Below are 72089 nucleotides of genomic sequence, written 5' to 3' on the forward strand. Positions count from 1 at the left end.
AATAAAAAATAAGTGCCTTAAAGTGCATTATTAAAAATACCCCACGATTTGTAAGGCGCATTGCATATTGCTTTCCACCATTGTGTGCAAGTATCCATCCATCTAGTTCATGTCACTGAAGCCACCATTGATACACCTGTGGATTATTGACATGATAAAGAAACCAAACCAATATGATGAGTTTTCAGTAACATATGTGAAAATCACGTTGATCTAACCAAGGAGATCCTTCTTAGGAACCCTATCAGAAATATCTCTCCTCTATCTTCCAACACATTTCTTTCTCAGATCATGCGCAGTGGGCGTAATTTTTTCAAAATTTGCCCTCAATCACGCCCAAACACGCCCCCTCCCCACCCCCTGGGCATTATTGGGCGTTATTGATATAAAAATTCCCCCTAGGCGTTTTTTAAATAACACTATGTCCAAATTTGAAGGACCAATCACATTTAATCTTCCTTTTTCTTGGCCAATAGTTTTTTTTGTTGGGTTTTTTATTTTTATTTAATTCTCTACACCCTTTTAACATAATACCCACATCGACACTACACCCATTTTAGAAAAACGACCAATAATGTCCCTTGCTGACTGTACTGCCACATGGCGGAAAACGCCAAGGGTGGAGACATTATTCACCCTTACCACTACGCATTGTCTCATGTTGAAAAATATCCTTTCACATTGTCATATCATTACATCAAATACGGCAAGCTCTCAAGTTTAAACAAAACAATCAATAAACATAAATAAATAATCATCTAATAGCCTTCAACTCCATATCGAGTAACTTGCTATAAAGCATAAATGCACATGAATACTAAAACATTTGAAGAAAACGTATTAATTCAACTACACGTCAATCATGCGTGTTAATATCAGTCATATAGCCAGGAAATATTATACGGACACAAGACTACATCAAGACCTGCTATGACGTCACACTCACAGATTCCTATAATAATACTAGTTTAATACCCGTCCGTTGGACGGGTTACGCTAAGGTAACAAACAAAGATAATGTATATTGATGGTGTTTTGGTTTGCTTCTCCTTTTCCTCTTTTCCATCTCCTATTTGAAAAAATTACAACGATCTAACTTTTCTTTTTCTTCTTTTCAAACCACTGAAACGCATTCTCAAAACACATTATCCAAACACTACAAAAAATGACATATTAACTTTTAAGAAGTCAAAAACTTAAAAGCAACTCAAAATAAACAATCCCAAACACCCACTTTAGGTGAACACAAGTCTAAACAACATTATAAACAAAAGCACCATTTTTAATTTATAAAAGGAAAACCTACGTGAACAGTGTACAACCACAAACAGTATAAAATAAAACTGATAGAGAGATAAAACATGAAATACTGTCATTTTAATGCAAAAGTAAATGGTAGGCAGCACTGAGGGAAAGTGTTATAAACAATCAAACGTGGTTTATTGCCTCAATTTTTTCGGCTTTTGGATCGTCCTCTTCAACCTCAAAGATAGCCTCTTTTCGACTTGTTGAGTTGATGCATGGTGCCCATTTGTCAAATTTGGTGTATTTTTTACATCGTCTACGTCTACTGAGGCAACCTGATGGTTCACATCAACAACAATCTGAAAGTTAAGTATGAGAGTAAGGAATACAAAGTATAGATATAAAGTTTGTTTACATGTAAAAACAAATACAAATTCTTGCTGACTTGTTGGATTGTGGACATCTGATGAATTTAGTGTACATCTAGCATCATCTACCTGGTAACATTTAGAAATGTCAGCGTCGACCTCATGTTCCAAATTATCAACCACCTAAAGTTGTTACACAAATTTGAGTGGAAGGAATATAAAGTATATACACAAAGGTTGTTTAGATGTAAAAACAATTACCGATGACATATTTTCTTCTTGCTGAGTTGTCGTCTGGTCCGCATCTGACAAATTTGGTGTATCTTTGGGATCGTTTCTTAGGGGAGACTGAGAAATGTCATAATCCGATAGACGGGTATTTTAATGTATTAATGGCAAAATTATCTTTCTTTGGATTCTAAACCAAAATAGTTTATGTTTAAGATAAAAGCACAGCTCATTTAACTTGACCCTTTTCATATAACTTTTTAGTTTTATACCCGTCCGCTAGTCGGGAAGTTTAATTTCATAACCATCTTTATTTAAATATAAAAGAATAAAAACACAACGAAATTTTATACCCAACATTGAAACATTTAAATACAATCAAAGAATAGAAAAAACTATATACAAAAGAGGGATTAAGGGATTATTGTCGAAAAAAGATATTCAAGAAACTCTATATTAAACTCGATCCACATATTTGGCTATATAGTGATTGGCCTATCCATCACCCGTGTAACAATTTAACCCATGTACATGTTTAAATCTGAATTAAGATGAAATTGCGACTTCTGATTAAAAGGTGAAATGCATACGGAATCACTGCAGATTGATGCGGTTGTATAAATGTGTTCCAATTCGGCTGGTGGTACCTACATGCAATTTAATTAGTTTCGTAAAATCATTGATATATATTTCAGTAAGTAATCGTGTAAAATGAGAAGGTATGTTTTTATAGTATTATCCCATAATTTTATCTAACATTGGGATATTAGTGAGACAATATTTTGTGAACACATTGACACTTTTTTTTAGAAGATAAAAAAATTTTTGGCCAAAAAGGTGCCACGAGTCAACACAACGGGCCTGGCCCGTATGACCCGTTACCCAACTTACATGACCCGCCTGTGTATGCCACCTATTTTAGCTACAAATGTATGAATGCATAAAACATACCTAGTAACCTTTATACTTGATCAGCTCTTTCAACCGATCCATAACGAACAGGAATCCTTCATTGTCAAAGTAACAAAGATCACCGGTTCTTACTTCTTGGCCATCCATCTGAGTCAATCACTGTATCTAAAACTACTTTATAATCAGTGGCGGAGCTTGACCAACAGTTTCGGGGGGCAGAAAGTCATGGGACCCAATTTATATATTGTATAAATATTTAGACAATAATTGAGGGATCCTTTAAAATTTTCGACGAGAAATCAAAAATTTTGCACTTTCCATGAGTCAAGCCCATGACCTCCAGGTCTCATACTAATAACCTTACAGTTGCTCCAATGTTTGGCCCATTTAAAATTTTATATTAAAAATATCGTAAATAAGATAGAAGTAGATTCTTCTTATTTTTTATCCTCATGGCAGCAAAATCCAAAATAATGACATGCATATCATTTAATTAACTACAATTTGCCACATAGTTGTGATTATTTGTAATTGTGTCTAGTAAATATTAATATAATATATATGAAATAATCAAACATGACAAAAGAATACATATCTATTTCAGGACTGTGAGTTTTCTAAATGTAGCCATATAACCACTGGGTGTCAGCCCAGTAGCCAGCCTCACCCACACAAATCGTGGGGACCCGGGTTCTACTCCGGTCGATTACCAAAAAACCTATGGTCCACTCGATGGCTGGGGATTCACCGCCAGTTAGGTATGGGGCTATCGTGCTCGGGAGGGAGAACCCTCCCGCGATCGGGGGTACCGTTCAATTACCCTTTTTTTAAATGCATGCCCATTAGCTAAAATCTGCAACATATATGTAATCACGTACCTGAAATTTATTTAGAAACAGATAAAAACAATATAAACAAACAAATTGCACTATCAACATTAAGAATGAATCAAAAACAAAATTTTGGAAGCAAATACACACCCATGTTCCATCTTTGGTTGAGAATACTTTTGAGTGCAGAACCCTGTCAACGGCGATTCTGGACAAAAGGCATAAGATTATTTTTTATTGCAAGAGGATCTTCACCAACATATCCACTTAGATGTGCCCCCACTAGGTTGACATACAGTAACATTATATTTTTCCATCCAGAATCCAAAGGATATGTATATCACAAAAAATATCCTCAATCATGAGTTGGATGTATTATAATGATTAGTCTCATACTTAATACGAATATATAAGGGATTCTACAGAAACACTTAAATATGAAAACACTATTTATTGAAAATAAAAGGGGCCATAGATAATAATAAGTTTTGTTGCAACAGGTATGAAAATAATCATTCAAACACAGCTTTATGCATAGAAATGTTTTCAAATATCCCATTTTACATGGAATGGATCATTTCAAGAATATTAAAAGCAATACGAAATGTTTGATACCTTGGTTCGTCCACATGGGTTGGCTACAGACAAGGGGAATTCTTCTATGCACGGTACCTCCTTTGATGACCATAAAATCCCATCTTGAATTCAAGGGCTAGGTGATACTGTTGTAGATGTAACCTTAACTGTCAAACACATTTAAAAGCACTAATTTATGTGATTGCGATTAACATTAAAGAACAACAATCAGCTCACTACTCAAATCTCATAAAAAAAATAGCATAACAGAAAAAAAAAACATTTTCATGACAACATTTAGATCCAATGTGATCCCAAATTCTGCAATACAGAGCAACCCCCCCACCCCCCCCCCCCCCCCCCCCAAAAAAAAAAAAAAAACCTTGAAATCAATTGGAGTACCTTTGTTCGATCTCACAGTTGGGAGGCGGTGGTGTCCTTGAAAAGAAATTGGCAATGATTATCTGGTTATCTCATTTCTAAACATTCAGAATCACACATATGAAAAGAAAAATTCAACCTAATATGAATTCGAATATACATGATAAAAGCAGATCATTACATCTATAGAGGTGAGATGAGATGAAACTTCAACAATTAGATGTTCTCTCTGCAATTTCATCTTCCAACGCTGCAAACAAAACAAATAAAAATTGAAAATTAACAGTGTTAGGGTTTTAAACGAACGGTAACTGATGATCAGAGTGAAATAGCGATCATTACCGGCTTCATATGGAACTGCCCATGTTGGTTTATTTGTCGCTGGAGAGATGAAAGGAAGGGTTTGTTTGTTTGTTTGGTGATTTGTATTATAACGGAAACCAACCGGAGATTGAACGGAGAAGATGAGAAAATAGGTAAGGGTTTACCAATCGGTTGTTGGTACGGCTCCTCCAATGGATTGTTGATGAAATCGAACTACTCCACTGGCTCGTAAAGTTGGATGTATTTTGAATAGCGGGGAATAATTGAAGAATGTAAATCTGAGAATGGGAATGGAAGGTTTGGGGACGATCTATAAATAACCTACAGGAGGTGCGGTTGTAGTACCAATGATTTAGGAGGAGAAAAAGGATAGTGGGGTGAACCGACAGAAACAAACTGCCCACAACCCTAGGAACCATACGTGGGAACATGGGGATGAAAGCCAAAGAAACCGAGCGTAACTTTTGTGACAGCGGTTAAAGAAAGAGAGTTTAAACGGACAGGATTTCATTTCAGCAAGATCTAAGGGCTAAGAATGATTTGAGAAGTAACTCCCACTTAATGGGTTCCATATATATATATAACTAGCCATCAATCAATTACCATTAATCATCAAACATTCAACATTAAACTTTAACTAAAACGTCAATTGTATAACCGCAATTAAAATATGTAACAACTAATTAAAGAAGTCATATAATGTATAAGGTAATTAAAATACATAACAACTAATTAAAGAAGTCATATAATGGAACATGCATATCAACCCAAAATAGTGAAAATTGTAAACTTGGGCATCTAAACTGTTGGCAACATACAATTTAACCCTAAACGCTTAGACAAATGGTCAACGACTCATATAAATCGTGTCAGCATTTTGTTCCTACACCCAGCGAAATGTAGGACTTTTTGTTGGTGAATATGCCAACGAAATGTAACTTTTCATTCGGGCAACATATCAACTCCACAACATACATTTCACTATATTAATATTTTGCTGACCAGATATTTGGCTAACTAGTACATTTCATCAGGGATATACAACAGTGGCAAAAAGTACCTAAAAACCCTAGATTGCAACAATGGGGGATGTGATCAAATGGTGGTTGTGATGTAATGTCGCTCTGTTCGACATCAAGGTCCTAAATTTTTCGTTGGAAACGCATTAGAATCATTCCATGCATCGAACATAAAAATATGTAAACTTTAATGCGATTCTTACCTTTTTTTTGTTGTAAAAGCCTTACCAAAGGCTGCAAACCCTTCAAAACCAGTGAGAACTCACGAGAAACCAGGTAGCTTCAATCCTAAACGAACAAACCGACTTGATACCATCAATCCTCAAGGTAAAACACACAACCCGTGAGATCTAGAGTTCGTTTCATGGTTTCTCTCTCTACCTTCTCTCGCCTCATTTCCGCATTATGGTTTCCTCACTTTACCATTTGCCCTTCATGAGCTTGCTGTGTAATAAGCCCAAGTATTGGCTTTTTATTCATAACTCATTTAAGCGCATTCCATAACTTATTCTTTTTAAAAATTGGAGTGTTACATTTTACCTCATTGACCAAATAGAATCGAACACGAAGAAACCCTATAAAATCAAACCTTTGTTGAACCTCGTAACTAGTCTAAAAGAATGGATTCAGACAACACTTTGTTGATTAAAATCGATTTAGAATAGAAGGCATGGCAGGGCAATTCTTTGTTGATTCCATGAAATTGGATCATCACTTTTGTAATTGGAGGGGGCAATTGAACGAAGAGTTTTTTTATTTACTTACTAGGTTAAAATCACGTTTATTACACGGGTTGCATAAATATGATTTTATATAATAAATGATAAAACGATATATTTTTTAAAAAAATCGTATATTGCACATGTTGAATAAAATATAATGTCATATGTTAATACAAACAGTTATCAAGATTTATCTTTTAGAAATGAACATAGATATACTATTTACTTATTATAACATTTTACTTTTCTTTTATTTTCATAAATGTAATTTAATAAATAATAAATATATATATATATATATATATATATATATATATAAAACTCATATATTGCACGTATTTAATAACATATAATGTCATATGTTAATACATACCGTCATCAAGATTTATCTTTTAAAAATAAACTTTAATGTATTATTTACTTATTATAACATTTTACTTTGTTAAATATGTATTCTTCACTAATTTTTTGTTTAAAATTATTATTATTATTATTATTATTATTATTTAAGATGATCATAAAAAAATAAACGTTTATATTCTTATCTAAATTTTTGTTTAAAATTATTATTATTATTATTATTGTTATTATTATTATTATTATTATTATTATTATTATTATTTAATACGATTTTAATTAAAACAAATGTTTATCCTTATCTATATATTTATTCTTATCTAATATTTTTGTTTAAAATTATTATTATTATTATTATTATTATTATTATTTAATATGAGATAAATAGGAAAATAATGTGAGAAAACATCAGGAAGTGACACACACGTGTCCAAAAAAGATTTTCATTTATTAGTATAGAAAGATTTGTTTTAATCTATTTTGAATAGTTTTTTTTTTTTCTTTCCTAACTACACATTTTGATAAATAAGTTTTCCAACTACATTTTATAAAAAAACTCACTTGTTAGTGGTTTGAAAGTGTTTTCCATTCTTCACTTTTGTTATTGTTGTAGTTGATCACATTTATATATTTTTTCCTAGATTTTGTATCTTAAGGGCAAAGTGTAATGTGTTCTGTTTTTATATTTAACTAGTAACATGACCCGTGGGCAATGCGCCGCGGGCCAGTTGCAAACATCGTATGAATTAGTCCAAGCACTATGTAATGCGTTAACCATGTAAGAATGCGTGTTTCAACATATTCAATTTAACTCAATGTAATATATGAAAGCAATGCGGTTGGATCAAAGTTGCGGTGGGACCTTGTTTAGCGACGTGTTTGCGAACTTCGTTGTTGCGACAATGACATTAACGTCTTTAGGTACAGATAAGAAAACATATTAAAACCATATTATGCCTCATACATTACGGATTTATAAATTTAAAAAAAAATATTTTAAACGAAATACCCCAATTGGTAATTACCTCTAGTGCAACGCGCAAGGTCTTACAATGACATGAACATGTTAACAGGCACATTTGCAAACTTCAAACCAATGTTGCGAACCAAATTATGGTTGTGAAGTCCATCTGGCTAGGCAATTAAAGAGAAGCGTATGAAATTGAGTAGAAAACGTAGGATAAAAGAAGCGGAAGTCAAAAAAATTTTGAGTTGTAAAACGATTATCATAAAACACGAATTCAATTTTTTTACCTGCACGTGACCACCTAAGTATTTAATAAAGTAATTTAGACTAAAAAATATAAGAAAAAATAAAGGAAAAGAAGAAGAATAAAAAACGTGCACATGGATCGAATACCTAACTCAAGTAAAGGACCTAATCAATTCTTGTAGGCCTTGTTTTGTTGCACATAGATCGAATACCTAACTCAAGTAAAGGACCTAATCAATTCCTGTAGGCATTGTTTTGGTGCACAGGGATCAAATACCTAACTCAAGTAAAGGATCTAATCAATTCCTGTAGGCATTGTTTTGAGTGGCAGCCCGATCGGGTGGCAGCTCGGTCGGCTGACCACTCGATTCGAGGTGCACGGCGCAGCGAATTTTGCGGTTTCGATTCGCGTGTCGAGCGTTGCGATGTGATAGAGTTTTCCATTCAAATTACTTTTAATCCCAACTACTATATCTAACATATAATCATCCTAATTCACTTGCGTTTAGCGATTGCGATTCGATTGCGATTGCATTTCGATTACCCACCATAACATAACATAAATAAACATGCACAAGTAACACATAAAGGCACACACACACACACGTAAAACAATATCCAGAACACGTAATTCGAGTTGCGAGCGCGATAGCGATAAAGCGATAAAACATGCGACAAATATCGATAAACCTAGATTAGTAATATTTACTCCACATAATACAACTAACGTAAAAGCATAAAAAGACTATCTTCAAGTCAAAGAAGTCGAAACAGGAATTGAGCAAGGAGAGACAGATCGTAATTAGCAATCTTTTCTTCCTTTAACTTCAATCTTGACTTTGACTTTGACTTTCGAAACACGGGGTGTTACAGTAACCGTAACCAAAGTCACCGGCTAATCGGTTTGGTTTATTCGGTTAATTTGTCGGTTTTTGGTCTGGTTCGTTAATTTCGGTTGATAACCAAACCATACATTGGCTAAAACTTTTGTTTAGAATCACATGTAATGGGGGTATAAATACATGAATTGAATGTATAAATAAATAAATTGGAGGTATAAACACATGAAATGGAAGTATAAAACATGAAATGGATGTATAAAAGCTAGAAATATATGAAGATTTAAATGTTTCGGTTTAGTTAATTTTGGTTAACCAATGGTACAGAAAATATCCGTTAAATGTTTCGGTTAGTTGTTGTGTCTTGGCTTGTGTTCGTGGTTTCCTGAACGCCGGTAGCTCGACGAAGGGGAGAACATTGGGATAGCGGACGAGGTTACCTGACTGTCACTTCGGTTGGGGGTTATTCGTACCTTCTTCTCTATTCCGGTCGTTCGATACTTCCATTCGCTTTTCGGGTTCAGGTTCCGGCAGTCTTCGTTTTCATGGAGGTTGATGACGAGTCTTGGGAGGTGCAGAACAATAGTCGCTGTGGCAGAGGGAAGAATGCTGGCCACAAGTCGGATATTACCAAGTTCTTTGTCTCCAATATCCCTCAAGGATGCCGCCCTTGGGATTTGGCAAACTTTTTTAGAGAATACGGGGAGATTGCTGGAGCTTTTATTGCCAAAAAGAAAGATAAGGAGGGTAGGATATTCAGTTTCGTCAGTTTCCAAGGGGTTAGAGACGTGGAGGATCTTAAGCGTAGCCTGTCAAACGTGAAACTTGGTGGCAATAAGTTGATGATTAACGTGGCTCTGTTTGCTAGAGAAAACGGGGAGGCCAAATCTTCCAAAGTGCTTGGTGGAGGTGTCAAGTTGGCAATTGGTGGGCAGTACAAAGAACAGGTGGGGAAGCCTAGGGTTAACTGGTCTAATTCTGTGAAGAAGGGGGTCTCGTTTTTAGACATTTTAACTAACAAGTCTCATTCGGCATGTGATGAAGACGTGGTGGTTATCGACCCTTCCGCTTTCTCTCTATCTAACCTTACAGGAAGAGCAGCGGTTGGTAGAGCTCTTGGTTTCAACGAACTGAGAATTCTTAAATCATCTTTATCGGCAGCTGGATTTGAGGATGCTTCTCTCCAGTATCTCGGTGATCTATCGGTGCTTATTTCTTTCAAGGATGGGGATTCAGTCACAAATTTGATTGAAGACAAGGATGTCTGGAAAAGTTGGCTATCGTCTCTGAATCCGTGGATTGGCCAGCCCTTACCTTATGAACGTGTAGCATGGATTAGTATCCTCGGTGTTCCCCCGCATTTGGTTTCGAGAGGAGTGTTCGATGCTATTGGTAATAGATATGGAAAGGTGATTTAGCCATCACAGTTCCTTGATTCGGACGGAGATCTTACGTACGATAGGCTGGGGATTTTGGTTGACACCGGTAATAGAATTAATGGAGCCATCACTCTTAGCTGGCAGGACAAGAGGTACAAGGTTTGGGTGGTGGAAGACAACGATCAGTGGGTCCCGGAATTCCTAGAAGACGAGGAGGAATAGGTGGGGGTCTCGTCGGAACTGGGTAGTTTCAGGAGTGTTCCGGCTGATGGTACCCCGGTGATCATCGGTAGTGACGTCCTGGAAGTCGAAGAGCCCAGGCAGGGTTTCGATGTAGATCTTGATAGGAGAGAGGTAATAAAAACTCTTCTGGTCAGTTGAATGATTTCATGCAGAGAGAGAAGGATTGCGGCGTTTTAGGATCCAAAAGTGGCGCTGTCTTGCCACCTGGGAATGTGGGTCAGGTTTCTTCTTTTTTACCTCAGGTAGGTCCCAGCGCTGTTTTGGGTGGGGAAGTGGGCTCCGATAACGTGTTCAGTTTTAAAGTTGGCAAAGCAAATAAGTCAAGGCCCAATAAAATTAGGATGGTTTCTCCTAGTGGCAAGACAAAAGCCCATGTTGGGCCTGTCAAGGACAAAGATGATCTGAGGCCCAGGAAACGCTCAAGATCCGCCATGAACGAGAGTTGTACAGCTGGTGGGCAATTTAGAACTGACCTCAGTGTTGGTGACCGATCAGATAAGGGTTTTGAAGATTTTTTCTTTGATTTAAACAACCCGGTTTCTACTGGAGGCGATACTGCCAACACCGATTTCAATTCCCCGATGGTGGAGGGTCAATCAGCAGGGGAGGTGGTAGGAGGTGTCGGTCAGGAAGGAGAAGTTAGGGACGGTTCTTTGGAGGTTGAGAAGGAGATTGCAGAAACGGTTATTCTTGGCTCGAGGATTGGTGTCGACATTTCTAGCCACTCGATCTGATCAGGAACGAGATATTCAAAGGTATTAATGGGGTTACATCATGAATTTGCTGTCTCTTAACATCAGGGGAATCGGGGGTTCGAACAAAGCTAGATGGGTGAAAGGTATGATTTCTGAACATGGTATTTCTTTCGTGTCTCTCCAAGAATCTAAGGTTGCGAGCGTGTCTCGTCTGGAGTTTGCTAAATTTTGGGGTAATAACAATTTCGGATTGGACTTTGTTAAGGCGGTGGGGTTGTCTGGGGGATTAATTTGTGCCTGGGATGATAAAGTTTTCCGGCAGACAGGGGGCTCTAAGAATAGGCACTATTTGCATATTAAAGGGTCTTTTGTAGGTTGCGACTCTACTGTCAATATTTTGAATGTTTATGCCCCGCAAGGGGTGTCGGCTAAAAAATCTTTGTGGGAGGAGCTGAAATTGATCATCGAAGGTAGTGAAGGTTTTTGGGTGGTTGCGGGCGATTTTAATGCGGTTCGGTTTAGAGAGGAGAGGAGAAATTGCTCCTTCAAACAAACTTGCGCCAGCAATTTTAATGAATTTATTTTTGATACGGGTTTAATTGAGTATAGCATGAGAAGCCGGGTTTTTACGTTTTGTTCGGATAATGGCAATAAATTAAGCAAGCTAGACCGGTTCCTAGTTAATGTGAACTTCTTCATCTCTTGGCCGGTGGCGTGTTGTCGGGCTCTCCCAAGGCTTTGGTCGGATCATAATCCTATCATTTTGGAGTGTCATTCTAAGAATTTTGGGCCGCGTCCGTTTCGTGTCTTTAATTCCTGGTTTGGCAAACAAGGTTTCGATGAGGTGGTGACTAAGGCCGCGACTGAGTTTATCTCGATAAACAATTCTCCGGATGCTGCCTTTATTAAAAAACTGGGCCTTATTAGGGACCGATTGAGAGAATGGAAGGAGGAAATGGTTCGTAGAGAAGGAGAAGAGGTAGAAGCCGCGAAGGAAGAGAACGAGGCTTTAGAAGTTGCCTTAGAGTCTAGAGATTTATTGGAGGAAGAGGAGTGGATTTTCTCCGAGAACAAAAAGATTATTCGTGAGGCGGAAGAAGCCAAAGTTATGGATCTAAGGCAAAGATCTCGTGTCAAATGGGCAAAGGATGGAGATGAGAATTCAAAATTTTTTCATGCCATGATTAATAATAGGATTGCAAGCAACACTATTCATGGTCTTGAAGTTAATGGTCGGTGGGTTTCTAAACCTTCTCTTGTGAAAAAAGAGGTCTTTAGGTTTTTCAGAGAGAAGTTTGTGGAAGAGTGTAATTATCGGCCTCGGCTTGTTTGCTCTCGGTTAGATCAGATTTCTTCTTCAGCGGCTGCTAATCTTGAGGTTAGGTTTTCCAGAGAGGAGATTAAGGCGGCGGTGTTCGAATGCGGTAGAGACCGGGCCCCTGGACCTGACGGTTTCAATTTCAGATTGTTCACGCATTTTTGGGATCTTTTTAAGGATGATTTCTATAATATCATGGCGTCGTTTTTCGAGTTCGGTAATTTAAGCGCTGGGTGCGGATCGGCGTTTATTACTCTTATTACAAAGACTAGAGACCCGTTGGGATTAAAGGATGAGGTTATTTCTAATACCCAGTCCGCTTTTCTTAAAGGTAGATATATTCTTGATGGGCCTCTCGTCATCAACGAGTTAATGTCTTGGTCCAGAAAAAACAATAAGAAGGTTTTCTTTCTCAAAGTTGATTTCGAAAAGGCGTATGACAACGTTAATTGGGGCTTTGTTTTGGATATTTTTGAGCAAATGGGGTTTGGGTCGAAGTGGCGGGGTTGGATCCATGGAATTTTATCATCGGCTAGGGCGTCAGTTTTGGTCAACGGTTCACTTACATTCGAGTTTGGATGTAGTAAAGGTATGAGGCAAGGGGACCCCATATCTCCTTTCCTTTTTGTGGTGGTTATGGAGGCGCTCTCGTGTTTGTTCAATAGGGATCGTGAGGTCGGGGCTTTTCAGGGTATTAAGCTTTCTGATGAGGATATTAGTGTCTCGCACTTATTTTATGCTGACGACGCAGTGATTATGGGGGAGTGGAATAAAGATAATATGGTGAATGTTATTAGGATCCTGCGTGTGACACTCGAGGTTTTTCCGAACGATCACCTTGTAATATTTTGTGTGTATAAATATTATTAAATGAAAACGTGACCTTTGTGCATGATATGTGATGTATGTATGTATTATATATATATATATAAGAGCCGAAACCACGACCCGAGACCATGACTCGCAACCGGGCGGTTGCGAGTGGGCCACTCGGTCTCGAGTGGGCCGTTGAGCCGTAACCGGCTTGGGCCGAAACCCCAAGCCCAACCCGAAAACCACCCCTTGTATATATCCAACCTTTCCCTCATTCCTTTCATTTGGCACTACACACAAACACATACACTTCTTATTCTCTCTCAACTAAGAAAACCCTCAAACAACAAACCATTCTCACCTTCTCTTCTCGGTTCAAGCAAAGATCCCGGACAAGAAACTCGGTCAAGACTATCACTCGGACATACCATCTTCTCGGTTCTCTTTTCTTTGTTTTCGGCTCCTCCTTTCATAACCGGTTAGTACTACCTTTGTGTTATCTTTTGTGTACAAGATTTATGTGGGTTGAATGAACTAGAAATGCTTGATTAGTAGTATTTTGCATGATTTTTAGGAGGATTTGTGAAGTTTGGTCATATGTGAAAACCCTCATATAACATGTTTAAAGATGGCTAAAGTATAGTGATTTAGGAATGATTATGCCAACCAAAACTATGTTCAAGATCATAAAATGTATGTTTTCTTGTTGTGCATCATGATCTTGTTGTAAATATGTGATTTCGATTCATTAATGTGTGGTTATGTTGAACATGTAAACCCTAGAAATGTATGAAGATAGGATGAACTTGTTGAATGTGGGTTGAATATTTCAAAAATGGCAAAGTTTGATCTATATTTACCAATGGGCAGATTAGGAAAAGTGTTAGTGAAATATTATTGGTAGTTTCCTAATCTGGGTCTGATCTTATGTGTACAATTTGGACTGTCATATCTGCATCATCACGAGTACATGAAAGTGACAGATTACGACTCGCAACGACGGCATTACGACTCGCAACCACAGCATTCCGACTCGAAACCACACCGTTGCGACTCGCAACCAAAGCATGACAAGTCGAAACCACGTGATTGCGACTCGAGACTACGTCGGTTGCGACTCGCAACCACAGCATGATGACTCGAGACCACGGTTACGACTCGCAACCATAACGTGACAAGCCGCAACCACCCGGTTGCGACTCGAGACCAGCTGGTTGCGAGTGGGCTGTCCATTTTGGTTATTGGGCCATTTTGTGTTAACTTGGGCTATCTGTTATATAGACTATGTGTTGCTGTGTTCTGTTAGACCGTGTTAATTGTTTAGGCCGGCCCAATAACCCCATGACTGTTTACCTGTATGTATGTTACGTGCCCGTATGTGTTTTTACGTGAATGCTTGTATACCGAACCTGACCTATACCGGTAACCATGTTAGGACGTGGTGACCAACGTGATTGACAAGTAACCTAAACCTACCGAGCAACCCAAGGTGAGTTCACAACTTAAAAGCATGCGTCCCGGTGGTTTGGGACACGAGACTAACAACTCTATCCCCTGGTAAAAGGGGATACCATTTACATACCTTCCCTAGTTATTGGGAACAAAACTTACTTTTCCTTCCCGGGTATTGGGAAACCTTTTGGTTAATTACTGTTTATACGGATTGCAACTAACGGCACTAAACGAAACTCTATCACTCAAGTCCCTACTACAAATACCGATTAGTCGCCGGGTTAGGCGAGCGGGTTATTAGTTGATAGCGCTATTTAGGTGTTTACCAGCCTCACACCGTGCCCTGGTTTGGGACGGTCGTGAACTAATGTACTCAGAAATCCGTCAATGATGATAGAACATTGACATCGGGGCATCCTGCGGATACGCAACGGTTACCTAGTGTTCGGTATTGGAAAAACAGTTTAGTCGCTAACTTTTGGGGTAGCTCCCCAGGGCATGTATAAACGGATAAATTAACCGGTGAAACAAAGTTTTTGGTAATTAAAACTGGACAACTAGTGGACTCACTCAGCATTATTGTTGACCCCTTACTGCATGCTTTGCAGGTAACCAGTGACGAAGGAGCTTGCAGCTTGGGAACGTGTAGTGTCTGTTCACCCTTGTGTTGGGTGTTACCTTATTTTTGAATCATGAACTTTGTTTTAAACTACCTTACTTATGCTTCCGCTACTTATTACTGTTTTGAACTTAAAACTTTAAACCCTGAACTTAATATTTGCTAAGCTTATGAATAGTAAGTATTACTTTTGTTATCAACTTAATTTATTCAGTATGATTGGTGGCTGGATCCTGGTCAGTCACGCCCCCGAAGCGGGTGTTATCCGCAGGTGGATTTTGGGGGTGTGACAGATTGGTATCAGAGCCATTGGTTATAGTGAACTTGGTTTTAAAAAGGGGAAAAATCTTTTTGGAGAAAACCAGACTATAACCCGTGACTCGTAACGACACTACACTCCAAGTGCAAGGCTCGACACATTTGACCTCATAGCTCGGACCAGTGTTTACTTGTTTGCTTTATGTTCCTGTTATGATATACGTACTAGTGTGCCTAAACTAGATAGATACACCTCTCTCTTCTATCTCATTCTCGCTACACTACGACATCACACTCATATTGTGTTTTCTGGTTATGAAGACAATGAGTGGACGTGGAAGAGGAAACATTAACATGACGCAGGCTCAGTTCACTAACCTGCTCAACACAGTGGCTGCGGCTTTTGCAGCTCGCCCTATAGGTAAGCTCGTTGTTTTAGGATGTTTAGATCCTACCGCCACATCGACTTTTCGCCTCTAAACCTATACGCTTCGCTTCTCACGAACAGGTCAGCATGCACCTGCGCAACCACCCGTGTGTACTTTCAAAACTTTCATGGATTGCAAGCCTCTCCCTTTCAACGGCACTGAGGGTGCCATAGGTCTTCTGCATTGGATTGAGAAAATTGAAGCTGTTTTTGCTGTTTGCGAGTGTCCCCCTGCAAATTGGGTGAAATTTGCTACTGTTACGCTCGAAGGAAACGCGCTTTCTTGGTGGAAGGCGCAGATTCAGATGTTTGGATTGGAAACTGCAAATGCTACTGCATGGGAGGATTTCAAGGATATGATTAAGGATGAATACTGTCATCGGGATGACATCCACAAGCTTGAGAACGAGTACTATGAACTCAAGATGGTTGGGTCAGAGATTGAAACTTACACCAAGCTGTCCAACGACTATGCTGCTCTCTGCCCGAATATGTCACGACCAATGTACCGAAGGATCGAGCTGTATATCAAAGGGTTGGCTCCAGAGATTCGAAGCCATGTCACTTCAGCCAACCACACTACCATTCAGCCGATTGTTCGACTTGCTCACAAACTTACTGATCAGGCTGTAGAGGAGGGCAGGTTGCCCAAAAGGATCAGTGCTACTGTCGGAACTTCTAGTGACAGCAAGCGTAAGTGGGAAGGAAGTCAAAGCAAGGATGCTAACCCCACTCAGGCCCCAGCACAGCAAAGGAAAACTGAAAACAACAAGGGCGCTCAACAACAGGGTGGCTATCGTGGAAACCACCCCAAGTGCAACAAGTGCAATCGACATCACAGCGGGCAGTGTGTGAAGGGCCAGTGTCAGCGATGTAACAAAATGGGGCATGAGGCCAAGGATTGTAGAAGTCAGTTCCCAGCTAGACAGAACCAGCAGCAACCCCAACAGCAACAGCAGCAGGGAAACAACCGGGCATGTTTTAAGTGTGGAGCTGAGGGACACTTTAAGAAGGATTGCCCTGAACTGAATCAGAATCGCAACAACAATCAGGGAGCTGGGAACAACAATCAGAACAACAATGCTGGGAATGGTGCTAGAGGAAGAGCTTTTGTGATTGGAGCTGGAGAAGCAAGGAATGACCCCAATGTCGTGGCGGGTAAGTTCCTACTCGATGATCGTTATGTTTCTGTGTTATTTGATTCCGGTGCCGATGCTAGTTATGTATCCCTACGTATTAGTAAGAAGCTTAAGCGTCCGCTTTCGTTACTAAGTTCTCCTCATATCGTCGAGTTAGCTAATGGTAGAAACATCGAGGCCTCACATGTTGTCAAAGGCTGCAAACTAGAGTTGTCTGGTCAGACATTTAGTATCGACCTTTTCCCTGTTACTCTTGGAAGCTTCGACGTCGTTATTGGTATGGATTGGTTATCCAAGCATCGAGCAGAGATCCTCTGTCAAGAGAAAGCAGTTCGTATTCCTCGCCGTTCTGGCAAACCCCTCATTGTACAAGGTGGCAAAGGTGGAGAAGTCTCCGGCATTATCTCGTTCTTGAAGGCCCAGAAGTGTTTACGAAAAGGGCACACCGCTATCTTAGCACTTGTTACCAACACGCAGGAAAAGGAAAAGAGGATTGAAGACTTTCCAGTAGTACGTGACTACCCCGAGGTATTTCCTGAGGAATTACCTGGACTCCCTCCCCATCGTCAGGTCGAATTCCAAATCGAGCTAGCTCCCGGAGCAGCGCCTATAGCTCGTGCACCTTATCGATTAGCCCCCGCAGAATTGAAGGAACTCTCGGCACAACTACAGGAACTATTGGATAAAGGATTTATCCGTCCTAGTTCATCACCCTGGGGAGCACCGGTACTCTTTGTTAAGAAGAAGGATGGCACGTTCCGAATGTGTATAGACTATCGTGAGCTGAACAAGGTTACCATCAAGAATCGTTACCCTCTCCCGCGAATCGACGATTTGTTTGATCAACTGCAAGGATCAAGCTACTATTCTAAAATTGACCTGCGATCAGGCTACCATCAGTTAAGGGTCCGTAATGAAGATATTTCCAAGACTGCATTCAGAACTCGTTATGGTCATTATGAATTCCTCGTTATGCCCTTCGGAATGACCAACGCCCCTGCAGTGTTCATGGATCTCATGAACCGGGTATGCAAACCCTACCTCGACAAGTTCGTGATTGTGTTTATAGACGACATCTTGATCTACTCGAAAAGTCAGGAAGAGCATGAACAGCACCTACGCCTTATCCTCGAACTCCTTCGCAATGAGCAACTGTATGCCAAGTTCTCAAAATGCGACTTCTGGCTTCGAGAAGTCCATTTCCTTGGACACGTGGTTAACAAGGATGGAATCCACGTCGACCCAGCTAAGATCGACTCTATAAAGAATTGGCCTACCCCTAAGACTCCGACTGAAGTTCGCCAATTCTTGGGATTGGCAGGTTACTACCGCAGATTTATTCAGGGATTCTCAAAGATTGCACAACCCCTCACTACACTCACTCAGAAAGGCGTCACCTACAAGTGGAATGAAGCACAGGAATCTGCTTTTCAGAGGCTTAAGGATAACCTCTGCAGTGCTCCTATTCTCTCGTTACCTGAAGGCACTGACGACTTTGTGGTTTACTGCGATGCGTCTATTCATGGGCTCGGTTGCGTGTTGATGCAACGCGAGAAAGTTATTGCTTACGCCTCTCGACAACTTAAGACGCACGAAAGGAATTACACTACACACGACTTAGAACTGGGAGCAGTGATATTTGCGCTTAAGATATGGAGACATTACCTGTACGGTACCAAGTGCACCATCTACACCGATCACAGGAGTCTCGAGCATATCTTCAAGCAGAAGGAATTAAACATGCGTCAACGTCGATGGGTTGAACTTCTGAATGATTACGAATGCGCCATCAAGTACCATCCGGGCAAGGCCAATGTTGTGGCAGACGCCCTCAGCCGAAAGGACACTATACCAAAGCGCGTGCGAGCATTACAACTTACTATTCAGTCTAGTCTCCCTACCCAGATTCGAAATGCTCAGATTGAAGCTCTGAAACCAGAAAACATCAGGGCTGAGTCCCTGCGAGGATCGAGACAGCAACTAGAACAGAAAGAAGACGGTGCCTACTATGTGGCAGGGCGCATTTGGGTCCCACTTTACGGAGATCTACGAGAGCTTGTGATGGACGAAGCCCATAAGTCCCGTTATTCAGTACATCCTGGTGCAGATAAGATGTACCACGACTTGAAAACCACCTACTGGTGGCCTGGCATGAAAGCCCACATAGCAGCCTACGTTGGCAAATGTTTGACCTGCGCAAGAGTCAAGATCGAGTATCAGAAACCAGCAGGCCTACTACAGCAACCCGAAATCCCGAAATGGAAATGGGAACAGATTTCCATGGATTTTGTTACAGGGCTGCCTAGATCTCAACGCGGGAATGATACTATTTGGGTGATAGTAGATCGTTTGACTAAGTCTGCACACTTTCTGGCCATTAAGGAAACAGACAAGTTTTCTACCTTAGCAGAAATCTATTTAAAGGAAGTAGTCTCCAGGCACGGGGTGCCAACTTCTATTATTTCCGACCGAGACGCTCGTTTTACTTCCGAGTTGTGGCAAGCTATGCACAAATCCTTTGGCTCACGTTTGGACATGAGCACCGCTTATCACCCGCAAACGGATGGGCAGTCTGAACGCACCATCCAAACCCTGGAAGACATGCTTAGAGCATGTGTGATCGATTTTGGCAAGAACTGGGAAAAGCATCTACCGCTGGTGGAATTCTCCTACAACAACAGCTATCACACTAGTATTCAGGCGGCACCTTTTGAGGCATTGTACGGTCGTAAATGCCGATCACCTCTTTGCTGGGCGGAAATAGGTGACAGTCAACTCACAGGCCCAGAACTTGTGGTAGACACAACAGAAAAGATTTCCCAGATCAGGCAACGCATGGCGGCAGCTCGTGACCGTCAGAAAAGCTACGCTGACAAGCGTAAGAGACCATTAGAATTCCAGGTCGGGGACCGGGTTCTACTTAAAGTCTCACCCTGGAAGGGTGTGGTCCGTTTCGGTAAACGGGGCAAGCTGAATCCACGGTATGTTGGACCATTCGAAATTACCGAGAAAATCGGTAAGGTTGCTTATAGATTAAACCTGCCTGCAGAGCTGAGTGCAGTGCACAACGTTTTTCACGTATCTAACCTGAAGAAGTGTTTGTCGGATGAAACACTTGTAATTCCTTTTAAGGAACTGACTATAGATGAACAGCTACACTTTACTGAGGAACCGATTGAGATCACGGATCGAGAGATCAAAACCCTCAAACGTAGCCAGATACCCCTTGTACGAGTTCGTTGGAACTCACGGCGCGGCCCAGAGTTTACCTGGGAGCGGGAGGACCAGATGAAGTCCAAGTATCCCCAGTTATTCCCAAACGAAAACCCCAGCACTGAAGCTACAACCGAATTTCGGGACGAAATTCCAAACTAACGGGGGGATGATGTGACACCCCGTTGAAACACGCTAGCTTGGCAGTGGCTGCTTCAACTTTCGGGACGAAAGTTCTTAAAACTTGGGGATAATGTGACACTCGAGGTTTTTCCGAACGATCACCTTGTAATATTTTGTGTGTATAAATATTATTAAATGAAAACGTGACCTTTGTGCATGATATGTGATGTATGTATGTATTATATATATATATATAAGAGCCGAAACCACGACCCGAGACCATGACTCGCAACCGGGCGGTTGCGAGTGGGCCACTCGGTCTCGAGTGGGCCGTTGAGCCGTAACCGGCTTGGGCCGAAACCCCAAGCCCAACCCGAAAACCACCCCTTGTATATATCCAACCTTTCCCTCATTCCTTTCATTTGGCACTACACACAAACACATACACTTCTTATTCTCTCTCAACTAAGAAAACCCTCAAACAACAAACCATTCTCACCTTCTCTTCTCGGTTCAAGCAAAGATCCCGGACAAGAAACTCGGTCAAGACTATCACTCGGACATACCATCTTCTCGGTTCTCTTTTCTTTGTTTTCGGCTCCTCCTTTCATAACCGGTTAGTACTACCTTTGTGTTATCTTTTGTGTACAAGATTTATGTGGGTTGAATGAACTAGAAATGCTTGATTAGTAGTATTTTGCATGATTTTTAGGAGGATTTGTGAAGTTTGGTCATATGTGAAAACCCTCATATAACATGTTTAAAGATGGCTAAAGTATAGTGATTTAGGAATGATTATGCCAACCAAAACTATGTTCAAGATCATAAAATGTATGTTTTCTTGTTGTGCATCATGATCTTGTTGTAAATATGTGATTTCGATTCATTAATGTGTGGTTATGTTGAACATGTAAACCCTAGAAATGTATGAAGATAGGATGAACTTGTTGAATGTGGGTTGAATATTTCAAAAATGGCAAAGTTTGATCTATATTTACCAATGGGCAGATTAGGAAAAGTGTTAGTGAAATATTATTGGTAGTTTCCTAATCTGGGTCTGATCTTATGTGTACAATTTGGACTGTCATATCTGCATCATCACGAGTACATGAAAGTGACAGATTACGACTCGCAACGACGGCATTACGACTCGCAACCACAGCATTCCGACTCGAAACCACACCGTTGCGACTCGCAACCAAAGCATGACAAGTCGAAACCACGTGATTGCGACTCGAGACTACGTCGGTTGCGACTCGCAACCACAGCATGATGACTCGAGACCACGGTTACGACTCGCAACCATAACGTGACAAGCCGCAACCACCCGGTTGCGACTCGAGACCAGCTGGTTGCGAGTGGGCTGTCCATTTTGGTTATTGGGCCATTTTGTGTTAACTTGGGCTATCTGTTATATAGACTATGTGTTGCTGTGTTCTGTTAGACCGTGTTAATTGTTTAGGCCGGCCCAATAACCCCATGACTGTTTACCTGTATGTATGTTACGTGCCCGTATGTGTTTTTACGTGAATGCTTGTATACCGAACCTGACCTATACCGGTAACCATGTTAGGACGTGGTGACCAACGTGATTGACAAGTAACCTAAACCTACCGAGCAACCCAAGGTGAGTTCACAACTTAAAAGCATGCGTCCCGGTGGTTTGGGACACGAGACTAACAACTCTATCCCCTGGTAAAAGGGGATACCATTTACATACCTTCCCTAGTTATTGGGAACAAAACTTACTTTTCCTTCCCGGGTATTGGGAAACCTTTTGGTTAATTACTGTTTATACGGATTGCAACTAACGGCACTAAACGAAACTCTATCACTCAAGTCCCTACTACAAATACCGATTAGTCGCCGGGTTAGGCGAGCGGGTTATTAGTTGATAGCGCTATTTAGGTGTTTACCAGCCTCACACCGTGCCCTGGTTTGGGACGGTCGTGAACTAATGTACTCAGAAATCCGTCAATGATGATAGAACATTGACATCGGGGCATCCTGCGGATACGCAACGGTTACCTAGTGTTCGGTATTGGAAAAACAGTTTAGTCGCTAACTTTTGGGGTAGCTCCCCAGGGCATGTATAAACGGATAAACTAACCGGTGAAACAAAGTTTTTGGTAATTAAAACTGGACAACTAGTGGACTCACTCAGCATTATTGTTGACCCCTTACTGCATGCTTTGCAGGTAACCAGTGACGAAGGAGCTTGCAGCTTGGGAACGTGTAGTGTCTGTTCACCCTTGTGTTGGGTGTTACCTTATTTTTGAATCATGAACTTTGTTTTAAACTACCTTACTTATGCTTCCGCTACTTATTACTGTTTTGAACTTAAAACTTTAAACCCTGAACTTAATATTTGCTAAGCTTATGAATAGTAAGTATTACTTTTGTTATCAACTTAATTTATTCAGTATGATTGGTGGCTGGATCCTGGTCAGTCACGCCCCCGAAGCGGGTGTTATCCGCAGGTGGATTTTGGGGGTGTGACACTGCGGTGTTTCCATGCATGTTCGGGTCTCAAAATTAATCTTAGCAAGTCTAGCATTTTTGGCATTGGAATCAATAGGGAGGAGGTTGAGGAGATGGCGAGTTGGATTGGATGTAAGGCTGATTCTATCCCGTTTAAATATTTGGGCTTGACAGTAGGCGCTAACATGAATCGTATCAACAATTGGAGACCAGTGTACGATATTTTCTAGAAAAGGCTTGCTCTTTGGAAGGCTTCTATGTTATCTATCGGTGGGAGAGTTACTTTAATTCGTTCGGTTCTCGAAAGTCTTCCTGCATATTTTATGTCCTTGTATAAAGCGCCAGTGAAGGTGGTCAAAGACTTGGAGAGCATGGTTAAAAAGTTCCTTTGGGGAGGCTCTATCGAGGTTAGGAAGACTCATTGGGTAGCGTGGGACAGGGTCGCTTTACCTAAAAAAGCTGGTGGTTTGGGGCTTTGCAAATTGATGATCGCTAATGTGGCTCTAATTAGTAAGTGGGGGTTGGAGATTTAAAATCGATGCTGGGAACCTTTGGGTTAGTGTTATCAAAGCCATTCATTCGGGAAGGTTGGGGTGGGCTTTTATTCCGTGCAATAAATCCGTCAGGGGTGTTTGGGTAAACATATGCAAGACTTTGAACAAACCGATTGTTGATAACAAACCTATTCGGAGCTTTTTCAGAGGTGAAGTGGTTTCGGGCAGCGGTATTCTTTTTTGGTTAGATCCGTGGATTGTGGAGACCCCCTTAAAAGAGCTTTTTCCTTGTCTTTTTCGGCTCGAGTTGGTCAAGAACTGTTCGGTGAGAGATCGTCTGGAAGGCGGAGGTTCGTGGCTGTGGCGTCATGATCCGGATACGGCGGAGGAAACGCACGAGCTCGGTAGCCTTTTGAGTAGTTGGTGAGATGTAAATTTGCAATTTTCAAAAGTTTAAAGGTTATATGAATTATGATGGATTAAAAAGACAAGAGAGTAAAGTTGTAATTTAGAGAGATGTAGGTGGAAAAACCACCGACTTTGAAGTGTAAGATAGTTATAAATGTCTGTATAAGTGTTATATTTTCTTAATTGATTTGTTCCTAATCTCTAATTCCATTAAATTTACTATAGACATGATTTTAATGAAAATTCAAGGTTGAATTGTAAGAAATAAATTTGGACAAAAAAAAAAAAAATAGTACAACAGACAAAATCCTTTCTCTATTAGTGTTTATCAAGCTAACTTAAATAGTTGGTTTTGGTAAACTAAATCTTAATTTATTTTGCGATTTTATTGCAGTAAATAACCAAGCATATTGTAGGATTTGATAAATGCGTTAAATAATAGATACCCTATGACAAGAACCCTTACACCGGTTGAGTTTGTGAGGTTAAAGTATAACTGATCAACTTAGAATGTCTTATAAAATATATATGCATTTTGTGAGTACTATTATTTTGTACCAGTGGGGTGCTCGCGCGTTGCGGCGGGAAACACCATTAAAGGTTGTTAATGAGCAAGTTCATTTCCATTAGGCTCGAACCAGTTCCAAACCCTACGATTTCTATCATGCTTAAACCAGTGTCTCTCCATATGGGTTGCAAGCCGGTTTCGGTTCACCAAGAATTTTGAATCTGCACCTCTAACATGTATCATGGGTTGCAGGCAACATATTTTAAACATTTGGTTGAATTCACCACCGTTGGTTTTAACCATAAACACTTGCAAGCAAAGTAAAACAGGGATCCATCAGAATATATTATAACATACATAAAAGATGTTTTAAACATAAGAATTATTCAATAAAGCTAGCTTTACATACAAAAAATATCCATATCCTAACTATTTAGGAGTCATCGTTAATTTAGACATAACATCAACAAAATTATAACTATAAGACTTGGCTCGTACAAGAAGTAAAATAAACTAAAATTTATCACAATCTAACTATTTAAACTTAAATAAAAAAAAAACAATTATCAAACAACTAAACCCATTACAATAAAAAAATAACAATCATCTAGATCTCATCAAACAAGAAATAAATATGCAAATAAAAGCTGAATAAAACTGAGATTATTTTTCATTCACGAAAAGTAGAGTTTAGACCGCGGATCAAGCCGTAAACGACACCGCATCAGAATCAGAGATCTAATCAGCAATGAAAGTCTATAACTTCCACTTTTAGTCGACCGTCGCGGATTGGCATCACCGGCTAGTTCATTAGGAGTAGAGATTGAAAGGTGATTTGGTTTCTCTAGAATTTGAAATATGATGGAGTGGTGGTTTCGTCGCAGAGAAGGCTGCAGTTGTCGGTGAATATGAGCTGCAATGTAGTCGCCAGTGATTGGGTGGTGATATTCGAATAGTTTGCAAGAGACAAATCATAAGATCAAAAGTTGAGATCCAGCCAAGTGATTTTCATACGGGTTATAGCCACCATGTGAATTTGAACGGTAGATTTGTTTGCCAATGATGGACATTGAACACTATATATATTTGTCAATGATGGCCAACGGTTTGACTGTTTCGAAATTCAATTCATTTGGTCGATTGGGAAACCATGTGGAAGAGAGCTCTTTGAATTCTTTTTTTATTGTCATTATGGGTTAGAAAACCATGCAGCACGGCTGCACAGAACTCTTTGAAATGTCTATACTTATTTTCTTAATTTAATTGTATTTAACAACTTCAATTATTAATTTATAATTAGTAATTTAATACAATTGTGTGAAAAAAGACAAATTTATCCTTCAAAAATAATTAATATATGCACTATGTGTTGTATGCTAAGCATCTCTACTTAGACCTCTTAATTTTTAAGAAGCCCTTGGAGAAATGCTTTATAATATAGTATAGAGATATAGATATAGATATAGATATAGATATATAACGGATTCTAAATCATTTGAGACGATATAATACAAACGTTATGTGATAGAAAATTACATGGAGTAAAAAACACATACCGCGTTTTATTGGTCCTGATTATAATAATGAAAATGTAGTTATAGATGTGTAGAGAATCTGTTATTAAAAGATGTTAAGATCTAAGTTTGATTGTTGTGTCAGTTTAAGATGTTTAAGATGGAAATAATGAATGAAGCAGAGATGAAAATATGCAGCGAAATAATAACTTTTAAATCACAACAATAGAGATATTGCTTTCATCATCATGCTTTTATAAATTTGCAGTTACAAGTTTATGTATGCATGAAGAATTACAACTCCCCCTCAGCCTGATCACTCCTAGGTTGTTGATATAAAAATTTCAAGAGGAAAGTGATGAATAGAACAGTACAAGCACTGTTCTATTTATAGCACAAACGAAAGATCTGAAGCATCTAAGCTGACATCACCTAGACAGCGACATCTAACAGCCTAACAAACTCCTAACATCTGTTATAGCCTAAGCACTGTTACATTGATAAACTCTGTTGATCAACATCTGTTGAATAATCCTCTGTTGGTCTTTAACACCTGTTGATCCACAGCAGACCTTAGCTTCATCAGACTTTGTCTTCATCAGTAGATGTTCTCTTTGGCAGATCTTTGGTTTAACAGACATTGTCTTCGGCAGATGTTCTCTTAGGCAGACCTTTGACTTTAGCAGACTTTAGAGAAAGCAGATGTTGAGTCTTTGCCATTGGGAGGAGCAGATCTTCAAAGCACTGTTATTGGTGATCAGAGGTTGTAGACTATTTTGGCTTTCCAATCATCTGTTCTTTTGTGGGATCCACTCGATCCAACAATCTCCCACTAGAACAGATGATGCCAAAACTCTTCTTTATTTCTGATCTTTATTTCTCATCAACGTTTTTCGGATTTTGCCTTTGAATTGTAATTCAAAGTTCAAGGAAATCATATCTTTAGAATCCCTTTCAAGTTCAAGGTTCAACAAATCTTGGAGGTCACCTGCATCCAGACCATATGCATCCTCCATTTTAAGCATTTGAACATTATCATCTGATCTGAGCAAAGTCAATTCGTGGGTGTCTAAGGATGACTTCCAATTTAGAATTTTTGAATCAGATGGTTTTCTTGGGTGAAGAGTTATTCTTGATGAGTTTGGTGATTGTGGCCTGCTCACAAGATTTGAAAGTGTTTCTCTCAGTTTGTCACTTGCAGGATCTGTGTGGCATAACAGCTGGTTTTTGAGTCCCTCTTTCCTATAGTAGGCATACATTTGTTCATCAGCCTCAAAGTTAAAAGTTCAAAACATAGATCATAGAAACTATAAATAGTCTAAAAGTCTAATTGCACAAAATATAAATAATCTTCAAACATGTGTCTTTCTTCAACTTGAGTAAACCTGCATACATAAAATGAAGAAAATTTAATAAATAAACATGTATTTTTTATCAATATTTGAAGAAACCATGGGATACATATACTTAGATATTAGACTTAGTATTTTGGGCTAATAAATTGTATATAGTTTATTATTATTATTATTATTTAATAATTAATTAAACTAACGGTTTATTCGGTTATCCAAGTAAACCGAATAAAACAAATAAAAAAAATGTGGATCCCAAAACCTAACCAAAAACCATATTCACAATTCGGTTTCAGTTAGAAACCAAACCAAAAATCGAATTTGTTCTTCAGATCGGTTTATTCGGTTACGGTTCGGTTTACGGTTTTTATTTAGTAATGGTTTTTTCTGAACACTCCCACGCTAAAAAGTGGTTACGAGAAGAACCTCCAATCTATCTTTCTCATGAAGAGCCTATGGGTGTTTTTCAGTTTTGCAGATCGAAACATCATCAAGAACTCACAATGATTAGAAGTTTCCAATTTGTCAAGCCTAGTCTAAACGATCCGTTTGACCTAGTGTTTCTTCACCATTATTTGTTATTCGATTTGAACTGAATTCAAAATTTTGAAACCAAAAACCCAATTCTGTTCCGGTTTAAAGCCAAACCAAAAACCGAATACGTAATCCATATCGGTACAACTTCCGAATTAATCTTTGAAACTGACTATTGAAAATACCTAAATATAATCATTTATATTTATATACTATTAATTTACAACAATTCTTAGCAATGACGTTGGTACATTCTCCATAGAGTGTTGTACTAGCTTTATGGGTTTGTTTATACATATTATAGTGCTAAAGTAAAGTAGAGATACTACCCTTCATTTTAACTTTAATTACAACAATACTATTACATTTTTTGAATACTATTACATTTTTTGAATGAGAATATATTAAAAAAGGGTAGACATGTCATGAAAGAGAATAGGGTTCACTTCTATTTTGTCTTTATTTTCTATTTTGTTCTTTTTTTATTTACTTTTATTACCTTTTTGGTTTTTTTTTATTTATAAAAGTGATAGTTACAAATGAATTAAAATAGAAAAGAAAATAAATAAAAGAGAAATTCTAGAAAAGCGGTATGAAAAATATTGGTTTTGTATAAACTAACGTACAGACTGAAACAGTAAACTGGCACAACATTTTTTATGATAATAATAATTGTTATATAATGAAAAAATACAAGTTTTCAAATAAATATAGAAATAATTATTGTTAACAACATTAACTAAAATAGTTTCTTGCACAATTTGCATTTTTTATTTTTATATGTTATCTAAAATAAGATGTTTTAAACAGGTCATTGTTAACTAGAATAAATTGGTTTTTAATATATGTGTGTATATATATAAAGTTGGAGGGTGTTGAGGCGCCACCCTCGCTAGCTCATCATGTATAGCGAGCGCCCCATAGGGCTCCATCACCACACTCTCCATTTTAAGAGGGGGGCGCCATGGTTGAGGCGCTAGCATGGTAACGAGAAGATTAATGAGTTCAGGTAGGGCCCACAACATGTAATCCAATCAATTTTTTTTTTAATTTTGTTTAATAGGGGCTCCATCCACATCCTGCAAATTAAAGGGGGGCTCCAAGGCTGACGTGGATCCTACGTGGCCTGATAAAGCCGCTAGAGCCTCCAACCACACCCTCCAGCCTAATTGCTTAAAAACAATCATAATTGTTTGGTTCGTACACGAATTCACTGTATTCTAGTTATAATTATATTGAAAATCCGGATTTTGTACAAAAAAAAAAAGGTGAGATGAATATTCATCTCTTCTCTTTCGTACACCCTACTACCACTTCTAATTAATATATATTATATAAGTACACCCTCATGAACATTAATATGTCTCCTCTGTTTTCTGCTATTTTGTTACACCTTCCACTTATGGCTTTCTGTTCTTGCTTTCGCCACCATCATTTGCCACTCAAGGTTATTTCTAACCCATTTTTCAGCTTTTTTTGTTTGTGTTTTCATCGTTAAACACTATTTCAACGACCTGGGTACGCCTTATTTTGTGATTTTTGTGCTGAATTTGGTCGATTTTTATCCAATTTTACTGTTAGTTTCATCCAATCTATGGGTTGCTCATGTTCTTATCACTTTGCATCTTTCATATTCATGATCAATTAGACATTTTACTATCTGGGTATGATTTAATTTGCTTTATTAGTATTTGGTTACTTCTGCATATTTCTTAACCGACCCATTGGAAGAGAGATTTACCCTTTAGATCAGCCGACATTTTGGTCTTTGGATGGGTAGGAGGAAAACATGCATGTGTGGATCTAACAGGGGCTTCCCCGCTTGTGAGCTTAGGTGGTAGTGTTTTCACGGTGGGTCAGGTTGCTTCGGGCAAAGTGACCAAACACGAGGAAACATGTCTTGACAACCAGCACATGTTTATCTCATTTGCTTTTAATACCTTTGGTTTGCTAACGCTAGAGGATGTGGACCTACTGAATCGAGTTCAAAAGTCTTGCAAAGTAATATTATGACCCCGAGATCTATTGACGTGGTTTTTAAAAGACTTAGTTTTGTTATTCAATAAAGGGTAACGGCGCAGCTTATTGCCTGTTGTTTACCATCTATCTCGATGTAAATTCATAACAATTTTATATATAATTTATTTGAAAAGTTGCAGTTTATGGTTGTTCATAAAGGAGTCTTTATTTTTATTATAAATCTCATTTTAATAGATGGATTTGGTTTTTTAATCGTATGATGTCTCAATTTTTATTATAAATTTCTCATTTTAATAGATGTATTCAGCTTAAATGATCTCATGGATATACAACTTCCTCTGTTTTCTAGATTAACCTTGTAGCGCCTGCAGCTAAACACTCGAAATTTACATTTCCTCTAAAAGCTTTGAACACTGAATCTTATGGCATGCGTATTGGATTGAAGCTAGCGAGCGAACGGAGTTTTGCAGCCGGAGGACAAAGCATTTGCATACCAAACTCTACAAGCTTCACTCATCGTCGAAGAAGCTTACGCTTACACGCCTCATGTAATTATATAGTGTTCAATACAAAACAATATTAGGTAGAGAGTTGTGAGAACCATGTAGTACACGCTACTACTCACAAGATATAGTGGGAGGTAGGGATGGGATTGATACAGTATCCGTATCCATACTTGTATGAGTACCAAAAATACCGGTATCGAATTTGGAGAAGACTGAGTACCAAATACCATACCGAATATATTGGTACGGTACAAGTATGGGTATTGATACGGGTATTTCGGTACAGTACCCGCTTTGGTACCACTTTATTTTTATGTTTTGAGCACTCGTACAGGTACTAAATAGGTAAAATTGGCACAAGTACCAACACAATATGAGTACCAAATATGTAAAACCAATACGAGTATCAATACAACACGGGTACCAAATAGGTAAAATCGATACAAGTACTGTAAATGCCATAATATGAAATAAAACATAATATAAAAGAACTTTTAGAGTTCTATATAAAATTCGGTACCGGTACCCATTTTTACAAAGCTATTGAAAGGGGTTTAGTTGGATATTCATTCTTACCTAATGTGACTAAGTTGTTTGTGTTAGGGTTCGCGAGTATGCAACTAGCGGGAGATGCTTTTACATACGGAACAATTGCGGTTCTTCCATTCTACACCCTCATGGTTGCCGCTCCAAAAGCCGAATTGGTAATATTTTATGGTATTATGCTACCTATACAGTTGTAAGCGGTTTGGTTTTAGCGAGAACCACAAACTAAACCACTAGTTTGTGATTCCAACTTCTCTAAACCAAACCGAATTAACTGGTTTTCAAGTTGAGACAATAACATAAAGGAAGCCAACTTATTGGAAAAAAAAAAAAAAAAAAAAAAAAAAAAACTTGACGCAGACGAAAAAGTGTATGAGAAGTAGCCTACCATATGTCGTGCTTGGGAGTTTATACGCATATCTTGTTTACCTCTCGTGGACTCCCGATACAATTCGGCTTCTGTTTGCAAGCAAATATTGGCTTCCGGAGGTATGGTAACATGCCTCTACCCATTTATCATTACTAGAGGGGGCAATTTTGACATATCTACTTACCAATCAGGTGTATTTTATATCAAACGATCATAAACTATTTAATAAAATTGAAACATGTCAAATGGGACATACGGGTTCGGGATATATTTTTTAATTTTAATGTAAATAACCTCTTAAATCATTTTTTTAAGATTTTTTTTATGTAGCCAAAATAAAGATATTACTTATTTATATAAAAAGTAAATGATCAAATAAGTGGTTGCGGGCCATTTTATTAAATGGCTACGTTTATCAAAAGTCTATTTCAGTGGCGAATCTTGAGATTTCTGACCGGGGGGTCGAAAATGTATTTACCTAAAAAAATTTATACGAAAACTACATACCGGACACTACTTAGCGAAAAGTTCGGGGGTCGGGTGCCCCCATCCCCCCTCCTATGATGCGCCCCTGCTTGTGTTGACCAATTTTTAAATCTACCTATGTTCTTCTATTCACAGCTTCCTAGCATAGCTAAGATGTTTTCGAAGGAGGTGACTTTAGCCTCTGCTTGGATCCACTTCTTAGCCATTGACCTCTTTGCGGCAAGGTAGCTAGCTAGCTCCCTATCCTTTTTCTTGGTCGACAACTGGACCATGGTTCGAACCAAAAGCTAACCCGTAGTGTTTTGTATTAATCTAAACAGACAGGTGTATCATGACGGTTTGGAGAACAAGATCGAGACTCGCCATTCAGTTTTTCTTTGCCTCTTGTGTTGTCCAATTGGAATACTCATCCATGCCATCACCAAGGCATTTATCAAATCATCTAGAGCATCAAAAACTGAGACTCAATGATGTTATTGTTTTACCCTATATATATATGAGATCGAACCGCAATCTTCACAAAAAGGTTCTAGTCTACGCTCTAGTTCGTGTCAAACAAGCATCTTTTATCATACAAATTCCGGGCTTTAGAGTTGCTTGATCATAAAGACGAATTGATGCTTCTCGAGGACTGTTTCATGCTAAATCTTTATATCTAAATTTTGTATCCATGATAGCATCACTTGCGCGCCTTTTTCCCACGAAGAATCCAACATCATGTCATGAGCAACCCCTTCAACACACACTGGTTGCACACCATAGAAACTCCCTGTCTCCTCTAGCCCTTTTGCATCCTATAACATTCAATTATAAAAATTTATACACACACTAGCCGAGGTGCTTGTGAGCTACTCGGGACTGGCTTGCTAATAGCTCAAATTCGAGCCGAGCTTAAAACACGCATAAGTTTCCTATAACGAGCTTGGCTAAGCTCACAGGCCTTAACAAGTCATTTATTTATATAAATATTATAAATTATATTTAATATAATACATATATATTACATAATAAAAGTATATATAATTGGGATAAAAATTAACTAAATTATATTGGTATTTATCCATATAAAATTAACATTTATAGATCTATAAAAGTAATTACATGTGTATATAAATTTAAAAAAAATAATAATAAATAGAGTAAACTGCCATTTTGGTCCCTGTGGTTTGGTCACTTTTGCCACTTTAGTCCAAAACTCAAACCTTTTGCATCTGGGTCCCTGTGGTTTCGGTTTTATTGCCATTTTGGTCCAAAAATGAAATCAGGTCATGTTTGTCTTATAAAATCCTGTTATTTTGTCCTTTTTCTCAGGGGCAAAATGGTCATTTCTTTTTTATAAATAAATACCAGGTTTTATAAGACAAATATGATCTAATTTGCCCCTGAGGAAAAGGATAAAATTGTAGGATTTTATAAGACAAATATGACCTTATTTCATTTTTGGATCAAAATGGCAATAAAACTGAAACCACAGGGACCCAGTTGCAAAAGGTTTGAGTTTTGGACCAAAGTGGCAAAAAACGAGCAAAGCTCGAGCTTGAAAATTTTCTGATGAGACGAGTTTGAGCTTTGGATATAAAGCTTGAGCCCGGCTCGTTTACTTTCCTAAAAGGCAGACACATACACATAGAGTTCGACTGATGAAATTAAAGAGTCAAAATCACAAAAACATATTACTTAATTTGCCCTCAAATTGCACTCCAAATGATCTTACCATGTCAAAAAATGTAATAAAGATCATGCTTACCACGATAAAGTCGTCGGCTGCACCCATGACCAGAACTCGGGTAGACGGGTTTGGCACTGATGCAACCGGAAGTGACGCATTAAGCTTTCTCAGATCAAACAATGGCAGTCTTGAACTTTCTGTCATCAATTCTTGATAACTGCAAGTAACAAGACCCTTTTCTAATATTACGTTTAGAATTATTTTCCAAACGAGTAATAATACGGGATTTATTTTATTAGATTGCAATTTGCATAGTATCGATGAATAGGGGCAAACCGTAGGACGAGATTATCATCCATGTCCTGGGAGAAAAATGTTTCCTTGCAAAGGGGTAACGATGTCCGAAAAGCTTTTGCCGCTAAGCTCATAGTGACCTGAGATAACACAAGTATAATATAATGTTAAGAAAGAATATCATAAACATAATCATTTTTTTGGGTGTGATGTATACAGATATACAACCATGTTTGAAAGAAAGCACTCATTTAGACCGACTCGTGTCCACTTTTAGCCGTGGATCACAGTTTTTCGCATCAATAATGACTTCACAAGTATATATCATAATGTTGATAAAACCACAAAAATAATCATTTATTGGGTGCATTATATGCATAGTTGTTAGTGGCGAATAGCGAGAAATAGCGATAAGGTAGGTACCTATATGCTACATAGCGAATAGCGATAAATAGCAGGCGGCTATTTTATCAATAAAACGATACACTAGAAAAAAAAAACTTTAAAAATTTTATATGTATATTATATCAAATTACCCTGGTATATATGCTATTTTACATGTATATTTAACAAAAACCTAAATTCAGCTATTTTATAGCTATTTTTATTAAAAAAAATTGTCGCTATTATCGCTATCTATCGCTACAACCCTAATAGCGAGCCTAGACCTATACGCTACATAGCGCCCTATAGCGACTGCTACACTCGCTATTGACAACTATGATTATATGCTTATACCTATGTAGCAATGTCAGAAAGAAATCACTCATTTAGCCATGAGATACGCTTGGTTTTACCTTATAAGCAGCAACAGGTTTTGTAAAGAGATACCGCCATACTAAGCCACTGACCACCAAAACATAACTTGTTAGTTGTTAGCTGTCTAATGTGTCAACAGGGAAGAGAGTATAAAACGTCAACAGCACCTATTCCCAGTAGGCGGCACAGAGCAAATAAGCACAGCTCCGGCAAGATCTGCGTGCGTATTCCAGTATTAATCATGTCTATATATAAACCCTGCTTACGCATTCTCTAATTCTACATTGTCAAAAGCGCACTAGACACATGCCTACGCGCCTTGTGCCTTTGACAACATACCTCTAAAGTACCAGAAAACACTTGAAAATGCATTTGCTTTCAACGATAAAATCTTAAACTTACTTCCACTTGAATCTTTTTCAAGATTTGCAAGGTAGTACTGGACGATGAGCCCTCCGAATGAATGTCCGATCAACACTGGTGATAATGTGGTTTGGTTCTTGATGAAATCAGCAATATCTGCAGCATGTGTCTGTTGCAAAGTTATAAATAACTAACAACAGTTGGATTATAATATTCATTTTTAAAAAAAAAAAAACAGATATTTAAGAACAGATGACAACCTGAAGAGAACCTGCAACTGAACCATCTGGATCATCACTTTCACCCTGGTGATGATGTTCCAAATCATGACTTGAATTAGAAATAGCGCCACAAATTACAAGTATAAATCATAAACCATAACCCCAATTGTGGTTTTAGTGTTATTATGATCGTTTTAGCATATTTGGATTTACTTAAGTGCTAAGACGCAAGGATAATTTAGGAGGTGGATTACACCCTTGTTCATGACTACTCTCATCTCATATGTTAGCTTCTTAAAATACTACTAGAAGTTGCTTCCGATTTGCATGATTGATGGAATATTGCATAGAAACCGATCAAGGGTCGTAACTATGGGTGCAAACGCGCCAAGCTACTCGAGCTCGGCTCGAAAAAAAACTTGAACGAGTCGAGCTTAAATGAGCTCGAGCACGAGCCCGAGCCTAAAAACAAGCTCGTTTAGTAAACGAGCCTGAGCTTCGCTTATCGAGCTCGATCCGGCTCGCGAGCCTAAACGAGCTTTCTGTTTATATATTTTGTATTAATATATTAAACATATTTTTATATAATAATAATTACCATTTATATAAATATAAAAAAAATAACTAAATTATATGTATATAATAACAATTATATTTAATATAAACTGATTAATAAATACTAAACGAGTCGAGCCCGAGCCAAGCTCAAGCTTGAAAAATTACCTTTGAGCCGAGCTCGAGCTTTAGAAATAAAGCTCAAATCGAGCCGAGCTCGAGCTCGAGCTTTCATATGTTAAACGAGCTCCAGCTCGAGCCTGGTCGAGCTCGGACTCGGCTCGGCTCATTTGCACCCCTAGACTCGTAACTGCTTATCAATCAGTAGCAACTTGGTCAATCAGTAACTAACTAGTCAGCGATAACTGGTCGTCCGTAGCAACCAGGGGTGTTAACGACCCAAGAAAAGACTCGCTAAAAGCTCGAATTGAGTCGATCTTAAACGAGCTCTAGCCGAAGCCCAAAAACTAAGCTTGTTGAATAAACAAGCCTGAACACGAGCTCGAGCTGGTGAGCCTAAACTACTAGCGTAGTCTTTTTATATAATTTTTATTTAATATATATTTATGTGATTATAATTTGTTGTTGTTTTGTTTATGTTATATATAAAAAATGTAACCATGAATAATACATATAAAAACGAATATAACAAATAACAACAAAATGAGACATTAGAAAAAGACCAACACAAATGTAGAATGAATAAAAACCTGAGCCAACAAACTAACAGCGTAGGAATCAAATCCATTTTCAGAAAAGAATGGTAACCAATGTTCAGACCAACACCAAGCTGCATGAAAGCTGCCATGAACAAACACTAATGGAGGTTGTACTTGTTGTTTTTCATCTAGGGTTTTGGTTTTGGTTTGTACACCCTTTTGGTAGATAACCTCCATGTTAAGCCCAGATGGGAGTTGGTGAAAAAGACGAGATTGCCCTTGTTTTAGCTTGTATGCTACTTTCATTTTGTTGAGGATTGCTTGGGGTGTTTTGGTGATTTTGGTTGTAAGAGTGTAGCACCCAAAAGTAGCCATTGTTTTGGTTTGAAGTTTCAAGAATAGAGATGAGTGGATTTTGGGGATATTTTATCACTTTAAATATCTATTTAAAAAGAACTTTAAAAAAATAAAAAATAATAATAATAAGAATAATAATAATAATAATACAAACACCATAAATATATACCATTATACCCGCTAACTTCTACTTCTAAATCTACACTTGTTTCTTTTAGTTGTAATTTTAAAAATATAAGGACTAAAGGTGAAATCAGAGCAAACCACGGAGGCTAGAATTATTGATTAGTTTTTGTTTTATGATTAGAATTATTCAACATTTTCCCATGGTCGGCTACGTGATACACCATCTGTCTTCCCAAACCGTCGATTGTCATGTGGGACGTGGGCTACGTGAATACGTGATACACCGTCCCTCTTCCCAAACCATGGTGGTTTGCGTGGTTAATTCACGGCAACCACAACCCTCATTCAATTAATTAGGGGATTTTGATTGATGGGGGATGACCTTTATATAAATAGCACATATAACGTAACAGAGGTGGAAACGAGAAGACCTTAAAATAAACAAGCTTCAGCCTAGCGTAAGAGCATTCGCATCCCTTCCACCAAATCTATCAAATAAATACAATAAAAACAACTATATTTTCTCTTATTTCAGTTAAATAGTATTTTTATACCTTTGTCAACTCTAACAGTGTGTTTCATGGTTCTGATGTCTCATTAAATACTTGAGCTAAAGATGTGGAATCCAAATTATTCGAGAAACCAGATAAGAAAACAAGACTAGCTAATTCCACATAGATTGCAAGATCTAAAACCAAAAAAAACTAAACATGAAAATTTCAGCAACTTTTGATTTATCCTACAAAGAAAATAAGCAACACCAGAATCTCTTGAGGTCCATTTCAAATGACAACAAAACTGAAACCATTAAACACACACATTCCTCAGACATTCAAGCCTCGTTTATTGGGTACTCGAACACAACATCTTTCCCGCAGAGCTTCCTGTAAACCCCAGCAAACGTCTCCAGCTTGTACTCAGTGTCGTTCCTTGCCTTGGGGTCCAAGTAAATCTGCAAAGAAACAAATGTCACCAACGTTATAACCAATAATAAAGAACGGTTTTGCAAACCCGTAGACATTTACCTTGATAATTTTGGACCCATCGACCCTGTATCTGACCCGCTTTCCTACGATCTCAGCAGGATACACAATATCCTCAAGCATGGCATCGTGCACTGCTGTTAGAGTACGGTTGCGGGGCCTCTGAACGGCTGAACCTTTCTTGGGTGGCGGCAACATCCTTCTGGTTGCAATTAGAACCACATCCTGCCCAACAAAATATATATGAAAAACAATATCGAAAATGTATTTTAATTTTTTTATGAAACAAGAAAGTTATACTTTGCCACTGAACTTCTTCTCGAGCTCTCTAACGAGCTTGAGATGAATCTTGCGGAAAGCTTTCCTCAATCTGTAAGGAACATGAATCACTACTGCCTTTCGACTTCCAGAGACATCAATCTGGCTGTAAAAAATTAAACAGGTTACAGACAGGTGGTGGAATGAAGCATGTTATGATGCGATTAGAAGCAGCCTTACGCAGCGCTGTTGATGTAAAGATCCTTCAAGTCACTCTTAAGATCCTGGTTTGCGTTCTCCAAGTCGAACAATGCCTATACGGGTAAGGTCCGAAGTTAGAAAACTGAGAGGTTTAAAAAGATCAGTCATTTTTCTATGCATCTTTTAATTACGTTCTTACAAAAATGTTACACCTTTTAATCAATTATTGCTTAATAATCTAAATCGTGAAACCAAACTGAAACCAAACTAAAACCGTTCATATCAAGTTGGTTTGGTTTGGTTTCAAATGTAAACGGTTTGGTTTTAATTTACAACAATGCAAAAAACATTACTAATAATTAGCTAATAGTTTGGCCTAACAACCAGCCAAACCAAAACACAAAGACTGCTAATGACGGTAGATTGTGTCTAAAAAAAGCAAGTGCGGGTTACCTGAGCAACAGAGTCCTCAAACTCAGTGGGTTCAACATCCTTGTCCTTATGAATCTTTTTCCTCGAGGTATACATTTTGAGCGATCAAAACTAATAGAAACAATCCGAGTAAATGATAAGAAAACATACCATTAGTGTGAAGTTGTAAACTGCACTGTAAACAAGGTGGTTTTACAATAACATGACAAAGTTTTAACACAAAAGTTATTGAATACACAAATAAACTACCATAGCAGATCAAGAAGGCAAGATTATACAGCATACATGTGCCAGTCGGTATAGCTTTTACATTTAAACATTTAGATTCACTTTAACATTACTCGATCAATAAAATGTTGAAATTTTTGTTTTATAAATATTAGTGTTAAATGTCATTTTAGGCCATTTTGCAAGTTTAGTCCAAATGTTTCATTTTTTGCCTGTGGGTCCAAAAAGGTTTCACCATTGGCATTTTAGTTCACTTGATTAACTTCATCCATTTTTCTGTTAACAAGAAGGGCATTTCAGTCATTTTATGTGTAAGTCTGTAAACTAGAAGGGCAATTCAGCCATATAAAATAACCGAATTGCCCTTCTCGTTAAAAGAAATAATGGATGAAGGTAACCCAGTGGACTATAATGGCATCGGTGAAACCTTTTTGAGCTGAGCTGAGCCCGAGCTTGACTGTGCTCATTTAACTTACAAGAGCTTGAGCCTGGCTCCCTTCGAGCTCTATTTTTAAAGCTCATAGTCGCTTGTGAGTGGTTTTTCAAGCTCGAGCTCCGCTTGTTTGTTATTCATTAATTAATTAAGTTATTTAATTTTTTTTAAATATAAATTTATATATAACATAACAACATATTATATTATTATGCATTATTTAGTTATTTCCGTAGTAATTTTACATAAAAAAAAAATAAGATAAAATTTAAAAAAGGTTTTATGACAATAATACTTGCCAGTGCACCAATTTCAAAATATCACTTTAATTTAAATAAATAAAACTTGAAGCTACAAACCTATGAATCAAAATGCCACCATTTAATCATCAAAACATTTCACAAACCAGTGCAAAATAAATAAATAAATAAAATGTCAACAAAAGCAGCCATTAAAATCCTACAACAAGTTAATTAAGTTCGGTCAAAATCAACAACACAGATAAAAGATACAGATCAAATCTACAGTTTAATCATCGAGTGTAATGAAATGAATTAACGCCAATCTAAACAACGATTAACGATGTCAAGGAATGAAATAAATGAAATTGCTAGACGAACAACAACGATTAATACTTGCAATTAACTATGAAGATGTAATAATTTCAGTAGAAAAGAAACACATACAATGGAATGGAAGATTCCGGCAGCTTGTGAAAGGAGTCTCTGAAATCGGCTGAGAAGAAGAAACCCTAAATCTCTTATAATGTTACTTCAAAGCTATAATTGGGCTTTGTTTGGGCTTGGATTTAGTTCACAGTCCAGACTAATAATAATACAAGTTTTAGCCTGTGGGTCAGTAGTCAGTTTTGAATAAATCTCAGTTTTTGTTTTATTTTTATTTTAGAGTTAATTACTGTTTTCGTCGCAGTGGTTTGTCAAAAATCACCATTTCAGTCCATTAGTTTAAAAATTGCGATTTCAGTCCCTGTGGTTTCACTTTCGTAACCATTTCAATCCCTGTGTTTTCACTTACATAACCATTTCAATCCATTTATTTTGTAAGTACAGGAACTGAAATGGTTACGGAAGTAAAACCACAGGGACTGAAATCGCAATTTTTAAACTAATGGACCGAAATAGTGATTTTTGACAAACTACAGGGACAAAAACAGTAATTAACTCTTTATTTTATTATTGTTGTTTTTTTCATGTCATCTATTACACCTGTTTTTTTTCCCATAGTACCCAAAAGTGTTAGGGGACCCGGGCCACCCACCAATTTCCGCTCGGATAGATGTTATCCGAGCGGGTACACTGGTGTCGGTCCAGCGGGTAACATTGGGTGAGTAGGGTCTCCGGGTGATAGCTACCGTTTGAAAAAGAAGCGGGTATGGCTTTTTGTGGGGTAATTAATGTTTTTAGTTTTTAGAGTAAAATGTTAAAATGATCCCTGAGTTTAAGCCATATTTCAGTCCAAAAATGAAATTTTTGTATCTCTGTCCTTGAGGTTTCATTGTTGCCATTTTCATCCAATTGGCAAATTGGGTTAGCAGTTTCTGTTAACTTCTCTTTTTTTCGTCGTTTTCCTCATTTAATTAAAATATATTATGGCATAAAATGACGATTATACCCTTCATTTAAATGAAACCATATATAAAGTTAACTCCCCTCCACGATTTTTAAATTATCATAATTTTTTGGTACATTAATATTTTTTTTTAAATAACACCATATAGACGAGTATTTTATTCTCTTTTATTTGAGTATAGTATTGCTATAGTGTTTTAATTAAAAAATTGATATGTTACGTAATTAACAGTGTCTAAGGGTGATTAATAATTGAATCGTTAACCAAACCGAACCGAACCGAAATCAGCCAAAAACTGAATTAACTAAAAACTGATTAGCCGAACCTGAATTAACCAAAAACGGTTATCGATTTTTTTGTACCATCATTTAACCAAAATTAACTAAACCGAACCATTCATATTTTCATATATTTTATAGCTTTTATACCTTCAGTTCATGTATTTCATATTTATACCTCCATTTCATGAACCTATACATCCATGTCATGTATTTATATCTAAATTTCATGTATTTCTAATCAAAAGGTTTAGCTCAGTTTGGTTTTGGCTATTAAACGAATCAAACAAAAAATCGTCAATCTAACTTAATAAACCAAACTGGTTAACTGAAAACGGATTGGTTGATAAAATAGACTAATCGATGACCTCGATTTCGGTTGAGGATAATAATCTAACCAACCGAACAATGCACATTGTGGCAATGTTTGTGTTTACCGCCGCATCACACGCACACCTATCGGTTATTAACCAAATCAGTTATCGGTGAGCAATAACTAAATAGTTAACCTAAACCAAACCGAAAACAGACGAAACCGAATCGAAAGCAACCAAAAACTGAATTATCTGAAAACTAAAGACTGAATTAACCAGAAACCGATTATCAATTGTTTTGTACTCTCATTTAATCAAAATTAGTTGAACCAAGCCGAATCATTCATATTTTCATATATTTCTAGCTTTTATACCTCCAAGCTCCAGTTCATATATTTCATATTTTATATCTCCATTTCATATTTTATATCTCTATTTCATATATTTATACTTTCATTTGATGTATTTATACCTCAATTTCATATATTTCTAGACAAAAGTTATAGCCTAATTTTGGTTTTTGCTATTAACTTAAATTAAATGAACCAAACAAAAACCGTCAATGTAACCAAATAAACCGAAGTGATTAACAGAAAACCAATTGGTTAATAAATAGACTAACCGGTGACTTTGGTTTCGGATTCAGTAGAAGATAATAACTGAACCGACTGAACCATGCACAACAAAATGAAATGGATTACCAAATTATTTCGCTTTTTTGATGTATATCTATCACAATGATGCTACAATAATATTATATGTATAAGAAAACTACATAAAACGAGTATCGCGATGCGATGTGTCAAAACGAGTATCGCAATGCGATGTGTCGCTCCCATCGCATCGCGCAGGCATCCTGCTAGTGTGTGTCATCATCATCATCATCATACTGAGTAAATTACATCAATAGCAAAACTAAGGTAGGGTCTGAGGAGGGTAAGATGTAAACAACCTTACCTCTACCCCGTAGGAATAGAGAGGCTGCTTCCAGTGAGACCCCCGGTTCGATAGTAGTTTTGCATCAAGCATTTGACACAATGCACATAACACTCAACAATCAGGACAAAGACCGATTAGTGCATGTACCCTTTATATCCTTACATATTTTAAATTAAAATGTTTTATTTGTTATAAAAATATGAAGAGGGTAGTTTAAGGTATTAGTGACACTAAATTGGGTAGTTTAGGGTGGAGTGAGTGACGTGACACTGCAAGATTCGTGGGGGTTAGGGTTGTTGCCCTTCCCCTTATTAACTGAAAATGGGGGCTGAACAAGATCACATCTTCCGTTATAATGGGTTGTGAAAGATAGAATAAATATCACTTATTTGTTGTATTCGGCTACTTGCAATAAGTTGGTCTAAATGTGATTTCAAGAATGGTATTCATACTTGGTGATAAAACAACAAAGTAATCTTTGCATAAAGAGGGCAAAGCTCACACTATGAACTAAAAGAATAGCTACCAAAGTGCTCGAGGCCTAGTCGTATCAAGATAAGAAACTACAAATGTCACGCTTTACCTAGATCACAATTGTTCACCCCTAAAATGTTGGTGGCGTCGAATCATTATATTTCTTTACCGGATAGCATCAATCAAATCATTCCCTAGTTCCTTTCCTTGGTTGTGTGCATCATCCTTTGGTCTCCAAAAGTAGACCTCCAAAGTCTAATCATTTCTAAGAAGAAAATGTGCGTTCTTATGCAAGCATGACGCCTAGTTTGGCGTTTTGCACCAAACGCCCCCCCTTAAAACTCTATTGCTTATAGCGTATCTAATGTGTATATTGCATGTGTTGATTGAGTGATCAACGCAACATGCCAAGCAAGGCATGCCATTAATTTCTAATCCTTAGATATTTAGAAATTTTATTGATTATTCTGACGACTACCCACATTTCTAGTTCCGAAACTCTTCACCCTTCATCACTATGTAGTAAATAGTAATTGAACATGTAAAATCCAAAACAATATGTAAATTATTATTTAATTGTATAAAATAATGGAATCATATAACAATTAGCATATAATTATTGTATAACTATTAGACCATATACACACCCAATCACATAGATGCACACAAACTACTACCCCCCCCCCCAATCTTATAACCTCATCAAATCAAGGGTTCAAAAGCACCTTGTTATTCACTCCAGCTCTATAAAACCGCAACTCCGAATCCGTGCTAACACGGACCTCAGTCCCTGCAGGTGCAAACAATGCAGCCCCCTCCGACACGCTTTCTTCACACGACGATGTCAGCATCGACCCTTCTCCTGAAATAACCACAAAAACGGATGGGCCCGGAAGGGCAGGAAATACAACTGAAGCACCTTGGTCAAGCACACATTGGTCAACCTCGAATTCCTCAAAAGGCGGAGTGTATCGTCTCACATACTGATTCAAAGGTACCCCTTTCAAGATTTCGGGTAACCCCTGATATTGTTACATCAAAACATAACATTAGTGAAAAAATGCAACATTTGACTAATGATCCGAAAGTTTGACTTTTTTTCGGGGTCTATGGTTACCTGTTTGTAAGTGAGCATGGAGCATAGGACTTTTACATCTATGTATTTTGGAGTGAGGCCGGCACGGACCACATTGTCTGAAGCTGCCATGCACTCGATGCACTCGCCTTTTAAATATGCATGAGGCTCGTTTGCTGCTATGTATAAAGCATCACTGGGCTCGAGTTTCACATGGTTAAGAAGAAGCGCGGCTAAGACACCAACATCATTCGGGTACTGTTTCTCAAGCTTCAACACTAGTTCTTCTTTACTAGTTAACTGCCTTATCTGATCATAGACATAAAAAGTCAACTTTCTAATAAATAAAAATAAAAAAAAAATAAAAAAAACTGAGAATGGAACATGATATATTAACCTTATTTTCTATTGATAGACGATTAATCAATCCGGACAGTGCTTTGGATATAACCTCGTGGTTGACGGACATGAGTTTAGTGAATATTGACCGAAGAACTCGGGCTTCTTTGACTTCACCATTGTGTTGGTTGACGGTTAAGATTTGGTCAACACATTCATTGCCAACCACTTCTTTAATCTCTGGAACACTTTCGAGCACAACATCAAGTTCCTAACATGAATAACAAGAAGCAAAGGTGGCAAAATAGGAGGGTCAGGCGAGATATGTAATGGGTCAAAACAGGTTGGGTTGAAATGGGTTGTTTTAGGTGCTGTTTGTTTTTTGATAAAACGTCTGCGCAGGCTCTTCTATCTGCGCGGCACAGACCACGCGCAGACTGTTTGTTTTTCCGGAGATGTTTCATTAAAAAAGGTATGCGCGAGGTCTTCTTGGTGCAGACTTGGTCCAACCACTTCTAAGATCTCTAAGGTCTGCAGAGGGTTAAACACCACCACCCACCACCACCACCAACCTCCACCAACCACCACCCACCACCATGGACCACCACCGGCCACCACCCACCACCGACCACCACCGTCTACCACCGTCTACCACCACCACCGTCCACCACCACCACCACTGTCCACCACCCACCATAACCGTCCACCACCCACCACCACCGTCCATCACCGGCCACCACCACCACTGTCCACCACCCACCACCACCGCCTACCACCACCGTCCACCTACCACCAGCACCGCCACCACCACCACCACTGTCCACCACCCACCACCACCGTCTACCACCACCACCGTCTACCTCCACCACCGTCCACCACCACCACCGTCCACCCACCATCACCACCGCCACCACCACCGTCTACCACCACCACCAACCACCACCCACTATCGTCCATCAGCACCACCATCTACCACCCACCACCACCACCGTCCACCACCATCACCGTCCACCGTCCACCGTCCACCACCCACCACCGTCTGTACACCTCCACCAGTTTATTTTAGAAGTCTACGTATGTTAAAAAACAAACAGTCTTCTTCTTGCAGACTGCAGACATTTGGTCCACCTCTTCTTCAACAGATGTCTGCAGATGTGGTCCGCAGACTGCAGACATTTTACCTCTTAAAAAACAAACAGCACCTTAGTGTTGGTCAAAACAGGTTGTCGTCTATTTTTATTATATTTAGTTAATGTGACAGATATGATCGCAAAGACCATGTTATTGCCACCGGCCACCTCGTCCCACTGGTTAGCAGGGTATTGTTGGGTCCGTTAGTTTTCTCTAACGTGTAAAACGAGGAACCATGGAATATCTAAACGTAGTTGAGAAATTCTAAAAAAAAATAAATTCGAGTACAAGCATGTTCATGTTACTGAGACAGTAAAAGATCATGATTGCAAATACATCATGGACCAACTCTCATCAGATGAAGGTACCCCATGAATATTATTAAAGGAAAAATGGCCATGGCCCCAATATAAAACATAAAATTTTAAAAAAACTATGATCCACCATTGTACATACGGACCACGACTTCAGACTGCAAAATAATGTAAAAGATCAAAACTGCAAATGCATCATAGACTCTCATTGATTAAAAGTACTCGCCACTCAGTGTATACAATACGAAGATGACCCAAAACTGATCGCATGGGCCACAACGTAACAATAAAGGAATCTGCGAGCAAGCTTATATGAAAATATAACAAATTAAACAGGCATTTAGTTGAACAACCAATTGTAGTACATAGGTACATAATTATTATGGATTTTTTAATAACTGATCATATAAAAAGTTAAAAACTACAATAGACATAAAGTTAAGGATATGTATGTATATACCTCTGAACTTATGAACCCGCATAAGGCCTCAAAATCGGTTAATGCCAAAGCCATTTCAGGTTTGTGGTTTGAATCTTTATACGTGTTCGGTTGCAACTTGTGAAGGAGCCCAGCCAAGTCCTTATCTGGATGAGCCTGTATTGACAGTGACCGCCCGACCGAAAGGACCTAGTACAGAAACACTTGTATTAATGGTAAGACAACAACCATATGGCCCATATAAGCTTGGGATTTCAAGAACACACTATAAGCTTATTGCAGACCATTCAATTTCTAACACGGGTAATCCTTGATAGATAGGGGTGTAAATGAGCCAAGCCAACAGTTCGTGAGCTACTTGAGATTGGCTCCCTAAAAGCTTGAATCTAGCCAAGCTTAAACAAACTCGACACTCAAAATAAGCTTGTTTAATAAACGAGCCTGAGCCTCACTTATCGAGGTTGACCTGGCTGTTTATTTATACAATTTTAATAACCATTATTATGTTCATAAATAAAGTTATGACAAAAATAACTAAATTATATACATTTTATATACATACAAAAGGCATGGAGGAGAATGGTGCATTGGTCCAGCCAAATTACGATTTTGCCCCGTTTAAATTTACAGTTTTTCATTGGTTTTGTTTTTTTTTTCTCCCAGCCAAATTACGATTTTGCCTTTAATTCAAATTTACAGTTTTGACATTGTTTTTTCACTGTCAAATTACAATTTTGCCCCCAGTGTAAAATTCCAGTCATGCGATCGTTTTAGTTTTTTTTTTTTTTTTTTTTGACAAACTATGGTAGTGTTTTGTTTTAATTGTTGACTCGGTGTAATTTTTTTCATGTCAGGTGGCTGCTTGGCACACACTCATTTGTCCTGAAATATTACAATTTTGCCACCAGTTTAAAATTATAGTCTTTCAATCGTTTTAGTTTTTTTTAGCAAAAGTACGATGTCGTTTTTTTAGTTGGTTGACTCAGTGTAATTTTTTTAGGTTGTGTTATGAGTAGTATGTACAAGTAACGTACATGAAAGAGAAATATTCGGCTTAATGTCCCGCAACGCGGGCAGAGCAAAAACTAGTTACGTTACGTATAAGAATAAAATAATAACGCAGACAGTGATTCAATGGTCCGTCAGTGATCCAAATTTGTCGTTCAAAATAATAATAATAATAATAATAATAATAATAATAATAATAATAATAATAATAATAATAATAATAATAATAATAATAATAATAATAATAATAATAATAATAATAATAATAATAACGCAGTCAAAATGAGCTTAAAAAACTACTCACGAACTGATCAATTGATGATGCTAATTAATAAAGCGATTACCTTAAGCAAAAACGGAAGATCAATCCCCCATTTGTGAACAACAACATCACCCAAAACCTTAGGATTTTGCAAAATCCAATCCTTCAAACTCACATTACCAATCCGTTGCAAAACCGAGGGTCCGGAAACATGAGTTCCGATCCAAAACTCTGCGTAATGCTTCGTTTCATCAATCCGAACCCCACAGTTGCTCTCGAACAATCTGGCGACTTGTGAATCGGACCCAATTCGGCCCCAATCATAGCTCTGAGTGGAACAGTTGAGCTTTACAAGGTCTGCTTCGTGCTTGTTAACCGCCATTGATGAGAGAGAGAGAGAGAGAGAGAGAGAGGTGTGGATGTGAGTAGTTACGTACGTTGTAATCGCTTTTTAAAGAGAAGTAGAGAGAGGGAAAAGTGGTGGTGGCATTTTTGGAGTTTTAAGTCATTGTTGTGTTGGGACTCGTGAAGAGAATTGTATTGGAAGGCTTGTGTCGGAGATATTTACACAAATTATTTTTGGTTTTGTTAAAAGGGATTTTTACATATTTCCCCCTGCTAAGCAGCCTTATTACGTATTTCCCCAAATAAAAAAAACAATTACATATTTCCCCTTCCTAACCCATATGTATTACATATTTCCCCTTTTCATTAAAATAACTCTTATTTATGACCATTTTACCCTTAATGAAGTATCAAATGAATATTTACATATTTCCCCATTCGAATATTATCAATTAATTACATATTTACCCACCCATATAGTATCACCCTAATTCTTCTACCTACTACTCTTGTCAAACAATACAAACAAAACCATAATACTCAAAATAAAAAACACAAACTTGCATCAAAATGCAATCCTTACTTGTTCGTAATCAAATTCCGTTCAAAAGACATAAAGTTTCATAAAATTTAATAAGTACAAATACGATACCAAAAATTGAAAATCAACCGCTCAACTTTGACTAATTACTTTCACATTTTTGTGTACTGTTTCCTCGTCACCTTTTACTTGCTCGAGGCTTGATGTTGAGTAGGATCTTTTTTGTACTCTTTCCTCGTCCCATCATGAATCACCTAATTTTTTTTTTTACACAACAAAATAGCTTGAACAAATCCTACAGTGGTTCTAACTTGATCATAAAGTAATTAATTCATTAATATGACAAAGGAAATCATTGTTTTTTGGTGAAATTTATCTAACAAAGAAATTACCAAACATAACAGGATACTCGAAATTAGATAATAATAATATATAACTTGATTAGATAAATTTGAAAACAAAATGTTGAATCATATATATGTAACTGTAATCGGCAGCCCAAGAAACCCTAGCAATTAAAAAAACATATTATATTTTGTTCGTGTATTCAACCTCAGGTTTGTTCTTCCTTTATTTGTTCACAAGCAATTATTAAAACTATATCTGACATCAAAATTGTGGTTCTATACAAAATGTTCAATGTTCAATTGCGTTGATGTAATAAAGAGGATACTGAAAACATAAGAGGATAATCGATAAAAATACCTGTAGATCTAGGGTTTGGCATCATCTTCTGCTCGCGTCTTCTTCTGCACGGCGATGTAGGGGTTCGAAGTTACGATGGCGTCTACGTTTATTCTGCAGATATGATGTAGGGTTACTCGAAGTCGAAGTTACCCGTCTGTGATGAAGGGTTCGCGTCTGAAGATTAAGATGGCGTCTACGTTTATTCTGAAGATCGTGTCTGAAGATTAAGACGGTGTCTAGGTTTATTCTGAAGATTGGGAGAAATCTCTGAAGATCGAAGATGGTATCTATGTTTACTGCAGGATGATGTTGGGTTTGGCATGGAAGTGGAAACGATGAGATATAGTAACTGAATGTTATGGGAAAAACAAAAGGGTAATTGGGTAATTTATCAGAAAATGGGGAAATATGTAATTGTTTTTTTTATTTGGGGAAATACGTAATAAGGTTGCTTAATAGGGGGAAATACGTAAAAATCCCTTGTTAAAAAAAGAAGTGGAGGTTGGGATATACTGGAAACCTAAAACATTTGAGACGAGTAGTAGGACGGGAATGAGATTGGTAAAAGAAATTGGTGGGTAATAGATGGATAGCGGATTAGATGATATTCGGCCTCATTACCTGAAACATTATACTTGTTCACCCGAATCATTTAAGCTCGAGGGTGTGGGAGGGGCTTTATAAACGCCACGTATAACAACCCTCCTGGAATTTTTAAAACACTCCTATACACCCTAAAAAGCACTCCGTATACGAAAAGTGGGCCCGAAATACCTTTAATTTAACAAAAATCAAATAAAACAAAGTTATGGGGCGCTCGCGGGCCGCGACCCCCTTGATTAGATCTGTCGCGAGGCGCGACAGCTTGGCCACCAGGCCGCCCCCTAGGCCGCCACGTGTCGTAAGGCGTGTCGAAGCTACCCCTTGAGTCAGCCAAGCTAGGGCCTACCCTAGAAGCTCTGGCGGGGCGCGACGACCCCTCTTGTTTCTGTAGCGGGGCGCAGGAAAGGGTCGATCAGGCCCTATAAATAGAGGCCATCGGCTTCATTTGTCAAATCATCCACAATCGATCTCTCTCTCTAAATTCTGAATAGCAATAATAATTCCCGGGTATTATACCCACTAAAATAGCGAAGCCCTACCTCGATGTAAGTATCATAACCCCCGGTTACGTATTAGATACGCTGCCCGATTGATCTAGTGCTCCGTAACGCATGTCAAGGCTCTGCCTGACTCAGTCGTTGGAGTTCTGTCTCGGGGAGGGTATAACTAATGTAAATTTGGGTTATTATACTAACGCGTGTGCATTGTTTAATTTAATCGATTATAACCAGGAAGTCACAAGGAAATACCTAAATTAGCAATGTGAGTGATTCCTCTTTTTACAAAGTGTTTTTACAAAACCTCAATTGATTTTACATTATAATTAACAGTGATTGAGTATTTGTAATTCTATAATTATCGTCTGTATGTTGGGGTTTTGTATACATAACTTGTTACCACACTGTGAGTAGTAGCATGACCACAACTCAGGATTGACAGTACCGTGGATGGTAATTAAAGTAGATGTAAACAAATGTAATTGTTGGATTGCCCTCAATGCTGTAAAATGATAAAATCTGTTTGATTAAACTGGGATTCACTCGCCAGTATTTCTTGCTGATAAAATGTTTTTAAACGCGTTTCAGGTAGCAAAATATGAAAGCCAAATAGAAGCCAACTGGAGAGTACTAAAGGCTTGGAAAAGTGGCTATAAAAATTACCTAAATAAAGAAGTTTTATTTTAATAAATTAGGGTATATCCCTACAAACATGTTTGTAATGGAAACTTGGGTTTTCCCATGTATTTATTATTATAAAAATGTGGTGTTTTACTCTGATAAAATATTTCCTAACTACGGTCCTGATGAAATTTCCGCTGCCAAATTAATAAACACCGATACCACCGGCTCTGAGTAGCTCGCAGCCGCCCGCCTCCCGGGGCAAGGGTCGGGGGTTGCGACAGAATGTGGTATCAGAGCTACAGCCACTGATTTCAGCCGCAGAAGTGTTCTGCTGACACTAAAATTTTATCCATTATGTTAGGAAATAAACTACGTGATTACGTGCATATCTGTATATTATTGTTTTGTGTTATTTGACAATTTGTTAGTTTACAGTATGAGTGATCAAGGTCCCTCGGACGCCTATCGTCAATTGTCTAGTTCTCCTAGAGATGAAGGAACTTCTTCCCAGCCTACCCCTTTGGGGTATTCAGCTGACACAGAAGATGGGATTTTCATATTTAAGGCGCAATCCGAAGAACCATTCCCTACCAAAAAGAGAGGATGGTTCAGGCGGGGAGCACACGAGCGTAGGAAAATAATATGGAAGTTACAGCAGCAACGGGCTTTAGCAGCAGCAAATAGGGAGATGAATGCCCAGACTCAAGACATAATCAATAGACGATTAGCCAACTTTCACATACTAGCTACCACTGCCGCAGACCCAAACTTAGAACAAATCATTGCACCACAGCCACTACCACTGTTCCCAACTCAACCCATGGAAATAGAACCTAATCCAGGAGACCATATTCCCATACCCGCCTTCGACCCAAACGAAATCCCTAGAATCCCAACGCCGAACCCTCTAGCTTATGACCCATGGAATGATGAACATAGGGAGTATCGAGAACTCTACCCATAGGAGGAGCCCATACCAAACCCTATAGCACCATACCCCAACCCTGACCCTTTAGATCCATATTGGGATGCTGATCAGTGTGTTCGGGAAATACTAGAAAACCCATACCCATATGGAGAACCTGTACCACCATACCCTGACCCAATACCCGCACCACCACCACCCATGAGTACTGAAAATGTGCAGGAACTCCGCACTTTTGGTGAGGAGTTAGTAGATGAAGGAGAAAGAATAAGACAGCTAGGGGATAGGCTCGTTTGGAAGTACGACGAGTTAAATATGCAGTATTGGATGAACCCCCATTAATAATATATATATATATATATATATATATGTGTGTGTGTGTGTGTGTAGTTTGAAAAAAAATCATAGATAACCTAATACTTACTGATGCATAACTAGTATTGTATTTTAAATTCCAGTTGCAGCTTGTAGTAGATATAGATATCTATAAAATAGAGTAAATGTCGCAATGCACGACGATTTTGATCAATGTGTTTGTTGGTGTGATTGTTCGCATTAAATGTTGCTCTGTGATATTAATACTTGGTAAATGTTTATAATCCAGATGGACAACGAAGCAAATCAGGAAAACCTGAATAACGATAATAACGGGAACCAATTAGATAACAGTACCATCCAACACATAGTGGCACAAGGGATTATAGACGCTATGCCATATATTATCAAAACGGTTAAGGAAGCAGAAAACAATAAAACTAACAGTGGGAGTAAACGACCACCTACTGAGCCCAGTCACAGCGTAAATAATGGACCACTACTTCAATTGCCTATTCCAAAAAGAAGAAGAACCATGTCTTATGATTGTTCTTACAAAGAATTCTGGTCTTGTAAACCAATGGAATTCTCTGGCAATGAAGGAGCCATTGCAGCTCTACGTTGGATAGAAAAGACCGAGGCCGTCTTAAAGATAAGCAAATGTGCAGAAGAAGATAAAATCATGTTTGCTTCCAATCTTTTTAAGAATGCAACTCTAGAATGGTGGAACACTATTCTCTAGTCTAGGGGAAGTGACAGAGTTTACAATATGGAATGGACTGAATTTAAGAATATGGTTGAAAGGAAATTCTGTCCTCCCAATGAAAAAGAACAAATTGCTAATAAGTTCTTAAACCTTAGAATGACTGGAGTAGACTGTAAGGGTTACACTACCGTATTCTTCGAATATGCTAGAATAGTGCCAACCCTGGCTTCACCAGAACCAGTATTAATCTCCCGTTACATCTGGGGATTAATCAGTGAGATTAGACACGTAGTCAAGGCAGCTATACCACAAACCATAGAAGAAGCTGTAAAACTAGCAAATACCTTGACTGATGAACTAGTACGTACACAAGAAGAGAACCAGAGGAAGAACCTAGTCCAAAAGCTTACCCAGGAATTCCGCTACGGTAATTCCAACCATGGGAAAAACATAGGTTCTACCTCCGCACCTTACTGTAAGGCCTGCAAGAAGAAGCATTCAGGAAGATGTTCCACGTACTGCAACTTCTGCAAAATATCGGGACACAAGGAAGAAGACTGCAGGAAGAAACCCAGTAATGGAGTATGCTTCAATTGTGAAGAAAAGGGGCATATCAAGCCAAACTGTCCGAAACTAGCTCTAGCCATGAACAACAAGACTACTAAGAATGCTAGAGCATTTGTTCTGACAACCGAAGAAGCAAAGATGATTCCGGACATGATTACCGATACGTTTTTAGTTAATGATGTTTTTGCTAAAGTATTATTTGACTCTGGTGCGAACCAAAGTTTCATTAATACTTCATTTTGCAAACTTCTCAATCAACCATTAACTAAACTACAACAAGAATGCCTAGTAGAAACGGCAAATGGAGAATCCATTAAGATCACTGAAATCTCGCAGGGAGCAAGAATAGAAATTTTAAACCATAATTTTATTGTTAATCTTTACCCAATGAATCTGGCTGGATTTGATATCGTATTAGGAATGGATTGGTTAGTAGCCAATAAAGCCAGTATTCTATGTGATCAAAAGTCAATCCAAGTAAATTCACCAAAAGGTGAAAAGATCGCAATTACAGGAGATAAGCCATCACGATCCACGAAATTTATCTCTGTGATGAAAACAGCAAGTTGTGCAAGAAAAGGGTCACTAGTGTATATGATTTCTATAATCATTAACACTAAAGGAAGAGAATTGAAAGATATTCCCGTAGTATCTCAATTCTCCGATGTGTTTCCAGAAGAACTACCCGGACTCCCACCGGACAGGGAAGTTGAATTCAGAATTCACCTGCTGCCAGGAACGTCACCAATTGGCAAGGCACCTTACCATTTGGCACCAGCAGAGATGCAAGAACTGAAGAAACAGTTGGATGAACTTTTGGAGAAATGATTCATACAGCCTAGTTCATCACCATGGGGAGCACCAATTTTGTTTGTCAAAAAGTGTCACACCCTGGCTTTTGCGGAAGCGTGGGTTTATTTGGTGTGACTTCTTAATACCATAGCATAATCACAACAATGCTATATGAAAGAAAAACCATGATAGTCATCCATTCATCAAGTTTTAAAAGTTACTACAACAACATTGTTTTTTAAAGTCGACACATAAAAAGAAATACAACCATGACATAATGAAAACATGTTCATACGACATAACAAAAGACTTGACTAAAAAATACGGTTTAAGACTTGTAACCCGTCCAGGCAAGGGTCACACTTCCTAAACCTGGATGACCTCATTATTCCCTACGCAGCTTGACGTGATTGCATACCTTGCCAGATCCACTAATTTCCTGAAATACATGTAGTTTGAAAAATCAACAAAAAGTTGAGCGAGTTCATGTAAAAGTGAGTATGTATAAACCTTTAAAGTATGTATAAAAGTACCTGGTATGTAGCAATAAGGAAAAAGAGATCACCAATGGGTTGCAAAGCCACTGGTATGTGTGAGAAAGTGCAGGGAAACTCAAACCTAGCAAATTTGTTACCGGGCTTCGGCTGGAAGACACAGTCACCTCTATGGGCCGCCCCGGCCTCACGGGTGTGGGCTTGCTACACCCAAATAGATCTATCACTCTTGTGTCCCTCGGTCCTAACAACGAGGATTAATGGCCTCAAGTGTTGTACCCACCCCTCACATGATCTAGTAGTATAAACCCTCCCTACGCTAACCATACCATATAAATAAATGTTTGTAATAATTGTCGCATGTATTTCACCCCCGAAGTATAAAACTGAAAACAGTAAAGAGAAAAGGGGGACATGAACTCACAGAAGTGCGTATCCTGAGACGTCAATCTCAAACTCGATCCGCTGCGTGACGACCTACACGTACTAATGCCTATTAGACGGATGGCCGTGCCTTGGCTTAGGGTTTAACGTTCTTGGAAAAATAGTTAGGCAACTATTTCGTATTCACACTTCTTAATTATTTAATAAGTGTATTTCCTTCCCAAGGATGGGGGTATTTATACATGTACGCTTTATAATTCCGAAAAATATATTTTAAGTCCCATTAGAAAATATATTTGAATCACTTGTCTAAAATATTTTAATTCCAAAATATCTATATTTTTCCCAAAAATATTATATTTTACCTCATACATTTTCCAAAATAATACTTTATCAAAATATACGTATGGGAGTATTTTCCGAAGTATACATAAGTTACGTTTTAGCGTGTCGTAAAGCAACAATACTTGTGTAACTTAAATATTTATTTTGTGAGAGCGTTGGTATTATTTTGGAGTCGTAATTTCCTGCTATTTTCAAGTTATATTATTTTTACCCTAAAAATAATATATCTAGTGCACAGAATAACAAACAATCACACAAGCGTTTTATTATAAAATATATATTGTAAATATATATTTATCAAATTTTATTTACGAAAATCCACCTCCGGTACTTGGTAATTTTTGAAATAAAAATGATGGCGAAGTTTATTTTGAAAACCAAGTTAAAAAATATTTGTAAACACTTGTTGGAAAAATATTTCTAAGTGTTGAAATTCTAGAAAAATTTCGCCAGAGTTTCCTTTGTAAATGGAGGTGTCCATGCTTACTAGCATATCATTTTCTTTTGTAAAATCATTCAATCAATCATCATCCAACAACATACAATTTCTAATCATCAATCTTGACAAAAATAAGCATAAATCATAAACTTATGAACTTGATATATTTATAAAAGCAAGTAGTAATTTACTAGCATGATTAGTGAGTCTTATTACCTTTAAAAATGTTATTAGTTTCTTAAAAACTTTGTTTTTAAAGGATTTGAACATTTACAACTTCTAGTCATGATTTCCAAAAATACTTCTTTGTGAAATTTTCTTGTTAGACAAGTGTTTATACACTTGTTTACTTTCTAAAAATGTGTTTAGTTCATACAAGATCCAAGTTTTAACAAAACTCATATTTTCACTTGGTTCTTTCGAAAAACCACTCATAGATCTTTAGATCTACAAGTTTACAACCCATTTTGATTCTTTATTTTTCAAGAAACATGTATGTAATCAAGTTTATAGCTTATGCGTGGATGATTTCATCATCCACAACATTTTTAACCTTCACATCTTGCTAGTTAATGTCTTTAAACATGATCTAGCAAGTCTATGTGATGAACCACAACATTTATCTAACAAACAACATACACTAAGCATAACAACACAAGATCAACATGATTTCATCACTACTTTATCCATATTTCATCTTTAGTTAGTTTATACTTCAAGACTTTGATTATGTTCTTTAGGGTTCTTAACATTTCATCATCATTTTCACTATTAACCACCAAAAATATGAACAAGATGAAGATCTATGGCACTTACTACTAGCACAAGGCTAGGGGAGTTTCAAAGCGTAAAAGTGATGGATAAAAGAAAACGAGGGTGGTCCTTGAGCTTCCGAACACACCAAGCTTAGTTGTAGGGTCTCTTGCACCTTTGGGTATGTATGGTTTGCTTGAAAAAGACTTGAAGGTGGTGGTATGGTGGTGGCGGCCGAACTCAAGGGAAGAAGAAGAGAGAGTTGTGAGTGAAGTTTGATGTTTGATGAGAGAAGATGATTAACTCCTATGCTTATTTATAAACCATACTTCCACATTATCCACCATACACTATGTCTCATTAACCACAACATCTAAATAAAATATTGAAAAGAAACAAAGGGTGAGTCACCCTATGGTGACCGTCGCCCAAGGGGGGGGTATGGGGTTGGGTTGTAAGGTTATGGTTACCATCTAGTTGGATTTAAATTGTTTAGTTAGTGGTTATGGTGTGTTGTTAATTATAAGGTGTGTTAGGGTGTTCGGGGACCCTAACTAGCTCAGAAAAGTAAAAACAATGTGTTTGGCAATATTTTTGTGTTCCGGGTAAAGTCCGGTTGTTAGGTTGGATGTTGATCCGTTAAAGTGCTAAATTAATCTTTAAAGTGTCTTTTATATTACTTTTAATGACACATTTAATTCCCAACAGTTCGGAAAATATCTAGGACTATTTTGCCAAGTTTTTACACTTTACTACTGAATTTGGGTTATTTAGTGCAGAATTCTGAACTTGGAGTGTATTTTAGGCACTTCCGGGCACTATAACTATCACCCAGTGACGCAGTTTTATGGTCCTCACTTCCCTACACTCCCTACTAGTGTAGTATTCTATTCCTGGCTCACACTGGCCTCAAAAACAATGTCTGTCTAGGTGCTGGCATTGTCAGCATGTTTTCTGGGTTATCCGCTCACTGTGCTAACTGTGCTTTGTGCATCAAGTTTGTCACTAATGTTTGTGTGTAATAAATAGAGTGACAGTATAAAATGTGATGCATGTGTATGTATGTAACAGAAAATAGAAAGCAATTTAATCACAGTTGTAATCAAGCACAGTCATTAAGCACAAATTAAATATTAATTAATTGTACGGATACCTGTAAATGTGAGGGTTGTCACAAAAAGAAGGATGGATCAATGCGTATGTGCATTGATTACCGAGAAATGAACAAAGTCACGATTAAAAATTGGTACCCATTACCGAGAATCGATGATTTGTTTGATCAACTGCAAGGAGCTCGATTCTTTTCCAAAATTGATTTACGTTCAGGATATCATTAATTGAAAGTTCAGGAATGGGACATTCCTAAAACCGATTTTAGAACAAGGTATGCCCATTTTGAATTTACAGTCATGCCATTTGGTTTAACCAATGCCTCAGCCGCATTTATGGACATGATGAACAGAATATGTAAGCCATATCTGGATAAATTCATAATTGTTTCTATAGATAATATTCTCATTTACTCTAAGAGTAAAGAGTAACATGCAGCGCATCTGCATGCACTCCTTACATTATTGAGAAGTACAATTCCTCGGACATATAGTCAATCATGAAGGAATTCATGTGGATCCCACAAAGATCAAGGCGATCACTAAATGGAAAGTCCCTGAATCACCAACGGAAGTAAGAAGTTTTCTTGGATTAGCAGGGTATTATAGACGATTTATCCGAGATTTTTCTAGAATAGCCATTTCCTTAACAAATCTGACTTGTAAATCTGTTAAGTTTGAATGGGGACCAAAACAGGAAGAAACTGTCACACCCCGATTTCCACGTGTTTCACCGGTGGGCCTGGTGGGGGATTATCGTGACGTAGTTGGCAACAATATAGTCAAACCACACAATATTTAAATGCACAGCGGAAGCATAAAGATAGTTTATATTTCAACCATCAAATGTAATATCCGAGTATCACAAGTAGTTGAAATGAATCCACAGGGGATCAAAATAAAATAGAAAAATACTGTTCAACAGATAACGGCATCCCAAGCTTGCGAGACTCTAACGATGCTAAGGAGTGGCCAGCCTATTACGTGTAGAACCTGCATTTAATCTTTTTTGGGGAAAATACGTCAGTTTACACTGGTAAATACATTCAACCGACACTTTTGTAAAATGTTTAATAAAAATTGATTTGAATGCACAAGGCACAAACTCTTTATAACTTGGGATAATTTATCAATTAAATCTTGTAAAAGAATTACATGTTCACTATGCGTTCGGTCGCCCGGGTCGTGCCGGGTTTAAGGTTAATTGACACACCACATAGCATAAAACCGTGGCGGGAAAACCAACGGTCATACCTTTATAATTATGGACACATTGTCGGGTGTACGCCTACACCCGCGTGTCACGGTCGTGGCCATTTCGTAAAATGTTGCCAAGGATATCCGGGACATAGTCATTAAGCTCCCAAAGGCGTAAAGCCAACAAAACAATATTTTTAAACGGGTCACATTGATAATACCCAACTATTAGAATCCTAACGGGTCTTTAATTTAGCCTTAGCTTAGACCGGTCAGTTTCGAAGGAAAATTACGGTTTAATCGCGTGAAAGGCGAAAACCGGGAATGGAATGTGATTTGGACCCAACAAGTTTGAAGACTTGTTTTATGTGGGTAATATAATCACATTCTGGATTTTGAAGTATAAACGATAAGGTTTGACCCGTTTCGGCTAGTTTAAGTAAACTAGTTACATAAACCGAACCGTGCGCGTAGGCGTAACGGGTAACCGTAAGAGTCCTACACAGGTTTCCTAAGTCAATATGCTTTAAAGAGGTTTTCGTATCAGTAGGATACCTTCCATAATGCCCGAAATGAGTTTAATTCCGATATATGCCCCGTAGGGGTATTTCGGTCATTTTAAAGAATATAAAAGAGGATTCCGAGTTCTACAGGCAATCTGAGTTTTTCGAACAGTTTATAACGTCCAAAATACTCTATTTATTATTTAAAATCAGTAGCAACTGGAATCGGGTCAAAATACCATGTAGAACTCAAGTTATGTCCGAAAAGGGTATATTCGGTAATTACCGAATTGATGCCATAACCGCAGGTTATGAGCAGGTTAAAAATAATTAAAAATCTTTAAAAATCTCAAAATATTATTTTACTTCAGTGTGTAAAAGGTTTGGTGTCGGAATTTGGGTTTAGATAGGCTTTATGCTAATTGCGCCGTTTAATTACTAAGGTTTCCGTAATTGCGCTATTTAGCATAACTCCTATTCTAGACCTCGGATTGACGTGAAGTTTTAGGGACATGCTTAGAAATCAGTAACTAAGGTTATTGTCCTTTCACATATCCAAAATTCTCGTTTTAAAGTAAAAAGGGCGTTATGGTCAACTTTTAGGCTTTTAACGGAAATGTGCGAAAGACTCGGACAAACAACGAACCGGTCACAGAGGGTTATACCATCATGTAACCTGGTCCTAAGAGAGTCCTAAGGCATATCTAAATCATACCATAACGGGTCAGAACTGAAGTCAAAGCAAAAGTCAAAGTTTTGCGACTTTCGGTTCCGAACCGGGTCAAAACAGTAAATGGTCGGATCAAACAAGCTTAGACCATTTATAATACTTATTATCATGTTGTATGAGTGTTAAAACAGGTTACACGCCATCTACATTACTGATTATGCATAAAATCGAAAGTTAGCATTCTGTTGACTTTTTCTAAGCAAGTTTGACTCGACATTTGGACTAGTTAGAGTGGGAATCAGAGGGTGCCCTTTTGGGGGTTTAATGCCCACATAATTACCAACATATAACTACCTTTGATTCGGCAAACCACTGGACCATTTGTGATTTATCGTTAAGTCAATCGTTAATTACGACGGATTGACTTTTAGGCTATATCTAAGCAAAACTTAACCAAGAAAGGGTGAAGCATACTTACAAGAGTCCTATGCACGACTTGTGAAGCTTAGAGAGAATGCTTGAGCCTCAGAAATGATCAGAAAGCAGAATGAAGGTGTGAAGAACTTGGTTGCAACTCATTGGCCTTTTATAGTGTTCTAAATCCTCCAAAATGGTGACAACTAAGTCTATGGGGTGATCCAGATCATTTACAAGTGTTTCCTAGTGTCTAGGAAAGGTTAGGGGTCGCCCATGTTGCTGAAAATATCTTACTAAGTCGGTTAAACTGTTATAACAGCCAACAGCCAACTTTCTGTCGCTGGGCGTTCCTTACGGACCGTAAGGCAGGACCCTTGCGGTCCGTAAGCCTTTGACAGAAAAAAAAATTAACCTTTCGCACCTTACGGACCGTAAGGCAGGACCCTTGCGGTCCGTAAGCCCTTGTCAGAAGCAAAAAAAAAAACCTTTCATGCATTGAACAGACAACCTGTATTGCATGATTCTTGGTCATGAATTTTCAGTACAATGCCTTTAACCCATGCTTGGACAGTTATCTACCCTATCATGAAGAATCATTGGTTTGCACAAAGATAGGATTTATGAACGAAGGTTTAAATTGCATTATTTTCTTAGGATCCACACTTAGTAAACTTGGACCTCTATTATTATTTGTAATCACCGGATTAAAGGTATAATAGATGTTTGTTAATCATGTTAGGGTCTTGGGATTTATAATGAAGTCGTTCAGAGGTATAAATTAACATGTCGACATGTTCAAAAATCCTACCATACATCTTTAATTAGATCCGGGTTTACAATACTTTTGTCGTAAGTGACACGTGTCGTTTATTTATTGGACACAAATTTTCGAGGTGTTACATCCTCACCCCCTTAAAAGAAATCTCGACCTCGAGATTTATTGAAATAACTGAGGGTACTTTTCTTTCATCGTGGACTCTACCTCCCACGTGTACTCGGGACCTCTACGGGCATTCCATTTTACCTCCACAATTGGTATATACTTCCTGCGAAGTTTCTTAACCTGTCGATCCTCGATCGACACAGGTTTTTCAACGAACGTTAAGCTCTCATCGATGTGTACATCTGTATGTGGTATAACTAGTGATTCATCAGCGAAACACTTCTTTAGATTGCAGATGTGGAACACATTGTGGATGCCACTGAGCTCTTCCGGTAAGTTTAACTTATAGGCAACCGATCCGACACGTTCGATTACTTCGAATGGTCCAATATATCTCGGGCTTAACTTTCCTTTCTTACCGAATCGCATCACCCCCTTCCAGGGTGATACCTTAAGCAAAACCTTGTCGCCTACTTCGAAATTGAAAGGCTTACGCTTCAAATCTGCGTAGCTCTTCTGCCTATCTCGGGCAGCTTTCAATCGATCGCGAATTTGGACAATCTTGTCCGTCGTTTCAAATATTATATCAGGTCCTGTCATCTGGACATCCCCAACTTCTGCCCAACAAACAGGCGTTCTACACTTTCTACCATATAGGGCTTCAAAAGGTGCAGCCTTAATGCTCGTATGGTAGTTGTTGTTATAGGAGAATTCGACTAAGGGTGGGTGGTTATCCCAACTACCACCTAAGTCGATCGCACATGCGCGAAGCATGTCTTCTAACGTTTGGATTGTACGCTCACTCTGTCCATCTGTCTGAGGGTGGTAAGCCGTACTGAAATTCAAACGTGTGCCCAAGGATTGTTGGAAACTTTTCCAAAAGTGTGACGTGTATCTGGTATCTCTATCAGAGATGATAGATACAGGCACGCCATGAAGGGCTACAATCTTATCTACAAACAACTGGGCTAGTATATCGGAGCTATGAGTCTCCTTTATGGGTAGGAAATGTGCTGACTTAGTCAGTCTATCAACTATTACCCATATTGTATCGTTTCTCTTCTTTGTCTTTGGCAACTTGGTGATGAAATCCATCGTCACCATTTCCCATTTCCACTCGGGGAGTTCAGGCTGTTGTAGCAAGCCTGACGACTTTTGATGTTCAGCTTTCACTTGCGCACAAGTCAAGCATTTTGCTACGTAGGTGGCTATAGACTTCTTCAAGCCTATCCACCAAAAGTTTGCCTTCAAGTCCTGGTACATTTTATCAGCTCCAGGATGGACGGAATATCGGGAACTGTGGGCCTCCTGAAGGATAACGTCACGAAGACCTCCATAAACAGGAACCCATATCCTTCCATTCAGTCTCAGAATTCCGTCTTTGCCATAGGATAACTGCTCTTCAGTTACTCCTAGCTTCTCGTTTGGATAGTTAGCTTCTAACACAGCTTCCCTCTGTGCAACTAACAATCTCTCATTCAGACTGTTCTTGATTTCAATGCTCTTGGCATTGATCCTAATTGGTTTCACTCTTTCTTTTCTGCTCAATGCATCTGCGACTACGTTGGCCTTGCCTGGATGGTATCTTATTTCACAGTCATAGTCGTTCAGAGTTTCCATCCAACGTCGTTGCCTCATATTCAGATCTTTCTGATTGAACAGATGCTGAAGGCTTTTGTGATCAGAATAGATCACAAATTTAATGCCATACAAGTAATGCCTCCAAAGTTTTAGTGCAAATACAACGGCACCCAACTCCAAGTCATGGGTGGTGTAATTCTTTTCATGCACCTTTAATTGTCGTGAAGCATAGGCAATCACCTTGCCCTTCTGCATAAGCACACAACCCATCCCGGTGTGCGATGCATCACAATATACGACAAATTCTTCCATTCCTTCCGGCAATGTCAACACCAGAGCATTGCTCAGCTTTTGTCTGAGGATATCAAATGCTTCTTGCTGCTTAGGGCCCCAATGAAACTTTATACTCTTTCTAGTTAAAGAAGTTAGGGGTGCAGCAATTCTTGAGAAATTCTCGATGAAGCGTCTGTAGTATCCTGCTAGACCTAGGAAACTACGAATCTCCGTAGGCGTCTTCGGCTCCTGCCAATTTATGACGACTTCAACTTTGGCGGGATCCACTTGGATACCACGCTCGCTGACTACATGTCCAAGGAATTGGACTTCTCGTAGCCAAAATTCACATTTAGAGAACTTGGCATAAAGCTTTTCTTGATGAAGCAGTTTAAGAATACATCGAAGGTGCTTCTCGTGGTCAGCTTGACTTTTTGAGTAAATGAGGATGTCATCAATGAAGACAATGACAAATTTATCCAAATAAGGCTTGCAGACGTGATTCATGAGATCCATGAATGCGGCAGGTGCATTAGTGAGCCCAAAAGGCATCACTAGGAACTCGAAGTGACCATAACGAGTCCTGAAGGCAGTCTTGTGCACATCTTCGTCCTTGACTTTCAATCGATGGTACCCTGACCTTAGGTCAATCTTGGAAAAGTAGCTCGCTCCTTGCAACTGATCGAACAGATCGTCGATCCTGGGCAAAGGATACCTATTCTTGATTGTAACTTTATTCAGCTCACGGTAATCGATGCATAGACGCATCGAACCATCTTTCTTTTTGACGAACAGGATTGGTGCTCCCCATGGAGACGAACTGGGTCTAACAAAACCTTTGGCTAGTAGATCGTCTAGCTGCGTCCTCAATTCTTTCATTTCCGTGGGTGCCAATCTATAAGGTGCTCCCGCAATAGGCGCGGCTCCTGGAATGATGTCGATACTGAATTCCACTTGCCTGTCTGGTGGCAAACCAGGCAGTTCTTTCGGGAAAACCTCAGGATAGTCAGAGATGACTGGAATGTCTTCAATCTTGGGTTTCTCCTCACCAATAGTCACCTGTGCCATATAAATGACACATCATTTCTTTAAACATCTGGATGCCTTTAGCATAGATACTTGTGCAGGCAATCCATGTCGAGTATCTCCCTGGATGGTAAGTGGTTCTCCAGATGGAGTCTTGATTACCACTTGCTTCTTGTTGCACATAATTTGGGCTTGGTTATGCGATAACCAATCCATACCCAACACTACGTCGAAACCAGCGAGTTTAAAGGGTAACAGGGATAAAGGAAATGAGTGATTCCTAATGGATATAACACATCCATCTAAAACAGTTGAGACTGTTCCCATAGTCCCATCAGCTAGCTCTACTTCATATTTCACATTCAAGTTTTTAACAGGCAATTTTAACAACTCACAGAACTTATCATCCACAAAGGATTTATCTGCTCCAGAATCAAATAATACTCTTACGAATACATCGTTGATGAGAAACGTACGGGTTATGACGTTGTCGTTCTGGATAGCCTCTTGAACATTCATCTGAAAGACCCTCGCATTGGTCTTTTTCTCTTCTTCAGCCTTCTTCACTATCTTCGGGCAGTTAGTCTTAATGTGCCCTTTTTTGTTGCAACTATAACAAGTTGCATCCTTGAGTTTCTTGCACTCAAGAGTCCTATGCTCAGAGGACTTGCATATCCCACATGCCTTCGGCTGGGATTTCTTTTCATACCTGCACCTTCCGAAATGGTGCTTCTGACAAACCTTGCACATGGGCTTGTCGCCCGACTGTCGGCCATTCTTCTTGTTTTCTGACCCCTTCTTGTGGTCACGATTCCCCCGGTGCTTCTTGTTAGACCTACGTGAATCATCATCTTCACGTTTCCTCTTCTCACTATCAGCATTTCTCAATGATCTCTGCCTCACTGCATCCAGTGTGAGAGACAGAGATATATCTGCCATGGATCTGAAGGTAGCAGGCCTAGAAGCCTTCATGCTAGCTTTTATCTCTGGGGCCAAACCCCCAATGAAACGCGCGATCCGTTTGGGTTCCGGTGTTACAAGGTACAGAACCAATCTCGACAGAGTGTTGAAACTTGTGAGATATGCCTGGCAATCCAGGTTCTTCTTCATGACCAGCGATAGGAAATCAGACTCTATCTTCTTAACCTCGTGCTGAGGGCAGTAATTTTCTTTAATGAGAGCGATAAATTCCTCCCATGACATGCTATACAAAACAGCCTTCCCAGAGGCTTGAACCAATGATCTCCACTATGCTAGGGCTTCACCCTTGAACGACTGTGATATAAACTTCACCACATCTCTCTCAGCACAACCACTGATGTCCACGACAGTGTCCATTTCGTCTAACCAGGTCATACAATCCACCGCGCCTTTCTCCCCTGTAAAATCTCGGGGTTTGCAGGAAACAAAGTACTTATACGTGCAACCCTTGGCGCGAGGTGCATCAGTGAACACTAATTTCTTGGGACGGACACTATTCTCATTTGATGAGTGTCGATCGTCATCCTTCTTAGGCTTAGACGGGGTCGAGGGTGGTTTGCTGTGAGATTTAGAATGGGTTCTTGGCTTCGAGTGTGGTGTAGATAAGGTCCTGCTTCGAGACTCGCTGTACTCTTCATATTGCCGATCTAAGGCCGTCTTCACAGCGTTGTCTACCAAAGCTTTCAATTCAGCGCCCGTTATATTAATTTGGGCGTTATCGTTGTCATCCTCCTTTGAATGACTATTAACTTCATTTGGGTCAGCCATTGAGATCTTGATCTGCTACAAAGAATATGACAGAATTTTATTTAGGAGTTTATTATGGAATTGTCTTTTATGGCAATTCATTAACCATGGTAAACATAGACCATATCTGGTTAATTTGTTACCCACCTTCATTTAGGATTTGAATATAACTTATCCTAATTACAAACAATATTGTTAGTGGCAAAAAGGCTAGTCACAAGGACGTGTTATTTTATCAGCCAGGATTTCAGAGAATCAAAGCATGAAGGTTTGAACCATAGTTCTTTTACCTTTTCTGACAGGGAGTCATAGACTACAACTGTCTTTTGTCTTATATGACAATAAGTGTGGCCCGTAGGCACTACATCACTAATGGATGTCTGATAAGTGATCATCTTAATTGATGATTTAAACCCATGATTCATAAATCATTAATTTAGGTCTGGAATCCTTTGAAGGATTCTTATATAAGAATGACGCGTGTAATTTTAACGAATCACATCTGCCAAGAATGTTAACATGTTTATAGAGGTTAACAGGAATCTGAATCTTTTACTCAGGTCTCACCATCTTGGCCGGGTCTTAAAATAACATCAGGCTAGGTCTCACCATTTAAGATTCTTTATTTAGGCAGACTTATTTAAAAGGAATAAATTATTATTATTTTTTTTATTTCATATAATAATGTATTAAAATGACAAAAATGAAATTTATAAACTTAACATTCCATTAATCATAATAATGATTATACACTGCCCTAAACGGGACTTTCAATAGACGAATACCTACGCAGAGGTTTACAGAAAACAAGTCAACACAGGGATCAAATACATGGATAGATGTCCGCACAGGGACAAAAAGATAAGTCCACGCAGGGACTGAAAGGCAATTGTCCACGTAGGGACTAAACACAATAAACGTCCACGCAGGGACTAAAACAAATAAATGTCCACACAGGGACTTGATTAAAATAGGAAATATAATAGAACATATAAAGACTAATGATCTCGTTTCTTCTTCCCTTTTAGTAGGTTTGCTAGACCTTTAAGGAATCCACGATTGTTCTTACGTTCTTGCTCAAAGTCTCGTTCTACCCTATTTAAACGGTGAAGGATTTCTTCCTGCTCCGGTGGGGAAAAACGTGGCTGCTGCGACGGTTGTTGAACCAGAGTTCTAGTAGGTGCTGGATACCCATGAGCTGCGTATCCTAATCCCCAAGGATTTCCATAAGGTCCTTCGGGATGGAGAGCGTTGTAATTGGCCGCTACCACGTATGGGTCGGCATCCGCATAATTATAGTGAGTGTGAGTCGGCAACTCAAACGGGTTATACGCGGTGGAACCGGCGTACGCAGGTATCGGGTTATCATAGCCGAATGGTGGTGGAGGTGGTGCAACTGGTGCAGAATTCACCTCTGCAGGGTGGTTCGAAGGTTCACCTAATTGTGGTTCTTCAGGCAACGACGGAAAATGACTTGCACTCGAGTGGCGAGGGGTGCTAAAGTGGAATTCCGCTCCTCGGGTGGACATCCGCGCGCCTGATCTCCTACGCCTTGGCGGATCTGGAGGTGCTTGATGAACTGGTGGCAGTGGAGGCGGTGGCGTAACTGCCACAAAACGCGAATCCTCGGAAGGATCCTGTTGCTGTTGCTGCTGGTGAGGTGATGAATGGTGAGAGGGTGTAAAGTACCACTCGCACTGGTTAAACCTCGCCTGATAACTGTCGGGGACCCTGATAGGGTGTTCCATGAAAGGATCACCCATCAGAGATCTCGATAGGATGGTTGGGAGTACCTCTTGCGGGTTCGATGGGATCCGTGTCTTCGTCCATATCCATCGTGTTGTCTTCGGAAAAGTGATCTTCTGGTCCTAAAGGGTTATAACCTATTGGTTCTTGGACGTAATCAGCCGGGTTGAACTGGCCTTGGAAGAAAGGAGTGGGATCGCCATAGGAACGGTGCGAAACAGAACACTGGAGAGGTATAAACGAAGGTTGAGGGTTACTGGGCTCGTTCTCCGAATTTGGTCCAAAAGAGTGACGGTATGAAGGTGTCGAACTGTGTGAGGTAGACCGTCTTGCGGGCTCAAAGAGGTTCCTCCTACGCATCTGAGGTTCTTCGCTCCGTGTACTAGAAGGAGCTCGCATATGTGATGGTCCGGCCTCGTGATCATTGTGAGTAGTGATCGGCCCTCTGCCTCTTCCTCCTCTTCTAATTGCTGGTGGCATATTTCCTGCTTAACAAATTTTTAAATCACAATAAACAATAAAAGACAAACTGGAATAACAATTCGAATTTGTCCTATATTGTTGTCTAGACTCGAGTATGTGCAATTGTGTCATTGAGATTAAACACATAAGGATAGTGTTTAATTCACTCAACGTTGGCTCTGATACCAACCTGTCACACCCCGATTTCCACGTGTTTCACCGGTGGGCCTGGTGGGGGATTATCGTGACGTAGTTGGCAACAATATAGTCAAACCACACAATATTTAAATGCACAGCGGAAGCATAAAGATAGTTTATATTTCAACCATCAAATGTAATATCCGAGTATCACAAGTAGTTGAAATGAATCCACAGGGGATCAAAATAAAATAGAAAAATACTGTTCAACAGATAACGGCATCCCAAGCTTGCGAGACTCTAACGATGCTAAGGAGTGGCCAGCCTATTACGTGTAGAACCTGCATTTAATCTTTTTGGGGAAAATACGTTAGTTTACACTGGTAAATACATTCAACCGACACTTTTGTAAAATGTTTAATAAAAATTGATTTGAATGCACAAGGCACAAACTCTTTATAACTTGGGATAATTTATAAATTAAATCTTGTAAAAGAATTACATGTTCACTATGCGTTCGGTCGCCCGGGTCGTGCCGGGTTTAAGGTTAATTGACACACCACATAGCATAAAACCGTGGCGGGAAAACCAACGGTCATACCTTTATAATTATGGACACATTGTCGGGTGTACGCCTACACCCGCGTGTCACGGTCGTGGCCATTTCGTAAAATGTTGCCAAGGATATCCGGGACATGGTCATTAAGCTCCCAAAGGCGTAAAGCCAACAAAACAATATTTTTAAACGGGTCACATTGATAATACCCAACTACTAATGAGTTGGGGTCAATTGCCCGACCAAGAGGTATTTTTATATACCGTAACCCAAGCCCGTATAACGGAAAATAAGTTAAAAGTATTTACCTGAGCAAGTAATAACCTCAATAAACAAATGCAAGTATCTTTTACTGGTCTCCTATTCTGGAACGAAGGTTTATAACAACCTATTAGAATCCTAACGGGTCTTTAATTTAGCCTTAGCTTAGACCGGTCAGTTTCGAAGGAAAATTACGGTTTAATCGCGTGAAAGGCGAAAACCGGGAATGGAATGTGATTTGGACCCAACAAGTTTGAAGACTTGTTTTATGTGGGTAATATAATCACATTCTGGATTTTGAAGTATAAACGATAAGGTTTGACCCGTTTCGGCTAGTTTAAGTAAACTAGTTACATAAACCGAACCGTGCGCGTAGGCGTAACGGGTAACCGTAAGAGTCCTACACAGGTTTCCTAAGTCAATATGCTTTAAAGATGTTGTCGTATCAGTAGGATACCTTCCATAATGCCCGAAATGAGTTTAATTCCGATATATGCCCCGTAGGGGTATTTCGGTCATTTTAAAGATTATAAAAGAGGATTCCGAGTTCTACAGGCAATCTGAGTTTTTCGAACAGTTTATAACGTCCAAAATACTCTATTTATTATTTAAAATCAGTAGCAACTGGAATCGGGTCAAAATACCATGTAGAACTCAAGTTATGTCCGAAAAGGGTATATTCGGTAATTACCGAATTGATGCCATAACCGCAGGTTATGAGCAGGTTAAAAATAATTAAAAATCTTTAAAAATCTCAAAATATTATTTTACTTCAGTGTGTAAAAGGTTTGGTGTCGAAATTTGGGTTTAGATAGGCTTTATGCTAATTGCGCCGTTTAATTACTAAGGTTTCCGTAATTGCGCTATTTAGCATAACTCCTATTCTAGACCTCGGATTGACGTGAAGTTTTAGGGACATGCTTAGAAATCAGTAACTGAGGTTATTGTCCTTTCACATATCCAAAATTCTCGTTTTAAAGTAAAAAGGGCGTTATGGTCAACTTTTAAGCTTTTAACGGAAATGTGCGAAAGACTCGGACAAACAACGAACCGGTCACAGAGGGTTATACCATCATGTAACCTGGTCCTAAGAGAGTCCTAAGGCATATCTAAATCATACCATAACGGGTCAGAACTGAAGTCAAAGCAAAAGTCAAAGTTTTGCGACTTTCGGTTCCGAACCGGGTCAAAACAGTAAATGGTCGGATCAAACAAGCTTAGACCATTTATAATACTTATTATCATGTTGTATGAGTGTTAAAACAGGTTACACGCCATCTACATTACTGATTATGCATAAAATCGAAAGTTAGCATTCTGTTGACTTTTTCTAAGCAAGTTTGACTCGACATTTGGACTAGTTAGAGTGGGAATCAGAGGGTGCCCTTTTGGGGGTTTAATGCCCACATAATTACCAACATATAGCTACCTTTGATTTGGCAAACCACTGGACCATTTGTGATTTATCGTTAAGTCAATCGTTAATTACGACGGATTGACTTTTAGGCTATATCTAAGCAAAACTTAACCAAGAAAGGGTGAAGCATACTTACAAGAGTCCTATGCACAACTTGTGAAGCTTAGAGAGAATGCTTGAGCCTCAGAAATGATCAGAAAGTAGAATGAAGGTGTGAAGAACTTGGTTGCAACTCATTGGCCTTTTATAGTGTTCTAAATCCTCCAAGATGGTGACAACTAAGTCTATGGGGTGATCCAGATCATTTACAAGTGTTTCCTAGTGTCTAGGAAAGGTTAGGGGTCGCCCATGTTGCTGAAAATATCTTACTAAGTCGGTTAAACTGTTATAACAGCCAACAGCCAACTTTCTGTCGCTGGGCGTTCCTTACGGACCGTAAGGCAGGACCCTTGCGGTCCGTAAGCCTTTGACAGAAAAAAAATTAACCTTTCGCACCTTACGGACCGTAAGGCAGGACCCTTGCGGTCCGTAAGCCCTTATCAGAAGCAAAAAAAATAACCTTTCATGCATTGAACAGACAACCTGTATTGCATGATTCTTGGTCATGAATTTTCAGTACAATGCCTTTAACCCATGCTTGGACAGTTATCTACCCTATCATGAAGAATCATTGGTTTGCACAAAGATGGGATTTATGAACGAAGGTTTAAATTGCATTATTTTCTTAGGATCCACACTTAGTAAACTTGGACCTCTATTATTATTTGTAATCACCGGATTAAAGGTATAATAGATGTTTGTTAATCATGTTAGGGTCTTGGGATTTATAATGAAGTCGTTCAGAGGTATAAATTAACATGTCGACATGTTCAAAAATCCTACCATACATCTTTAATTAGATCCGGGTTTACAATACTTTTGTCGTAAGTGACACGTGTCGTTTATTTATTAGACACAAATTTTCGAGGTGTTACAGAAACCTTTAGAATTCTTAAGCAAAGATTAACCAACGCACCCATACTAGCATTATAAGAAGGAACTGAAGACTTTGTAGTTTATTGTGACGCATCTAAATTAGGTTATAGATGTGTGTTGATGCAACGTCAAAAGGTTATAGCCTATGCCTCTAGACAACTTAAGAATCATGAAGAGAATTATACAACCCATGATCTAGAGTTAGGAGCCATAATGTTTGCTCTTAAAATTTGAAAACATTATTTTTACGGTAGTAAGTTTACCATTTTCACCGATCATAAGAGTTTAAGATATGTTTTTGGGCAAAATGAGTTAAATATGAGACAGAGACGTTAGATGAAAATTCTTAGTGATTATGATTGTAATATCCAGTATCATGCAGAAAGGGCTAATGTAGTAGCTGATGCTTTAAGTCGAAAGTATAATGAAAAGCCAAAAAGAGTACGTTCTCTTAAATTAAATATGCAAATAGATTTAAATGAACAGATTTGGGAAATACAGAAATTAGTAATCAAGGATGATACTAAAAAATTAAAAGGAATGATTAAGGAATTAGA

General features: G+C 38.5%; 4 protein-coding genes and 2 long non-coding RNA genes across 17 annotated transcripts; 1 reads left to right on the top strand and 5 right to left on the bottom strand.

Moving 5' to 3' along the window:
* Positions 1-1261: 1261 nt before the first annotated feature.
* On the bottom strand, positions 1262-5315 carry LOC110910900. 10 transcript variants are annotated; one of them, XR_002576566.2, is made up of 10 exons: positions 4883-5309; positions 4722-4790; positions 4562-4623; positions 4199-4326; positions 3734-3791; positions 2793-3631; positions 2432-2488; positions 1875-1961; positions 1661-1742; positions 1262-1580 (listed from the first exon to the last, which is right to left on the bottom strand). It is a non-coding gene; the product is annotated as an uncharacterized LOC110910900 (long non-coding RNA). The 10 variants fall into 10 exon arrangements; XR_004881743.1 differs by having other exon boundaries at positions 1691-1796; XR_002576564.2 differs by having other exon boundaries at positions 1677-1796.
* Positions 5316-29289: 23974 nt separating this feature from the next.
* LOC110910899 (protein ABA DEFICIENT 4, chloroplastic) lies at positions 29290-32397 on the top strand. Of its 3 annotated transcripts, none has more exons than XM_022155472.2 (6): positions 29290-29431; positions 30314-30512; positions 31074-31174; positions 31377-31505; positions 32008-32096; positions 32193-32397. In XM_022155472.2, the coding sequence occupies exons 1-6, from the start codon at positions 29333-29335 to the stop codon at positions 32341-32343; spliced, it is 768 nt and encodes a 255-aa protein (XP_022011164.2). In that variant the 5' UTR covers positions 29290-29332; the 3' UTR covers positions 32344-32397. The 3 variants fall into 3 exon arrangements, with proteins under 3 accessions (XP_022011164.2, XP_035840103.1, XP_022011165.2); XM_022155473.2 differs by having other exon boundaries at positions 29328-29431; positions 30410-30512; XM_035984210.1 differs by lacking the exon at positions 31377-31505.
* On the bottom strand, positions 32337-36805 carry LOC110910898. Its single transcript, XM_022155471.2, has 8 exons — positions 36444-36805; positions 35218-35262; positions 34997-35126; positions 34762-34810; positions 34633-34681; positions 33878-33975; positions 33620-33758; positions 32337-32666 (listed from the first exon to the last, which is right to left on the bottom strand). Exons 1-8 carry the CDS (start codon positions 36765-36767, stop codon positions 32514-32516), a joined length of 987 nt encoding a protein of 328 aa, XP_022011163.1. The 5' UTR covers positions 36768-36805; the 3' UTR covers positions 32337-32513.
* Positions 36806-37536: 731 nt separating this feature from the next.
* On the bottom strand, positions 37537-40229 carry LOC110910897 (40S ribosomal protein S7). The gene is made up of 6 exons (XM_022155470.2): positions 40097-40229; positions 38771-38860; positions 38357-38430; positions 38159-38282; positions 37901-38083; positions 37537-37827 (listed from the first exon to the last, which is right to left on the bottom strand). The coding sequence occupies exons 2-6, from the start codon at positions 38843-38845 to the stop codon at positions 37708-37710; spliced, it is 576 nt and encodes a 191-aa protein (XP_022011162.1). The 5' UTR covers positions 38846-38860; positions 40097-40229; the 3' UTR covers positions 37537-37707.
* Positions 40230-43547: 3318 nt separating this feature from the next.
* On the bottom strand, positions 43548-48093 carry LOC110910896 (mannose-6-phosphate isomerase 1). The gene is made up of 5 exons (XM_022155469.2): positions 47656-48093; positions 46325-46492; positions 44478-44690; positions 44123-44389; positions 43548-44027 (listed from the first exon to the last, which is right to left on the bottom strand). The coding sequence occupies exons 1-5, from the start codon at positions 47953-47955 to the stop codon at positions 43713-43715; spliced, it is 1263 nt and encodes a 420-aa protein (XP_022011161.1). The 5' UTR covers positions 47956-48093; the 3' UTR covers positions 43548-43712.
* Positions 48094-48455: 362 nt separating this feature from the next.
* LOC110914841 lies at positions 48456-49510 on the bottom strand. Its single transcript, XR_002578638.2, has 2 exons — positions 49165-49510; positions 48456-48713 (listed from the first exon to the last, which is right to left on the bottom strand). It is a non-coding gene; the product is annotated as an uncharacterized LOC110914841 (long non-coding RNA).
* Between the last annotated feature and the right edge of the window lie 22579 nt (positions 49511-72089).

Source organism: Helianthus annuus, chromosome 15, assembly GCF_002127325.2.
Source record: "Helianthus annuus cultivar XRQ/B chromosome 15, HanXRQr2.0-SUNRISE, whole genome shotgun sequence".
Taxonomy (NCBI): Eukaryota; Viridiplantae; Streptophyta; class Magnoliopsida; order Asterales; family Asteraceae; genus Helianthus; species Helianthus annuus.

What these genes read in the sequence shown, in the direction of transcription:
- LOC110910898 (XM_022155471.2), bottom strand. Translation starts at nt 36,767, where the DNA reads ATGGCTACTTTTGGGTGCTACACTCTTACAACCAAAATCACCAAAACA. An exon ending in CAGTTGCAGGTTCTCTTCAG is followed by an intron (nt 35,127 to 35,217) that starts GTTGTCATCTGT and finishes ACTTTGCAACAG; the next exon opens with ACACATGCTGCAGATATTGC. An exon ending in GTGCCGCCTACTGGGAATAG is followed by an intron (nt 34,682 to 34,761) that starts GTGCTGTTGACG and finishes TTTGGTGGTCAG; the next exon opens with TGGCTTAGTATGGCGGTATC.
- LOC110910896 (XM_022155469.2), bottom strand. Translation starts at nt 47,955, where the DNA reads ATGGCGGTTAACAAGCACGAAGCAGACCTTGTAAAGCTCAACTGTTCC. An exon ending in GTCTATCAATAGAAAATAAG is followed by an intron (nt 44,390 to 44,477) that starts GTTAATATATCA and finishes GTCTATGATCAG; the next exon opens with ATAAGGCAGTTAACTAGTAA. An exon ending in CCATGCTCACTTACAAACAG is followed by an intron (nt 44,028 to 44,122) that starts GTAACCATAGAC and finishes TAACAATATCAG; the next exon opens with GGGTTACCCGAAATCTTGAA.
- LOC110910899 (XM_022155472.2), top strand. Translation starts at nt 29,333, where the DNA reads ATGAACATTAATATGTCTCCTCTGTTTTCTGCTATTTTGTTACACCTT. An exon ending in ACCATCATTTGCCACTCAAG is followed by an intron (nt 29,432 to 30,313) that starts GTTATTTCTAAC and finishes TCTGTTTTCTAG; the next exon opens with ATTAACCTTGTAGCGCCTGC. An exon ending in ATTGACCTCTTTGCGGCAAG is followed by an intron (nt 32,097 to 32,192) that starts GTAGCTAGCTAG and finishes TAATCTAAACAG; the next exon opens with ACAGGTGTATCATGACGGTT.
- LOC110910897 (XM_022155470.2), bottom strand. Translation starts at nt 38,845, where the DNA reads ATGTATACCTCGAGGAAAAAGATTCATAAGGACAAGGATGTTGAACCC. An exon ending in TTGAGGACTCTGTTGCTCAG is followed by an intron (nt 38,431 to 38,770) that starts GTAACCCGCACT and finishes TTACCCGTATAG; the next exon opens with GCATTGTTCGACTTGGAGAA. An exon ending in CTTTACATCAACAGCGCTGC is followed by an intron (nt 38,283 to 38,356) that starts GTAAGGCTGCTT and finishes AATTTTTTACAG; the next exon opens with CCAGATTGATGTCTCTGGAA.